Here is a 71,415-nt window from a genome sequence, read left to right as displayed (position 1 = left end):
TCACCGTGCACCTTTGACACAACCGGACTCGTGGATTCCAGTGCTCATGACTGAGGCTGACTCGGTACCTGCTCATACCGCAGCGCTGTGGGAGTGTGAGCTGCTCCGTGTTCTCCACAGCCTGGGCCAGTGACACAATGAATAATGTGACTGATTATTGATCTGGATATTGTGGGTTCAAGTTTACGGAGGGTGTAAAGTGGAAGGCCGGGCCTGGAGAGCATTGGAATAGTCGAGTCTAGAGATAAACAAAGGCACGGATGAGGGTTTCAGCAGCAGAACATCAATCTGGCAGTTGAGATTTGTTTCTGCTGATGTTAATAACCGCTATAACTGGGCTGAAATTCAATATTCTGGATCTATGTCAAATAAATCAACTTTATTTCAAACAGAATGGGTCAATTACTTGATGAATTCAAGGTAAGAGACTAATTGATGTCCTAATTACCGATTATTATGCCTTTTCTCCTTTCTCACTGTAGATTAATTCAGTTCTCATACCTTCAATTACTCTCATGGCCAAGTCCCAGTTCCCCGGTCCTTCCCGAGTGCCTCTCCCAGCCTTGGGATCCAGGGAAGGTATCGGTAATGTACCCGGGATCACTAAACACAAAACCCAGTCTGTGAATCACTTTCAGCTCCTGGACTTATCGTGTGTCCCACAGCATCTCTCTCACCTTCGATGTGTGAATAGAGCATCAGGCCTGGAAATCTCGTCTTCAATTTAAATCCACTCTGCAAATGTATTTAACAAAATACAAACAAGTAAACACATCACGGCCCAATAATCCAGCACTAAATTCAAAGGAGTAAGTCTGTTATCAAACTCCTTGAGTGGACAGAATAAAGAAAAATCCCAACTCTAAGATCCCCTCGAATCCTTTGCAAATACCTTTCAAATCTTGACAATAATCAACAAGTCGAATTTAATGTTGATCTTTATCTTTAGTGGGGTTGGAATACAGAAGTGATGCTTCAGTTGTAAAGAACCTTGGTCAGACCCCATCTGGAGAACAGGGCACCGAACCTAAGGAGAGATAAATCGGCCTTGGGAAAGATACAGTGCAGATTCACCAGAATGACGCCGGGGTTAAAAGGATTAAATTATGAGGACGGGTTGCATAAACTTGGTTTTTATTCCAATGAGTTTAAAACATTGAGATGTGATCTCATCGAGATGTTTAAAATAATAAAGGGATTCAATAAGGTAGATACAGAGAAATGATTTAATCTGGAGGGGGAATCCTGAACAAGAGGGCATAAGAAATAGGAGCATGAGTGGGCCATACGGCCCCTCGAGCCTGCTCTGCCTTTCAGTAAGTACATGGCTGATCTTCTACCTTAACTCCACTTTCCTGCCTGATTCCTTGAGTCCTGTGTCCAAAAATCTCTCGATCTCATTCTTGTATATATTCAACGTCTGAGCGTCCACAGCCCTCTGGGGTAGAGAATTCCAAAAATTCACCACCTTCTGAGTGAAGAAATTTTTCCTTATCTCTGTCCTAAATGGCAGATCCCTTATCCTGAAACTATGCCTCCTAGTTCTAGACTCTCCAGCCAGGGGAAACAGCCTCTCAGCATCTACCCTGTCAAGCCCTCTAAGAATTTTAGACGTGTCAATGAGATCACCTCTCATTCTTCTAAATTCCAGAGATTATAGGGCCATTCTGTTCAATCTCTCCTCACACAACAACCATCTCATCCCAGGAATCAATCCAGTGAACCTTTGTGGCACCCCCTCGAAGGCAAGTATATCCTTCCTCCGGTAAGGAGACCAAAACTGTACACAGTACTCCAGGTGTGGTCTCACCAAAGCCCCATATAATTGCAGCAAGACTTCCTTACTCTTATACTCCAACCCACTTGCAATAAAGGCCAACATACCATTTGCTTTCCAAATTGTTTGCTGTACCTGCGTATTAACTTCCTGTGATCCGTGTACAAGGACACCCAAAACCCTCTGAACAACAGCATTTCTTAGTCTCTCACCTTTTAAAAAAATATTCTGCTTTTCTATTCTTCCCACCAAAGTGAATCATTTCACATTTCCCCACATGATACTCCATCTGCCAACTTCTTGATAATCTTAACATTAGAGTTAGGTCATTTATGAGCAAAATAAGATAGTAATTTTTCACACAAATGGTGGTGGAAATCATAAACTCACTTCCCCGAAAGGCTGTGGATGCTGGGGCTCGATTGAAATGTTCAATATTGAGATTGATGGGTTTGTGTTGTGTGAGGGTTGAAAGGGATCTGGAGCTTGAATCTGATCAACAAGCCTCCTGTCCGGCATCTTCTCAAACACTTTTTAACAATCCATCTTCACAACCTCCATTGCATTTTATCCCCACACTGTGTTATTCCCTCCAATAATCCCTGCTGTCTGTCCTGAATTAATCCATTTCATTCCCAATGTTGAAATCTTTGCTCCACCCACTCGGTTCCATCGGTTTTTCTCCACAACACAAAGGGCCAGTTTTCCCCAAGAGTTTCACACCAATCAGCTTTCAAAATGAGGCAGAGTTTCAGCCAATGAGGGAGATCCGGGCTCAGCCCCGCCCACTCGGTGCCGCAAGTCCCGCCCCTCACACACTCCCATTGGTTGGAGGACCAACCGCCCGCTCGGTCCTCCAGTCCCTCTCCGCTCTTCCTATTGGTCCGGAGCTCCCGTCAATCACCCGGGCAGTGTGAGCTGAGCATGCGCGGCGGGCGGGGAGTGAGGCCGAGATCGTGTCCGCAACAGGTGAGAGATGGGCGGGGGGAGCGGGTTAATAAACCCCGGGGGAGGGGGCGGGGGCTTCACAAACCCCGAGTGCGGCCCCGGGCCCGAATATCAAACAGTGAACATTCTCCTCTCTCTCTCTACACTCCGGGGGCTCCGGTTTAGATCAGACCCGAAACTCAACAAACGGCCCGCGGCCTCCGAGCATGCGCAGAGTCAGCGTCAAACCTCGTGACTCATCGAATCAGGGAGCGTCTGTAAATGAAGGAGAAATGGTGATCGGTCAGGGAGCGTCTGTAAATGAAGGAGAAATGGTGATTGGTCAGGGAGCGTCTGTAAATGAAGGAGAAATGGTGATTGGTCAGGGAGCGTCTGTAAATGAAGGAGAACTGGTGATTGGTCAGGGAGCATCTGTAAATGAAGGAGAAATGGTGATTGGTCAGGGAGCATCTGTAAATGAAGGAGAAATGGTGATAGGTCAGGGAGCGTCTGGAAATGAAGGAGAAATGGTGATCGGTCAGGGAGCGTCTGGAAATGAAGGAGAAATGGTGATCGGTCAGGGAGCGTCTGTAAATGAAGGAGAAATGGTGAACGGTCAGGGAGCGTCTGTAAATGAAGGAGAAATGGTCATAGGTCAGGGAGCGTCTGGAAATGAAGGAGAAATTGTGATCGGTCAGGGAGCGTCTGGAAATGAAGGAACAATGGAGATCGGTCAGGGAGCGTCTGTAAATGAAGGAGAAGTGGTGACCAGTCAGGGAGCGTCTGTAGATGAAGGAGAAATGGTGATCGGTGGGGGAGTGTCTGTGGATGAAGGAGAAATGGTGATCGGTCAGGGAGCGTCTCGAAATGAAGGAGAAATGGTGATCGGTCAGGGAGCGTCTGTAAATGAGAGATAAATGGAGATCAGTTAGGGCACGTCGGTAAATGAAGGAGAAATGGTGATCAGTCAGGCATCGTCTGTAAATGATGGAGAAATGTGGATCGGTCAGGGAGCATCTGTAAATGAAAGAGAAATGGTGAAGGTCAGGGAGTCTGCAAATGAAGAGGAACTGGTGATCGGTCAGGAAGCATCTGCAAATGAAGGAGAAATGGTGATTGGTCAGGAATTGTTTGTAAATGAAGGAGAAATGTTGAATGTCAGGGAGAGTCTGTAAATGAGGAAGAAAACATGACGGTTCATAAGAACATAAGAAATAGGAGCAGGAGTAGGCCGTACGCCCCCTTGAGCCTGCTCTGCCATTCAATAAGATCAAGGCTGATCTTCGACCTCAACTCCACTTTACTGCCCGATCCCCATATCCCTTGATTCCCTTCGAGTCCAAAAATCTATCGATCTCAGCCTTGCAAATACTCAACGACTGTGCATCCACAGCCCTCTGAGGTAGAGAATTCCAAAGATTTACAACCCTCTGAGTGAAGAAATTCCTCCTCTTCTCAGTCCTAAATGGCCGACCCCTTATCCTGAGACTATGCCCCTAGTTCGACACTGTCCAGCCAGGGGAAACATCCTCTCAGTATCTACCCTCTCAAGCCCTCTCCGAATCTGAGAAGTTTCAATGAAATCACGTCTCATTCTTCCAAACTCCAGAGAGAATGAATTAGCCCATTTTACTCAATCTCTCCTCATAGGACAACCCTCTAATCCCAGGAATCAATCTAGTGAACCTTTGCTGCACCGGCTCCAAGGCAAGTATATCCTTCCTTAGATAAGGAGAGCACAACTGTACACAGTACTCCAGGTGTGGTCTCACCAAAGCCCTGTACAATTGCAACAAGACTTCCTTATTCTTCGACTCCAACCCCCTTGCAATAAATTCCAACATTCCAGTTGCCTTCCGAATTGCTTGCTGTACCTGCATGTTATCTTTCGGTGTTTCTTGTACGAGGACACCCAAATCGCTCTGAACACCAACATTTAATCATTTCTCACCATTTAAAAAAAATTCTGTTTTTCTATTCTTCCTACCAAAGTGAATAACCTCACATTTCCCCACATTATACTCTATCTGCCACCTTCTTGCCCACTCACTTAACCTGTCTATATCCCTTTGCAGACTCTTTGTGTCCTCCTCACAGCTTACTTTCCCATCGAGCTTTATATCATCAGCAAACTTGGATACTTTACACTCGGTCCCATCATCGAAGTCAATGATATATATTGTAAATAGCTGAGGCCCAAGCACTGATCCTTGCAGCACCCCACTAGTTACACGTCTCGGTCATTAATATATATCAAAAAGAGGCATGGTCCTGACACCAACCCCTGCGGAACACCACTGTATACTTCCTTCCAGTCTGTGAAACAATTGTTCCCCACTGCTCTCTGCATTCTGTCTCTCCGCCAATTTTGTATCCATGCTGCCATGGGCTTCAATTTTACCAACAGGTCCATTCGGTGGTACTTTACCAAACGCCTTTTAAATGTCCATGGACACAACATCGAGTGCACTACCCTCATCAACCCTCTCCGTTATTTCATTGAAGAACTCAATCAAATTAGTCAGACGTGATTTTACTTTTAACAAATCTATATTGACTGTCATTTATTAACTCACGTTGTTCCAAGTGAGAATTAATTTTGTCCCGGATTCTGGTCTCCAGAAGTTTCCCACCACCGACGTTGGGCTGACTGGCCTGTAATTGCCGGGTTTATCCCTCTCCCATATTCTTGAACAGGGGTGTAACACTTGCAATCCTCCAGTCCTCAAACATCACTCCCATATCCAAGGAGGATTGGAAGATTGTGGTCAGAGCCTCCGCTATCTACACCCTTACTTCCCTCAGTAATCTCGGAGGCATCACATCTGGACCGAAAATCTTTTTTACTTTGAGCACTGCCAATCTTTTAAGTACCTCCTCTTTATCTATTTTTATTGTCTCCAATATCACTGCTACCTCCTCCTTTACTGTACAATGGCAGAATCCTCTTCTCTGGTGAAGACGGATGTAAAGTATTCATTTAGTGCCTCAGCCATGCCCTCTGCCTCCACAAGAAGATCTCCTTTTTTGTCCCAAATCGACCCCACCCTTCCTTTGACACCCCTTTTACTGTTTGTATGTTTAGAAAAGACTTTTGGATTCCATTTTATGTTAACCACCAATCTATTCTCATACTCTCTCTTTGCACCTCTTATTCCCTTTTTTAGATCTCCTCTGTACTTTCTTTGTTCAGCCTGGTTCACGACTGTATTATGAACCTCACATTCGTCATAAGCCTCCTTTTTCTGTTTCATTTTAATCTCTATCTCTTTAGTCATCCAGGGAGCTCTAGCTTTGAATGCCCTTCCTTTCTCCCCCGTGGGCTGTCTGCTCTGTACCCGAACCCACTCCTCCTTCAAGGCCTCCCATTGTTCAATTACTGTTCTGCCTGGATTTTTGATTCCAATCCATCTGGACAAGTTCCCTTTTTAATTCACTGGAATTCGCCCTCCTCCAGTTAAATATTTTCACATTTGACTGTCCCCTGTCCTTTTCCGTAACTATTCTAAACCTAATGAGATTATGATCACTGCTGCCCCACTGAAACATGCTCCACCTGCCCCACTTCATTCTCCACACCGAGCCCACTGCTGTACTCACATTCACTCTCTAACGCACTCTCACATTCACTTTCTCACTCTCTCACATTCACTCTCTCACATTAACTCATGGTTTAGGGCCACTGAAAGATGATGGGATGGGTTTGGATTTCAGCACAGGGAGGAGGGAGAGTGTGTGGGACGGGGATTTACAGCTTTGGGGAACAAGAGATGAAAGAATGTTCCGTAGAAACTAGAATTGTGTGTTCTGAATTTCGATCGTGTATTTACAGTGATGACTTTTGTAAAATCTTTTTGCAGGGTATTGGAATGGGAGGATTTGCAGACAGGAAACTCAAACCAAAGATCATGTCAAGATCTGACAGAGTCACTCGATTCATCAGGACCTGAATATCATCGGCCTTTGAATATAGAAGGAGAAATGTTTGTTTGTTCTGTCTGTGGGAGAAGATTTCAAACACCCGAGTGAGAGTGTTCCAGTGCACTGACTGTGGAAAGAGTTTTAACCAGTGAAACAGCCTGAAAAAACATCACACCATTCACAGCGGGGAGAAACCGTACACGTGTTCTGTGTGTGGACGAGGCTTCAACTGATCGTCCAACCTGGAGAGACACAAGGACACCCGGACCACGGAGAAACCATGGGAATGTGGGGACTGTGGGAAGGGATTCAATTACCCTTCAGAGCTGGAAACTCATCGACGCAGTCACACTGGGGAGAGGCCGTTCACCTGCTCCACGTGTGGGAAGGGATTCGTTCAGTCATACGGCCTCCTGATACACCAGCGATTTCACACTGGGGAGAGGCCGTTCACCTGTTCCGTGTGTGGGAAGAGATTCACTGATTCATCCTCCCTGCTGATACACCAGCGAGTTCACTCTGGTAAGAGACCTTTTAAATGTTCTGACTGTGGGAAGTGGTTTAAAAGCAAAAGTAATCTGCGGACACACCAACGTACTCACACTGGGGAGAGGCCGTTCACCTGCTCTGTGTGTGGGAAGAGATTCACTGATTCATCCTCCCTGCTGATACACCAGCGAGTTCACTCTGATGAGAGACCTTTTAAATGTTCTAACTGTAGGAAGAGCTTTAAAAGGACAAATGATCTGCTGGTACACCAGCGCACTCACACTGGGGAGAGGCCATTCACCTGCTCTGTGTGTCAGAAGAGATTCACTCAGTCATCCCACCTTCTGAAACACCAACGCACTCACACTGGGGAGAGGTCGTTTACCTGCTCTCTGTGTGGGAAGGGATTCGATCGGTCATCCACCCTGCTGACACACCAGCGAGTTCACTCTGTTGAGAGACCTTTTAAATGCTCCGACTGTGAGAAGAGATTTAAAAGCAGAAACGATATGCTGACACACCAACGAGTTCACACTGGGGAGAGGCCGTACTGCTGCTTTGTGTGTGGGAAGAGATTCACTCAGTCATCCAACCTTCTGACACACCAGCGAGGTCACACTGGGGAGAGGCCGTTCACCTGCTCCGTGTGTAAGAAGAGATTTACTCGGTCATCCAGCCTTCTGTCACACCAGCGAGTTCACTCTGATGAGAGACCTTTTAAATGTTCTGACTGTGAGAAGAGATTTAAAAGCAAAAGTAATCTGCTGAAACACCAACGCACTCACACTGGGGAGAGGCCGTTCACCTCCTCTGTGTGCGGGAAGGGATTCACTGATTCATCTGAACTGCTGACACACCAACGAGTTCACTCTGATGAGAGACCTTTTGAATGTTCTGACTGTGAGAAGAGGTTTAAAAGCAAAAGGAATCTGCTGACACACCAACGCACTCACACTGGGTTGAAACCGATCACCCGCTCTCAGCATAAGAAGAGATTCACTCGGTCATCTCACCTTCTGTCACACCAGCGAGTTCACTCCAATGAAAGACCTTTTAAATGTTCTGACTGTGGGAAAAGCTTTAAAAGCAGAAACGAACTGTGGACACACCAGCGCACTCACACTGGGGAGAGACCGTTCACCTGCTCTGTGTGCGGGAAGGGATTCACTATTTCATCCGAACTGCTGATGCACCAGCGATTTCACTCTGATGAGAGACCTTTCAAATGTTCTGACTGTGGGAAGAGATTTAAAATCAGAAACGAACTGCTGAGACATCAACTCACTCACACTGGGGAGAGGCCGTTCACCCGCTCTCAGCATAAGAAGAGATTCACTCGGTCATCCCACCTTCTGTCACACCAGCGAGTTCACACTGGGGAGAGGCCGTTCACTTGCTCCGTGCGTAAGAAGAGATTCACTCGATCATCCCACCTTCTGTCATACCAGCGAGTTCACACTGATAAGACACCTTTTAAATGTTCTGACTGTGGGAAGAGGTTTAAAAGCAAAATTAATCTGCTAACACACCAACGCACTCACACTGGGGAGAGGCCGTTCATCTGCTTCGTGTGTAAGAAGAGATTTACTCGGTCATCTCACCTTCTGTCACACCAGCGGGTTCACACTGATGAGAGACCTTTTAAATGTCCTGACTGTGAGAAAAGCTTTAAAAGCAGAAACGAACTGTGGAGACACCAACGCACTCACACTGGGGAGAGACCGTTCACCTGCTCCGTGTGTGGGAAGAGATTCACTTGGTCATCCACCCTGCTGACACACCAGCGAGTTCACACTGGGGAGAGACCTTTTAAATGTTCTGACTGTGAAAAGAGGTTTAAAAGCAGAAACGAACTGCTGAGACACCAACGCACTCACACTGGGGAGAGGCCGTTCACCTGCTCCGTGTGTAAGAAGAGATTCACTCGGTCATCCCACCTTCTGACACATCAACGTACTCACCCTCATGTTCTGACTGTGAGAAGTGTTTTAAAAGCACAAATGATCTGCTGAAACACCAACACACTCACACTGGGGAGAGACAGTTCACCTGCTCTGTGTGTGGGAAGGGATTCACTAATTCATCCCACCTTCTGAGACATCAACTTGTTCACACTATTGAGTGACCTTTTAATTCACTGACTGTGAGAAGAGCTTTAAAAGCAGAAATGAACTGCTGACACATCAACTCACGCCCATTGGGGAGAGACTGTTCACCTGCTCCGTGTGTGGGAAGGGATTCACTCAGTCATCACACGTGCTGAGACACCAGCGAGTTCACATATGACTGCAGGGGTTGGATTCTGCTGTTAATCCCATCCAGGACTGACCCATGTTCATTCTGACATTTGGGGTTTGTTTCTGCTGATGTTAATAACCCCTATAACTGGGCTGGAGTTTGATATTCTGGATATCTGTTAAATAAATCAGCTTTATTTTAAACCCTTGTTGTAGATTTTGGTCTTTCCCACCTGAGTGTTTAGCATCACCTGACTGGAGCTCAGAAAGGACAATCTGGGGGGAGGATCGTCCGGTGGGAACAGAACTTCAGCCTGGACACAGTCCTTCAGGGCCACACTGAGAGGGGCAAACGGCACTTTGGTCTTTCTCGTCTCCCTTCTCTGACAGCAAAGTCACTGCGGCGTCCAGTCCAAAAATGACTGTGGTAATTATTCTATGGAGATTTCACCTGTTTGTGTGACAGTCCTGAGTCTACCATTTAAGGCAGGCGTTAACTCATTTAAAATAAACCCGTTAAAAATAAATGATTTGAAGTCTGTATTAAAATAGCAGAGGGAGGAGTTCACAGGAGCCTGTTAACTGCTGGTACAATTATACAACAGTCATTCGATCTCCAGATAAAGAAGGACCTGCAGTGTGTTTCCAGAATTCATGGTTTTATTGATGTGTGCGTGTTAGACACCAGGATCACTAAAAATACACGACCCTGACCATCCACAGGGTGGGGGCGATCCCGACAGTTACTCTGGGATCACTCCCACTGCGGAACTCCACCACTGACCCTGCTGAAGGTTGCGGGCTCAGGGAGTGGGGCCTCCAGGAGTGGACTGTAAGATAGTTGACAAATATATGCTGAGGTACCAGAGGAATCCTTGCTAAGGAACCATCTGGGGTTTTACCTGTCAGTGTGGGTCTCTGGGTGAATGATTCCTGACTCCCTGAACTGTCTTACATTTAACCCAGATCGGATCAGGATGAATTCAGTTTACAGGAAAATTGGGACAAATATCACCCACAATCGAGGGAGACACAAGCAGCCATTAGAGAATCTAAGAGATCTTTGAAAAGAAGATGGTGCCCAATTGTAGGAATAATAGCAAACGTCTTTCCAGCTACGTCAGGATTCAGAAGACCATTAAAGATGGTTTAGGGCCACTGAGAGACAGTTCAGGACAGATTCCCAGGCTATGGCAGAGCTGTTAAATGACTATTTCTCATCAGCCTACACTCCTTTGGATGATGCTCAGATTCCAGCTGTGGGATGTGCTGTCAACAATAACATCATAAATATTAAAATAGAAAGGGATGTCATCTTGGATAAAATACGAAATCTCCAAATAGTTTCTGCTCCAGGTCCAGATGATATCCACCCCCGGGTGTTTAAAGAGATGGGACGGGTGCTCTATGAGCCCCTTGCCTGTATCTTCAACAGCTCAATAGAGTCAGGGATTGTTCCCTGAGATTGGAAGGTAGCTCACGTAGTTCCCATTTTCATTAAAGGGGACAAATCAGAGCCAGGGAAAGACAGGCCCATCAGTGTGACCTCGATCTGAGGGAAGATGCTTGAAGGGATCCTAAGAGATGCTGTTTATGATCACGGGGAAAGAGAAGGGGCCATTAGAGATACTCAACACGGCTTCTGGGAAAGAAAATGGTGTCTCACAAACTTGCTTGAGTTTTTTGAAGAAGTTGCTGGGTTAGTGGATGAGGGTAATCCGGTTCACATTGTCTATCTCAGGGGTGTCAAACTCATTTCCTATGGTGAACCTGACCTGATATCATGACACTTGGCCTGGACCACATTCAGCACAAGTTATTAAACTGGAAATAGATGAAAATGAACTCTATTGTTACTTCCATACATTAAGATGTTGTTTACTGCTACTGCTGCTCCTGATACCTGGCGCCTCTTAGCTTGAACTATTGCACCAACATTTGGAGTAAATGACTGGCCTGAGGCCTGTCTTGGATAAAAACATGAGGACCACTTGTCATTACAGAACTGTGTGACCCAAACACTAACCGTGGAAGTGAATTCCACAGACTGACAACTCCCTATGTAAAGAAGTTTCTCTTGACTACTGCTCTAAAACAGATAGCAGGGGTTAATTGTAGCGACACACACTGTATAAGGTAGAAAGTGATGTTCCACAAGGATTGGTTCTGGGACCACTGTTCACAATTCACATAAACGATTTGGAATCTGAATCAGAAGTACAATTTCAAAATTTACAGATGACACCAGATTGGCGGGTGGGGTGGAGTTTAGATAATATTGATGAAGATTGCGATCAAACACAAAATACATTCATAAACTTGCAAAATGGGTGTATAATTGGCCAATGAATTTTAATGCAGATGACAGTGAATTGGAGCATTTTGGTCGCAAGAATTTGGAAATTGTGCCCTGTATACCCAAGTCCAAGTCATTAATGTATATCAAGAAAAACAGTGGTCCCAGCACCGAACCCAGGGGAACAACACTGTATACCTCCCTCCATTCCGAAAAACAACCGTTCACCACTACCCTCTGTTTCCTGTTATTCAGCCAATTCTGTATCCATGCTGCTACTGCCCCCTTTTATTCCATGGACTTCAATCTTGATGACAAACCCATTGTGAGGCACTTTATCTGACGCCTTTTGGAAGTCCATACACACCACATTAGCTGCATTGCCCTCATCTACTCTCTGTTACCTCATCAAAAAACTGTATCAATTTAATTAAACACGATTTACCTTTAACAAATCCGTGCTGGCTTTCTCTAATCCTTGTCCAAGTGACTGCTAATTCTCTCGCGGATTATCGTTGCTGGAACTTTCCCCACTACCGAGGTTAAACTGACTGGTCTGTCGATGCTGGGTTTTATCTTTCACCCTTTCTTGAACAAGGGTGTAACATTTGCAATTCTCCAGTCATCTGGCATCACCCCCTTATCCATGGATGTTTGGAAGATTATGGCCAGTACCTCTGCAATTTCCACCGTTACTTCCCTCACGAACCGAGGATGCATCCCATCCGGACCAGGTGACGTTTCTACTTTAAGTCCAGCCAGCCTTTCAAGTACCTCCTCTTTATGAATTTTTAGCCAATCCAGTATCTCAACTACATCTTCCTTTACTGACATTCTGGCAGCATCTTCTTCCTTGGTGAAGACAGATGGAAAGTATTTATTTAGTACCTCTGCCATGCTCACTGCCTCACAATGCTACTTCCTCACTATAATTGTGAAGAGTGGTGCAATGGATAACGCATATGATTATGGATTAGAAAACAAGAGGTTCGATTCCTACTTGGTTTGGGAATTTTTTTGCAAACTGTACATTATTTTATTGCTTTCAATACCTTGCAAACTGTCCAACTTGGTGGTGCTGCCTGGCTCCAGACCTGGTAAGTGCCTTCTTAGTGCAGCAAGCAGTGCATCAGTGTCATAATCTGAGGGTCCTGAATTCAAACTTCAGAGAAGGCATCAGGGATTACGAAGCTTTTTTTCCATCTCTCACCTCATCTTTCCATCTTTGCTGCAGAGCAAAATCAAGAACTTTTGCTGACTGCAGCCCATCAAAAGATGTTCTGCCCCTTGACCTCTCTGTACTCAAACACACAGTAAAGTTTCGGAAGTACATGGGCTATGGACTCGCTGACAACACTTCTTTCTGTATAATTGCATCAAGACAAACGGTGAGTGGAGAATATAATCAACGATCCCGCTACTTCTCACATGCCAAGTGAGCGCTCTGCCAGTTGAGCTAATTCCTCGTTTGCTGTTTGTAAATCGTCCTTCACAGTTCCCGCCTCGCACTTGCCTCCAAGCTGCTCCACGACCAGCAGAGAAATCTTGCCTTGGGTTGCAGCTCCTTGAATATATTAAATACTTTGCTCCAATCAGCGGACTCGTAGATTCCAGTGCTCATGACTGAGGCTGACTCGGTACCTGCTCATACCGCAGCGCTGTGGGAATGTGAGCTGCTCCGTGTTCTCCACAGCCTGGGCCAGTGACACAATGAATAATGTGACTGATTATTGATCTGGAGATTGTGGGTTCAAATTTACGGAGGGTGTAAAGTGGAAGGCCGGGACAGCAAAGCATTGGAATGGTCGAATCTAGAGATAAACAAAGGCACGGATGAGGGTTTCAGCAGCAGAACTTCATTCTGGAAGTTTGGATGTGGTTCTGCTGATGTTAATAACCACTATAACTGGGCTGAAATTCAATATTCTGGATCTATGTCAAATAAATCAACTTTGTTTCAAACAGAATGGTTCAATTACTTGCTGAAATCAAGATAAGAGACTAATTGATGTCCTAACGACCGATTATTCTGCATTTTTTCCTTTCTCACTTCAGATTATTTCAGTTCTCATATCTTCAATTACTCTCATGGCCAAGTCCCAATTCCCCGGTCCTTCCCGAGTGCCTCTCTCAGCCTTGGGATCCAGGGAAGGTATCGGTAATGTACCCGGGATCACTAAACACAAAACCCAGTCTGTGAATCACTTTCAGCTACTGGACTTATCGTGTGTCCCACAGCATCTCTCTCACCTTCGATGTGTGAATAGAGCATCAGGCCTGGAAATCTCGTCTTCAATTTAAATACACTCAGCAAATGTATTTAACAAAATACAAACAAGTAAACACATCACGGCTCAATAATCCAGCAGTAAATTCAAAGGAGTAAGTCTGTTATCAAACTCCTCGAGTGGACAGAATAAAGAAAAATCCCAACTCTAAGATCCCCTCGAATCCTTTGCAAATACCTTACAAATCTTGACAATAATCAACAAGTCTAATTTAATGTTGACCTTTATCTTGAGTGGGGTTGGAATACAGAAGTGATGTTTCAGTTGTAAAGAACCTTGGTCAGACCCCATCTGGAGAACTGGGCACCAAACCGAGAGAGAGATCAATCGGCCGTGGAAAAGATACAGTGCAGATTCACCAGGATGATGCCGGGGTTAAAAGGATTAAATTATGAGGACGGGTTGCCGAAACTTGGTTTTTATTCCATTGAATTCAGAACATTGAGATGTGATCACATCGAGGTGTTTAAAATAATAAAGGGATTCAATAAGGTAGATACAGAGAAATGATTTCTTCTGGAGGAGGAATCCAGAACAAGAGGGCATAAGAAATAGGAGCAGGAGTGGGCCATACGGCCCCTCGAGCCTGCTCTGCCAAACAGTCAGTGCATGGCTGATCTTCTACCTTAACTCCACTTTCCTGCCCGATTCCTTGATTCCCTCGATGTCCAAAAATCTCTCCATCTCATTCTTGAATATACTCAACGACTGAGCATCCACAGCCCTCTGAGGTAGAGAATTCCAAAGTTTCATCACCGTCTGAGTGAAGAAATCTTTCCTCATCTCAGTCCTAATTGGCTGATCCCTTATCCTGAGACTATGCCCCCGAGTTCTAGAATTTCCAGCCAGGGGAAACAGCCTCTCAGCATCGACCCTGTCAAGCCCTCTAAGAATTTTAGACGTTTCAATCAGATCACCTCTCATTCTTCCAAACTCCAGAGAATATAGGGCAATTCTACTCAATCTCTCCTCATACAACAACCCTCTCATCCCAGGAATCAATCCAGTGAACCTTTGTTGCACCCCCTCGAATCAAATATATCCTTCCTCAGGTACGGAGACCAAAACTGTACACAGTACTCCAGGTGTGGTCTCACCAAAGCCCTATACAATTGCAGCAAGACTTCCTTACTCTTATTCCTCAATGCACTTACAATAAAGGCCAACATACTATTTGCTTTCCTAATTGTTTGCTGTACCTGCATATTAGCTTTTAGAAAATATTCTGCTTTTCTATTCTTCCCACCAAAGTGAATAATTTCCAAATTTCCCCACATTGTACTCCATCTGCCACCTTCTTGATAATCTTAAAATTAGAGCTAGGTCATTTAAGAGCAAAACAAAGTGGAAATTACAAACTCATTTCCCCAAAAGGCTGTGGATGCTGGGGCTCGATTGAAACTTTCAAAATTGAGATTGATAGATTTGTGTTGTTTGAGGGTTGCAAGGGATATGGAACAAAGGCGAGTAAATGGAGTTGTGGTACAGATTAGTCCTGATCCAATTGAATGGTGGAGTTGGCTTCAGGGGCTAAATGGCGAATTCCTGTTCCTGAACCCAGTCACTGACACCAATCACCTCCATTCTGAAAAAATCACCACAGTCACTGACATTAATCTTAACCTGTCTGATACAAACCAACCCCATACTCACTGACACCCATCTCACTGAATGGTGGAACAGGCTTGAGGGGCTGAATGGCCTACTCCTGTTCCTAATGTTCCTATATCACACTTAAGTTGCTAACATTCCTCTTCACAGTTCTTAATGCTCCCTATCTTGGTGTTGTCAGGAAATGTTGATCTAATGCCCTTGTACCTAAGCCCAGGTCATTGCTCTGTATTGAGAAGAGCAATGGTCCCAACACTGCCCCTGGGGACACCACCGTTTACATCCCCACAGTCTGAAAAACATCCATTAACCACTACTCTGCCCTTTATCCAACTTCCCATCCACACTGACCCACTCCCTTTAATACCGTGAGCTTTAATCTTATCAACAAGCCTCCTGTCCGGCATCTTCTCAAACACTTTTTAACAATCCATCTTCACAACATCCATTGCATTTTATCCCTACACTGTGTTATTTCCTCCAATAATCCCTGCTGTCTGTCCTGAATTAATCCATTTTAGAACAAATGTTGAAATCTTTGCTCCACCCACACGGTTCCATCTGTTTAAAGCCACAACAGAAAGGGCCAGTTTTCCCCTCGAGTTTGACATCAATCAGGTTTAAAAATGATGTGGAGATGCCGGTTATGGACTGGGGTTGACAATTTGTAAACAATTTTACAACACCAAGTTATAGTCCAACAATTTTATTTCATAATCACAAGCTTTCGGAGGCGTCCTCCTTCCTCAGGTGAATGTGGAAATGAAATCCTCGGACATTTCGCATTTATAAATCAGAGAACAATACCTGGTGATTACAGATCGTCTTTCCAACTGCCCGTTGCCAAGGCAATCAAAGTGTTCAGACAGAGAGGTGTTACCTACAGGGCCACCGAATATACAAACAACCAAAAAGTAGAAAAAAACAGAGAGAGAGAGGCAGAAACACAGAAACATCCGGAAGGAAGAGAAAGACAGCAAATGACCCGTTATATTAAAAACAGATAACTTTTGTTCACTGGTGGGGTTACGTGTAGCATGACATGAACCCAAGATCCCGGTTGAGGCCGTCCTCATGGGTGCGGAACTTGGCTATCAATTTATGCTCGACGATTTTGCGTTGTCGTGTGTCTTGAAGGCCGCCTTCGAGTACGCTTACCCGAAGGTCGGTGGCTGAATGTCCTTGACTGCTGAAGTGTTCACCGACTGGGAGGGAACCCTCCTGTCTGGCGATTGTTGCACGGTGTCCGTTCATCCGTTGTCACAGCGTCTGCATGGTCTCGTCAATGTACCAGGCTCTGGGGCATCCTTTCCTGCAACGTATGAGGTAGACAACGTTGGCCGAGTCACAGGAGTATGAACCATGCACCTGGTGGGTGGTGTCCTCTCGTGAGATGGTGGTATCTGTGTCGATGATCTGGCATGTCTTGCAGAGGTTACCGTGGCAGGGTTGTGTGATGTCGTGGACGCTGTTCTCCTGAAAGCTGGGTAATTTGCTGCGAACGATGGTCTGTTTGAGGTTGGGTGGCTGTTTGAAGGCGAGTAGTGGAGTTGTGGGGATGGCCATAGCGAGGTGTTCGTCGTCATCGATGACATGTTGAAGGCTGCGGAGAACATGGCGTAGTTTCTCCGCTCCGGGGAAGTACTGGACGACGAAGGGTACTCTGTTGGTTGCGTCCCGTGTTAGTCTTCTGAGGAGGTCCACGCGATTTTTCGCTGTGGCCCGTCGGAACTGTTGATCGACGAGTCGAGCATCATATCCCGTTCTTACTAGGGCATCTTTCAGCGTCTGTAGGTGTCCATCGCGTTCCTCCTCGTCTGAGCAGATCCTGTGTATTCGCAGGGCCTGTCCATAGGGGATGGCCTCTTTGACATGGTTAGGGTGGAAGCTGGAAAGGTGGAGCATCGTGAGGTTGTCCGTGGGCTTGCGGTAGAGTGAGGTGCTGAGGTGCCCGTCTTTGATGGAGATTCGTGTGTCCAAGAAAGAAGCTGATTCTGAGGAGTAGTCCATGGTGAGCTTGATGGTGGGATGGAATTTGTTGATGTTATCGTGTAGTCTCTTCAGTGATTCTTCGCCGTGGGTCCATAGAAAGAAAATGTCGTCGATGTATCTGGTGTATAGTGTTGGTTGGAGGTCCTGTGCAGTGAAGAAGTCCTGCTCGAACTTATGCATGAAAATGTTGGCGTATTGGGGTGCAAATTTGGTCCCCATGGCTGTTCCGTGTGTTTGGGTAAAGAACTGGTTATCGAAGGTGAAGACATTGTTATCCAGGATGAAGCGGATGAGTTGTAGGATGGCGTCTGGGGATTGGCTGTTGTTGGTGTTGAGTATTGATGCTGTCGCAGCGATGCCGTCATCGTGGGGGATACTGGTGTATAGTGCTGAGACGTCCATCGTGGTGAGAAGTGTTCCTGGTTCAACTGGTCCGTGGGTACTGAGTTTTTGTAGGAAGTCTGTAGTGTCGCGACAGAAGCTGGGGGTTCCCTGTACGATGGGTTTCAGGATGCCCTCGATGTATCCAGAGAAGTTCTCACACAGGGTTCCGATAGGACGTCTGGGTGTGTTGGCTTTGTGTATCTTTGGGAGGCAGTAGAAGTCTCCCACTCGGGGAGTACGTGGGATGAGAGCGTGCAGGATGCTTTGAAGGTCAGGACCTCTCTGGATACATCGAGGGCATCCTGAAACCCATCGTACAGGGAACCCCCAGCTTCTGTCGCGAAACTACAGACTTCCGACAAAAACTCAGTACCCACAGACCAGTTGAACCAGGAACACTTCTCACCACGATGGACGTCTCAGCACTATACACCAGTGTCCCCCACGATGACGGCATCGCTGCGACAGCATCAATACTCAACACCAACAACAGCCAATCTCCAGACGCCATCCTACAACTCATCCGCTTCATCCTGGATCACAATGTCTTCACCTTCGATAACCAGTTATTTACCCAAACACACGGAATAGCCATGGGGACCAAATCCGCACCCCAATACGCCAACATTTTAATGCACAAGTTCGATCAGGACTTCTTCACTGCACAGGACCTCCAACCAACACTATACACCAGATACATCGACGACATTTTCTTTCTATGGACCCACGGTGAGGAATCACTCAAGAGACTACACGATAACATCAACAAATTCCATCCCACCATCAAGCTCACCATGGACTACTCCTCAGAATCAGCTTCTTTCTTGGACACACGAATCTCCATTAAAGACGGGCACCTCAGCACCTCACTCTACCGCAAGCCCACGGACAACCTCACGATGCTCCACTTTTCCAGCTTCCACCCTAACCACGTCAAAGAGGCCATCCCCTATGGACAGGCCCTGTGAATACACAGGATCTGCTCAGACAAGGAGGAACGCGATGGACACCGACAGACGCTGAAAGACGCCCTAGTAAGAACGGGATATGACGCTCGACTCATCGATCGACAGTTCCGACGGGCCACAGCGAAAAATTGCATAGACCTCCTCAGGAGACTAACACGGGACGCAACCAACAGAGTATCCTTCGTCGTCCAGTACTTCCCCGGAGCGGAGAAACTACGCCATGTTCTCCGCAGCCTTCAACATGTCATCAATGACGACGAACACCTCGCTATGGCCATCCCCACACCTTCACTACTCGCCTTTAAACAGCCACCCAAACTCAAACAGACCATCGTTCGCAGCAAATTACCCAGCTTTCAGGAGAACAGCGTCCGCGACACCACACAACCCTGCCACGGTAACCTCTGCAAGACATGCCAGATCATCGACACAGATACCACCATCACACGAGAGGACACCACCCACCAGGTGCACGGTTCATACAACCTGTGACTCGGCCAACGTTGTCTACCTCATACGTTGCAGGAAAGGATGCCCCAGAGCATGGTACATTGGCGAGACCATGCAGACGCTGCGACAATGGATGAACGGACACTGCACAACAATCGCCAGACAGGAGGGTTCCCTCCCAGCCGGGGAACACTTTCGCAGTCATGGACATTCATCCACCGACCTTCGGGTAAGCGTACTCCAAGGCGGCCTTCGAGACACACGTCAACGCAAAATCGTCGAGCAGAAATTGATAGCCAAGTTCCGCACCCATGGGGACGGCCTCAACCGGGATCTTGGGTTCATGTCACACTACACGTAACCCCACCAGCGAACAAATGTTATCTGTTTTTAATATAACGGGTCATTTGCTGTCTTTCTCTTCCTTCCGGATGTTTCTATGTTTCTGCCTCTCTCTCTCTGTTTTTTTTTCTTTTTTGTTGTTTGTACATTTGGTGGCCCTGTAGGTAACACCTCTCTGTCTGAACACTTTGATTGCCTTGGCAACGGGACCTCCTCAGAAGACTAACACGGGAAGCAACCAACAGAGTACCCTTCGTCGTCCAGTACTTCCCCGGCTGCCGAGAAACTACGCCATGTTCTCCGCAGCCTTCAACATGTCATCAATGATGACGAATACCTCGCTATGGCCATCCCCACACCTGCACTACTCGCCTTTAAACAACCACCCAACCTCAAACAGACCATCGTTCGCAGCAAGTTACCCAGCTTTCAGGAGAACAGCGTCCACGACACCACACAACCCTGCCACGGTAACCTCTGCAAGACATGCCAGATCATCGACACAGATACCACCATCACACGAGAGGACACCACTCACCAGGTGCACGGTTCATACTCCTGTGACTCGGCCAACGTTGTCTACCTCATACGTTGCAGGAAAGGATGCCCCAGTGCATGGTACATTGGCGAGACCATGCAGACGCTGCGACAACGGATGAACGGACACCGCGCAACAATCGCCAAACAGGAGGGTTCTCTCCCAGTCGGGGAACACTTCAGCAGTCATGGACATTCAGCCACCGACCTTCGGGTAAGCGTACTCCAAGGCGGCCTTCGAGACACACGACAACGCAAAATCGTCCAGCAGAAATTAATAGCCAAGTTCCGCACCCATGAGGACGGCCTCAACCGGGATCTTGGGTTCATGTCACGCTACACGTTACCCCACCAGCGAACAAATGTTATCTGTTTTTAATATAACGGGTCATTGACTGTCTTCGTTCTGCCTCCCTCTCTTTTTTTTGGGGGGGGGGTTGTACATTCAGTGGCCTTTTAGATGACACCTTTCTGTCTGCTCACTGTGATTGACTTGGCAACGGGCAGGAATCACCAGGCATTGTTCTGTGATTTTCAAATGCGAAGGATTCGAAATTGTCACTTCCACAAATAGGAATAGAGAACGAGATTGGGTGGACAGAAGCGGTTGGAAAGGATAGCCGATCGGCTGAAGACTATGGTGAAATTTTAGACCAGCTGCAGGGCTTTTCAGCAAGCGGCTCGTTGGTCTAGGGGTATGATTCTCGCTTTGGGCGTTTTTCTAATGGAATATGCGAGAGGTCCCGGGTTCAAATCCCGGTCGAGCCCTGTTATCTCACTGCTTTTTAGTGAAAAGTCACCAATTGGATTCTGACATCTTTGCAGTTGTTCGAATTGAATTATATTTGAGCTCCAGAGGACAAAGTGCTGAAGTTTCCAAGGCGCAACACACACGGAGTAAATAAAATGTCTCAAGATGATGTGGAGATTGAAGCTGAATGTGAATTTACCCCAATTTAGGCGGTCTCATTGATATTAGATGACGGGATCGAGAACCACATATCCAAGTTTGCCGATGACACAAAGATAGACAGAATTATAAGCAGTTTGGATGGAAGAATGAGATTACAGAGAGATATCACTAGATTAAGTGAATGGGCAAAACTGCGGCAAATGGATTTCAACGTAAGCAAGTTTGAGGCCGTCCACTTTGGACCTCAAAAAGATAGATGAGAAAACATATTAATGGATGTTACTCCAAAAAATTGACCACATGACATTTTGTGTGGATTCGCTTGTTTCTCAAGTCTGCCAAACTTTTAAAAGTTACCAAAATATTGCAAAAGGAACCTTATGGCCCGTACGGGGATCGAACCCGCGACCTTGGCGTTATTAGCACCACGCTCTAACCAACTGAGCTAACCGGCCATGTATACATTTTAGCTTTATGGGCTTACCCGCGTGTTGGGTAGTTTGTGTTTATTTTTACACCATCTGACAGGGTTTTACAACGAATATTGAATAAATCACATCCCTTAAACATTGTTACTTGTTTCTGTACATACTGTCGAGGATGTAGATCAAAATTAACAAACAAAGAGCACTTTAATGTAACAAATTAAATTCCGATCAATATTATTTTACCAACAATGAACAGCCCATCCATAAAACACTGCCCCGCTATAAAACCTGTGGGCAGGACCCTGAGCTACTGTGAAAATGATATCACCGCAACGTGATTCGATCACGCTGCGTTTTGACGTTGAGTCAGATGTCTGTCTGTCTATCCGTCTGATTGGGTCTCTGCCTTATTCTCAGGCCAGTCTTTTTGTTTGCTGGCTGCAGGCCTCGCTCCCCGACTGACTGAACAACTACCGGGCCGTGTGCCAGAATCAATGACTGTGACTGACTGTCTGCCCATTTATGGCCACATTTCTGAGTTCCTGCCATCGCTCTGTGTCGCAGGCCTGTCTCTGTCCCTTAGGATCACAACACACCCACAAGCTGCACGACTGAACGCAGGTTTGGTCAGTCTGTCCGCGCAGGTCCTTCGGAAGCTAATGATTTTGAACTAAATTATTTTTCCTGAGTGACTTGTGAAGTTTGGTTCAGTGATATGTTTGCGAAAGAGAACGGAGGAAATAGTTAGTGTGCAACTCGACATTTCTCTACATCGGAATAGAAAACGTGATTGGATGGATAGAAGAGGTCTGAAAGGATGGCCGATCGGCTGTGGGTGGCACCGAATTCTGCAGTGGCTGCAGTGGTTCATTACCGGTAATGAAAATGAGGTAATATACTACCACAAGCTGCCGCTGAAAATCATTCAATTTCCCAAACTTGACCCACCGAATCAAATGAAGCTGCTGGGAAAGCTACAAGACAACGCCGGTCTATCGGGCATCGTTTGAAGCAACTGTCAGTTTAAAGTGGCATCTACAGCCATGCAAGTATTGCCACGTGCCGCTGAGATCGCCGAGTGGTTGAAGAGTTAAATTCAAGATCAAATGGAATTTTCCTTCGCAGGTTTGATTTCTGCTCGCTGAATTATTGTTTAAAGATTCGTTCAATGCTCAAATGAATGAACTGGATCTAACTCACTTCATTTATCTCTCTCAGTGCATGAGAGATACTCGAGCGTGGCCGGCGCTTTTAATTGAGTGCCCAATGTACTCTTGCAAAATTCAAATACACAAGAAAGAATCTTGCCCAATCTGCAACTAAAATTCTGCTACTTTGCAGAACCACCCATTTATAAGCGACTTTATTTAGATGAATCTCATTATCGCTCCTTGTCTCTTGTCTCGATGTTGTCCCCTGATGGACTTCTCAGGCTTCCTGGAACGGGAAAGGCTGATCGAACCTGCAACACCAGCAGGAAAAGGGAAAGGAAATAAAGACTGAGACGGTCGGAAAAGTAATGGTGGAACCCAGCTGATAAATTCGGAGCTAATGTCTCCACATTTTTGTCTCTTCGCCCTCACAGTGAAAGGAAACAGCAATGTGAGTAAAATATGCTTATGGTAGCTTGTATGCTCTGACGATGCCGAGACAGATGCCAATGTAGCTTCAGATTAACTAATTCTGAAAAGTATTATTTGAAGAAACAAGTCGTACATTGTAAACGAATTTAGTAAAGAGAGGCTAATATTGGTGACTGGAAATAGGTAGTGTACAACTTGATATTGCTGCAAATAGGAATAGAAAACGAGATTGGGTGGACAGAAGCGGTTGGAAAGTATAGCCGATCGGCTGAAGACTATGGTGAAATTTTAGACCGGCTGCAGGGCTTTCTAGCAAGCGGCTCGTTGGTCTCGGGGTATGATTCTCGCTTTGGGCGTTTTTCTAATGGAATATGCGAGAGGGCCCGGGTTCAAATCCCGGACGAGCCCTGTTATCTCACTGCTTTTTAGTGAAAAGTCACCAATTGGATTCTGACATCTTTGCAGTTGTTCGAATTGAATTATATTTGAGCTCCAGAGGACAAAGTGCAGAAGTTTCCAAGGCGCAACACACACGGAGTAAATAAAATGTCTCAAGATGATGTGGAGATTGAAGCTGAATGTGAATTTACCCCAATTTCGGCGGTCTCATTGATAATAGATGACGGGATCGAGAACCACATATCCAAGTTTGCCGATGACACAAAGATAGACAGAATTATAAGCAGTTTGGATGGAAGAATGAGATTACAGCGAGATATCACTAGATTAAGTGAATGGGCAAAACTGCGGCAAATGGATTTCAAAGTAAGCAAGTTTGAGGCCGTCCACTTTGGACCTCAAAAAGATAGATGTTACTCCAAAAAATTGACCACATGACATTTTGTGTGGATTCGCTTGTTTCTCAAGTCTGCCAAACTTTTAAAAGTTACCAAAATATTGCAAAAGGAACCTTATGGCCCGTACGGGGATCAAACCCGCGACCTTGGCGTTATTAGCACCACGCTCTAACCAACTGAGCTAACCGGCCATGTATACATTTTAGCTTTATGGGCTTACCCGCGTGTTGGGTAGTTTGTGTTTATTTTTACACCATCTGACAGGGTTTGACAACGAATATTGAATAAATCACATCCCTTAAACATTGTTACTTGTTTCTGTATATACTGTCGAGGATGTAGATCAAAATTAACAAACAAAGAGCACTTTAATGTAACAAATTAAATTCCGATCAATATTATTTTACCAACAATGAACAGCCCATCCATAATACACTGCCCCGCTATAAAACCTGTGGGCAGGACTCTGATCTCCTGTGAAAATGATATCACCGCAACGTGATTCGATCACGCTGCGTTTTGACGTTGAGTCAGATGTCTGCCTGTCTATCCGTCTGATTGGGTCTCTGCCTTATTCTCAGGCCAGTCTTTTTGTTTGCTGGCTGCAGGCCTCGCTCCCCGACTGACTGAACAACTCCCGGGCCGTGTGTCAGAATCAATGACTGTGACTTACTGTCTGCCCATTTATGGCTACATTTCTGAGTTCCTGCCTTCGCTGTGTGTCGCAGGCCTGTCTCTGTCCGTTAGGATCACAACACACCCACAAGCTTCACGACTGAACGCAGGTTTGGTCAGTCTGTCCTCGCAGGTCCTTCGGAAGCTAATGATTTTGAACTGAATTATTTTTCCTGAGTGACTTGTGAAGTTTGGTTCAGTGATATGTTTGCGAAAGAGAACGGAGGAAATAGTTAGTGTGCAACTCGACATTTCTCTACATCGGAATAGAAAACGTGATTGGATGGATAGAAGAGGTCTGAAAGGATGGCCGATCGGCTGTGGGTGGCACCGAATTCTGCAGTGGCTGCAGTGGTTCATTACCGGTAATGAAAATGAGGTAATATACTACCACAAGCTGCCGGTGAAAATCATTGAATTTCCCAAACTTGACCCACCGAATCAAATGAAGCTCCTGGGAAAGCTACAAGACAACGCCGGTCTATCGGGCATCGTTTGAAGCAACTGGCAGTTTAAAGTAGCATCTCCAGCCATGCAAGTACTGCCACGTGCCGCTGCGATCGCCGAGTGGTTGAAGCGTTAAATTCAAGATCAAATGGAGTTTTCCCTCGGAGGTTTGATTTCTGCTCGCTGAATTATTGTTTAAAGATCCGTTCAATGCTCAAATGAATGAACTGGATCTAACTCACTTCATTTATCTCTCTCAGAGCATGAGAGATACTCGAGCGTGGCCGGCGCTTTTAATTGGGTGCCCAATGTACTCTTGCAAAATTCAAATACACAAGAAAGAATCTTGCCCAATCTGCAACTAAAATTCTGCTACTTTGCAGAACCACCCATTTTTAAGCGACTTTATTTACATGAATCTCTCTATCTCTCCTTGTCTCTTGTCTCGATGTTGTCCCCTGATGGACTTCTCAGGCTTCCTGGAACGGTAAAGACTGATCGAACCTGCAACACCAGCAGGGAAAGGTAAAGGAAAAAAAGACTGAGACGGTCGGAAAAGTAAAGTTGCAACCCAGCTGATAAATTCGGAGCTAATGTCTCCACATTTTTGTCTCTTCGCCCTCACAGTGAAAGAAAACAGCAATGTGAGTAAAATATACTTATGGTAGCTTGTATACTCTGACGATGCCGAGACAGATGCCAATGCAGCTTCAGATTAACTAATTCTGAAAAGTATTATTTGAAAAAACAAGTCGTACATTGTAAACGAATTTAGTAAAGAGAGGCTAATATTGGTGACTGGAAATATGTCGTGTACAACTTGATATTGCTGTATATAGGAAGAGAAAACGAGATTGGGTGGACAGAAGCGGTTGGAAAGGATAGCCGATCGGCTGAAGACTATGGTGAAATTTTAGACTGGCTGCAGGGCTTTCTAGCAAGCGGCTCGTTGGTCTCGGGGTATGATTCTCGTTTTGGCGTTTTTCTAATGGAATATGCGAGAGGTCGCGGGTTCAAATCCCGGACGAGCCCTGTTGTCTCACTGCTTTTCAGTGAAAAGTCACCAATTGGATTCTGACATCTTTGCAGTTGTTCGAATTGAATTATATTTGAGCTCCAGAGGACAAAGTGCAGAAGTTTCCAAGGCGCAACACACACGGAGTAAATAAATTGTCTCAAGATGATGTGGAGATTGAAGCTGAATGTGAATTTACCACAATTTAGGCGGTCTCATTGACATTAGATGACGGGATCGAGAACCACATATCCAAGTTTGCCGATGACACAAAGATAGACAGAATTCATAGCAGTTTGGATGGAAGAATGAGATTACAGAGAGATATCACTAGATTAAGTGAATGGGCAAAACTGCGGCAAATGGATTTCAACGTAAGCAAGTTTGAGGCCGTCCACTTTGGACCTCAAAAAGATAGATCAGAAAACATATCAATGGATGTTACTCCAAAAAATTTACCTCATGACATTTTGTGTGGATTCGCTTGTTTCGAAAGTCTGCCAAACTTTTAAAAGTTACCAAAATATTGCAATAAGAACCTTATGGCCCGTACGGGGATCGAACCCGCGACCTTGGAGTTATTAGCACCACGCTCTAACCAACTGAGCTAACCGGCCATGTATGCATCTTAACTTTATGGGCTTACCCGCGTGTTGGGTAGTTTGTGTTTATTTTTACACCAGCTGACAGGGTTTTGCAACGAATATTGAATAAACCACATCCCTTAAACATTGTTACTTGTTTCTGTATATACTGTCGAGGATGTAGATCAAAATTAACAAACAAAGAGCACTTTAATGTAACAAATTAAATTCCGATCAATATTATTTTACTAACAATGAACAGCCCATCCATAAAACACTGCCCCGCTATAAAACCTGTGGGCAGGACACTGAGCTACTGTGAAAATGATATCACCGCAACGTGATTCGATCACGCTGCGTTTTGACGTTGAGTCAGATGTCTGTCTGTCTATCCGTCTGATTTGGTCTCTGCCTTATTCTCAGGCCAGGCTTTTTGTTTGCTGGCTGCAGGCCTCGCTCCCCGACTGACTGAACAACTACCGGGCCGTGTGTCAGAATCAATGACTGTGACTGACTGTCTGCCCATTTATGGCCACATTTCTGAGTTCCTGCCTTCGCTCTGTGTCGCAGGCCTGTCTCTGTCGCTCAGGATCACAACACACCCACAAGCTTCACGACTGAACGCAGGTTTGGTAAGTCTGTCCTCGCACGTCCTTCGGAAGCTAATGATTTTGAAATGAATTATTTTTCCTGAGTGACTTGTGAAGTTTGGTTCAGTGATATGTTTGCGAAAGAGAACGGAGGAAATAGTTAGTGTGCAACTCGACATTTCTCTACATCGGAATAGAAAACGTGATTGGATGGATAGAAGAGGTCTGATAGGATGGCCGATCGGCTGTGGGTGGCACCGAATTCTGCAGTGGCTGCAGTGGTTCATTACCGGTAATGAAAATGAGGTAATATACTACCACAAGCTGCCGGTGCAAATCATTCAATTTCCCAAACTTGACCCACCGAATCAAGTGAAGCTCCTGGGAAAGCTACAAGACAACGCCGGTCTATCGGGCATCGTTTGAAGCAACTGGCAGTTTAAAGTGGCATCTACAGCCATGCAAGTACTGCCATGTGCCGCTGCGATCGCCGAGTGGTTGAAGCGTTAATTTCAAGATCAAATGGAGTTTTCCTTCGCAGGTTTGATTTCTGCTCGCTGAATTATTGTTTAAAGATCCGTTCAATGCTCAAATGAATGAACTGGATCTAATTCACTTCATTTATCTCTCTCAGAGCATGACAGATACTCGAGCGTGGCCGGCGCTTTTAATTGGGTGCCCAATGTACTCTTGCAAAATTCAAATACACAAGAAAGAATCTTGCCCAATCTGCAACTAAAATTCTGGTACTTTGCAGAACCACCCATTTATACTCGACTTTATTTGCATGAATCTCTCTCTCTCTCCTTGTCTCTTGTCTCTGTGTTGTCCCCTGATTTTTGTGGACTGAAGAGCGGAACAGTCTCGATGAGCGAAATGGCCGAGTCCTGTTCCCGTGTTCCTCATTGGTTCAGAATGTAAAACGATCCTGCATTGGCCAAGTATCAAACCCAGGTCGCATGATCAGCAGGCGAGAATTCAACGCCAACACCACCAATCCTCGCATGGCCATTTGCTGCATGTATCCATTTGGAATCCTGTTTCAAAGCACATGCAGTCTGGCGCAGGTCCTGTGAAAACCTTTGCAGTCTGACCTGCAGTTGTGCAAGAACTGCTGCGTGCAGCTGCGATGGCCCAGTGTTTGAAGCGTTAGACTCTTCCTCCACTGGGGTTTCTTGCACCGGTTTGAATTCTACTCGGTGAGTTACTGTTTAACGATCTGTTCAATGTCCAAATGTATGAAGTAGAGCTAATTGACCGCGTTTACCCTTTTCAAAGCAGGAGAGGCGGGCGCCCAACGTTCTCTTTCAAAATTTCAAGACACGAGAAGGAATATCTCCAAATCAACACCTTACATTCTGCTAGTTTGCTGAACTTGGCATTTATACTCTTCGTTTATTTCCTTGCATCTCTGTATCTGTCACGGACTCTGTCTCTTGTCTCTCTGATAGAATTCTCAGGCTTCCTTGAAAGGCGAAGGCTGATCTAACCTGCAAGACAAGCAGGCTGAGATGGTCGGAAAAGTAAAGTTACAACCCAGCTGATGAATTCGTAGCCAATGTCTCCACATTTATGTCGCTTCAGAGCAATTCATTCTGCAAAGTGTTTCAGGATAATGCAAGTCGTACATTCAAAACGAATTTGGTGAAGAAAGGCTGATATTGTTAACTCGAAATAATTAGTGTCCAATCTGATATCGCTGTGCATCATATTTTGTACAAGAAAGCGAGATTGGATGGACATTGTGTTCTGAAAGGATGGCTGATCGGCTGCGTCGCAGCAAAATTTTACATTGGCTGCATGGATCTGTTGCCAGTTGGTCTTTGGATCTGATTCTCGCTCAGGGAGTTTCACTGGTTCAAATCCTGGAGCTCTTATTCACTTTCACTGGATTTCCCACCAAAGCCCAAATAAAGTTTCAGTCCCTCCGGTCCTCCATAAATCCTGCTCTCGCAGCCTCACTCACTCCGGGAGCTGGGGAACAGCGGAAAACTGATGGGTTTGTTGTCCATCTGAAATGCGGCTTCGAACTGTTGTTTTTCGCCGAGACAGCGCTGCAGGGGCCTTTCATGATCTCTCACAAATTAACTGAAACCGGTCGGAATGTACAAATCATGTTGCTTTTCCAAAATAAAGGAGTGACATTCATTGTGGAAACACGGTAGCAGTCCGGTCTCGCTCACTGCACAAATATCCATATCTGAATGAACCAGCTCTACGACATTGAGTCCTCCCTTCGGACCTTGTCTGTGAAGAAGAATTCTGAGTTCCGTATCGCCAATCTCGGATTTTTAAATATTTTTCATGTGCCTGCTATCGGACCGCAGAGTCAGTGGTGGAATATCAGCCGTGCTCCGCTGGCAATTTTTACCCTGCATTTTCTTGCAGACAAAACACACATTGGAAACCTGGCGCTGTGAGGCAATGAATCCCGAGGTAAAAGTTATCCTGGGCGGGCTTAAACCAGCAACCTTTCAATCAACAGCCGAACGCGCTGACCGATTACACCACAGAGACACAATGTGCTTTATACTAAACCATTAATTCACCGCGCTGAAGCTTGAGTTTGCTGCGACCAGTACAGCAGCTGTCTACCATCAGTTTACTTCTCTAAAATAAAAGGTGTGCAGCTTGCACGAGTGAAGATTTGTGCTGTATTATTTCTGAGCATTAGGCTCATAACTGCCTGTATGTTTGAAGGCTCAGTCCCCAGTGGTAGAGAGAAGTGGTTTTTTGAACTGTTATTTTTTTTATTATTCGTTCACGGGATGTGGGCGTCGCTGGCAAGGCCGGCATTTATTGCCCATCCCTAATTGCCCTCGAGAAGGTGGTGGTGAGCCGCCTTCTTGAACCGCTGCAGTCCGTGTGGTGACGGTTCTCCCACAGTGCTGGGAAGGGAGTTCCAGGATTTTGACTCAGCGACAATGAAGGAACGGCGATATATTTCCAAGTCGGGATGGTGTGTGACTTGGAGGGGAACGTGCAGGTGGTGTTGTTCCCATGCGCCTGCTGCTCTTGTCCTTCTAGGTGGTAGAGGTCGCGGGTTTGGGAGGTGCTGTCGAAGAAGCCTTGGCGAGTTGCTGCAGTGCATCCTGTGGATGGTGCACACTGCAGCCACAGTGCGCCGGTGGTGAAGGGAGTGAATGTTTAGGGTGGCGGATGGGGTGCCAATGAAGCGGGCTGCTTTATCTTGGATGGTGTCGAGCTTTTTGAGTGTTGTTGGAGCTGCACTCATCCAGGCAAGTGGAGAGTATTCCATCACACTCCTGACTTGTGCCTTGTAGATGGTGGAAAGGCTTTGGGGAGTCAGGAGGTGAGTCACTCGCCGCAGAATACCCAGCCTCTGACCTGCTCTCGTAGCCACAGTATTTATATGGCTGGTCCAGTTAAGTTTCTGGTCAATGGTGACCCCCAGGATGTTGATGGTCGGGGATTCGGCGATGGTAATGCCGTTGAATGTCAAGGGGAGGTGGTTAGACTCTCTCTTGTTGGAGATGGTCATTGCCTGGCACTTAACTGGCGCGAATGTTACTTGCCACCTATGAGCCCAAGCCTGGATGTTGTCCAGGTCTTGCTGCATGCAGGCTCGGACTGCTTCATTATCTGAGGGGTTGCGAATGGAACTGAACACTGTGCAGTCATCAGCGAACATCCCCAATTCTGACCTTATGATGGAGGGAAGGTCATTGATGAAGCAGCTGAAGATGGTTGGGCCTAGGACACTGCCCAGGTTCTATTTCAGTAATATTCCCGTTACCAGAAAATGAGATGAGACGAAACGAGCAGGTCCAACCTGCCGTTCAATAACACTACACGGCATCTAAAAAGTTGCCTCTTTGCACTTACAGTGAAGCGGAGGGCAGTTTTCACCCTTAAACCAGCAAGATAGGTGGCGCAGTAAATAGTGTAGATTGGAGCCATTGATGATTAACTGAGAGGGCAAAACTGTGACAGATGGAGTTCAATGTGGGGAAGTGTGATATAATCCAGTGGGAAACTAAGATAGATCAGAGTATCTTCTAAATGGAGAGAAGTTCGGAAGTATGGAGGAGCAGAGAGATTCAGGGCTTCATCTCCAGAAATCTTTGGGTTTGTTGATTTGCTGGCAGCTTGTGTTTTCGACATAATAGTTTCATTTTCGTGTTGCGGGTTCGATTCTCGGTCAAGAAAATCGTTTTCACAAAACAATGATGAACCTTAACAATTTAATACACGAAACCGATGATTCTCTGTGAAAGATGAATAATTGTAATCGTCATTAATGAACCGATAACTTTCTGCTGCAGACCGGTGTTAATATGAACATGGTTAACGAGTGACAGCGAAACTTTGTGCTTTGCATGTGATGAACTTTCATCCGTTCTCATTTCACAGACAGTAATTTAAGAGTCTCGTTAAAAATGTTCGGTGTTTATGACACCAGGACTGTGATAGAGCCGTTGTAAAATTGAACAGGAACAAACAATTGGCGGCGCATTTTCACAGGTGAAGCTCAGCCCTGGAGGGTCATCAGGAGTAACTTCCCAAATAACGTTTCTGCCTCCGATCTAACCGGGGACTTTTCGCATGTGAGACGAACGTGACGACCGCTAAACTAGCGAAACCTTTGCTCAGTTCATAGCACTGTGTCGCTTCTCCGTTAGACAACATCACTTCTGTCCCACACTAAACGCCGCCAATCCTCTTCCGCTTTCCTTCACAAGCATCTCAATGATCAAAACGTCACAAGTTACACAGGAAAAAATCTTCAAAATTTCAAAATCATTAAACTCCAGCAGGAACTAAGATATTAATTCGTGGTATTTAGGTGTCACTGGCAAGGCCAGCATTTATTGCCCATCCATAATTGTCCTTGAGAAGGTGGTGGTGAGCCGCCTCCTTGAACCGCTGCAGTCCGTGTGGTGAAGGTTCTCCCACAGTGCTGTTAGATAGGGAATTCCAGGATTTTGAGCCAGCGACGATGAAGGAATGACGTCACCATTCCAAGTCGGGATGGTGTGTGACTTGGAGGTGAACGTGCTCTTCCCATGTACCTGCAGCCATTGTCCTTCTAGGTGGTAGAGGTCGCAGGCTTGGGAGGTGCTGTCGAAGAAGCCTTGGCGAGTTGGTAGAGTGCATCTTGTAGATGGTACACACTGCAGCAGATTAAAGTTGCGTTCAGTCAAAGTCGGTGTGTGAATGTTGTGTGTGTATTGTCATCCTGAGAGACAGAGACAGGATTGTGACACAGAGCGAAGATATGAACTCAGAAATGTGGCCATTCAGTTCCATAAAAAGGCAGACGGTAAGTCAAAGTCATTCATTCTGACACACGGTCCGGTACTTGGTAATTCAGTCAGGGAGGGAGGCCTGCAGCCACCAATCAAAAATCCTGAGAATAAGGCAGAGACGCATTCAGACGGATATACAGGTAGACAGCCAGATAGACAGACAGACAGACGGGCAGAGAAGCAGACCGTGTCCTTTGCCTTTTATCCTGATTTGTCAGTAATAATTTTAAACAGCATCTGGATCGGTCCCTTCCTTTAATCCTGTGCAGCAGCAGTGACAATATGTTTGTGGATTTGAGGGTTGAGCCGAATCCGAGTCCGATCCCCAGTCCCCAGGAGAAATTCCCTCATTCCTGGGCACTTTGTGTTAAGCAGAGGTTAGCAGCAAAACGTGTTAATAATGGGAGTAGTGGGACTGAGAAATGCTTAAACAGCCGGCAGCCTGTGAAACAGAGCTCCAAGTATCGGTTTAAATAAAGACCTGAACTGACAGAGCGGAGGGCAGATGAGGATTGAATTAAATCCCAATTCACAAAATCTAAACAAGGTTTAATGAAGTGAACCTATCAGGAGTGGGATTCCTGGGCCTGTGTGTGAGCTGAAACTGGATCGGTCCCGTTCAGTAAGAGAGACCGGCAGGCGGCTCCCAGGCCGGGCAGCGGCTGTTGCTGCTGCTGCTTCCGCCTCTGAGAGTCCCTGCGGTGGCCGGTACTGATTTCCCACTTATGGATCCGGCTCCAAGTTTTGGTTGTGGACCTCGTGGTGCAACGGTAGCGCGTCTGACTGCAAATCAGAAAAAATGCTTGTTTGGATCACGTTGGGGTGATTGAATTTTCGCAACGTTTCAGTATCACTCTGTTTTTTAGCGGGGCAGTATTTTAGGGATGGTCCATTCACTGTATGTAAAATAATATTTATGATAGAATGAACACAGCACAGAAGGAGGCCATTCGACCCATAAATTCCTTACCTGCCTTTTGTAAGAACAATCCCATTGGTCCCATTCCCCGTCCCTTTCCCAGTGGCCCTGCATTTTCCCCTTCAAGTATTTATCAAATTCCTTTTTGAAAGCCGCGATTGAATCTGCTTCCACCACCCTTTCAGGCAGCGCATTCCAGATCATAAGTATTCGCTGCGTAAATAAGATTTTCCTCATGTCGCCTTTGGTTCTTTTGCAATCACTTCAATCCTGTGTCCTCTGATTCTCGACACTTCCGCCAATGGGAACAGCTTCTCTTTATTGACTTTATCCAAACCCTTCATGACTTTGAACACTTCGATCAAATCTCCTCTGAACCGTCTCTGCTCGAAGGAGAACAACCCCCGCACGGCGTAAACGCGGTCAATTAGCTCCATTTTTTTATTTGGGCATTAAACAAAACGTGAAAGACTGGCAAGGCGTTGTGCGACCGGAACTCACTGCTTTAAGACAATAAATCCAATCGCTGCGTGGGCGCTGGGTTCAAATCTTACAACTGATAGAATTTCTGGCAATGTTCATTTTGACCTGTTCGCAGAAAACCCGATTGTCGTGCGATGGAGCAGAGGATGTGCAAGAAGCTGAAAGTGGAAGTGCAGATATTCGTTTCATCACGGGGACAGGACACGTTTCCACAGGTAAGGGCCTCTTACCTTAAGATTCTTTCCAGCAGAGTGGGACAGGTGATCAGAGTGACCGGACTCTAGCGGCGCAATCGGTCAGTCCGCGGTCCTTCCATGACAGCACAGGATCGGGAAATGCCGTGGTTGTTAATTCGAGTCTCAGCAAGGTCAAACAATCCTTTTGCTCGTGAACATTTCAACCGGAGTTGAAGGTACAATTGGTGTGTTCCAAAATGCATCTACTTATTTGAATTGCCATGTGGTTCCTCCGGTCTGCGCTGTTGCAATAACAGATTAGATGTTTAGCATTACTTGTTTTCCGGAGGGAGGCTGCGGAATTGGAACCACAAACTATGATTTTGATCCATCTAAATTTCAGGGATTTAACTGGAGCTTTAAACCAGCGGGTTAGACCGCTCAGGCAGGATACTTTCCATCTTGCGATTTTTAGGAGCCACTTTTACAGGAATAGAATTACTGCAAGCAAGAATTCTACCCCTGAAGCACCAATGCTGTCACGGCAGCCTGATGCATGTGTCCAGTTAGAAACCTGTCTGAAGGAACATGCAGTCTGACAGAGCCGGAAGTCCAGCGGATTGACATTCGGCCTGAACAGATGTTGAATCTCCTCCTTGAGAATGTTTCGCCAATCTTCCCGTCCTTGACGGACATCAATGATCCTGTTGCGGTTTTGCTGCAAAATTTCACTTCCCAGCTCCCGATCCCTGAACTAAAATTCAACTCCAATTATTAAGTAGAAGTCCAACACGCTATCCATTGCGCCACAGAGTCAGTTATGCAATGTGAGGCAGAGCGGGGATCTTGTGCTGTGGTTGAGGCGGTCAGGCTGCTCCTGCTTCCGCCTCTCTCATTCCGAGAGCCGCGGTGGCGGTCGGCACCGATCGCCCTCCAATGGATCCGGCTCCAGTCGCTTGTTATGGGCCTGGTGCAAGAACAGTCGCGTCTGACTCCAAATCAGAAGGCTGTGTGTTTTGAACCAGGTTGATATCGCAGCATTTTCACTGTGGCTCAGGGTCCTGCCGACTGATTTTAGATCGGGACAGTGTTTTGGGGATGGGCTGTTCGATGTTTGTGCAACAATATCAAAATTAAATTTGAGACATTAATGAGCTTTTTTTCTGTTACTTTCGATTTACACCCTCACCAGTTTTATGTCGAAACAGTTAACAATGTTTAATCGATGTGGTGTACAGTGTTTGTGGAATCAGTGCAATTAAATTTGATACTTTCATTTGTTCCTTCTCTAACCCAAACTCTTATCATCAGATTTGTAGCTTCACCCAGTTTAAAATAGGTTACTCAGTGATATAAAGAAGTCAGTAACAATCCCGAAACCTCAGCGGGTATATTTGTTCAAATGCTTTGTGATGGTCGCGATTTCCATGCAAATTTTCAATCAGCAAATCCCAAAGGGTGTTTTGGGTTTGACAAACTAATTTAAGTACTTGACTGGTTCCTGGAAATGATCCAGTTGGGATTTCCTTACCTGTACAGATATAGAAATAAATACATTCCATCATTTCACAAATTACAGTTGCGTAAATAAATATATTGCGATATCTAACATGGAAAATCAGCTCTTCATATTCATAAACAAATTTCCTCATTTTATTTTATTAATCCACTTCCGTTTCAATGTAGAACATATATTCAGGGCATCCCTCTAAACTTAAAGAATGGTAAAACAATTGCAGATTTTACAAACACATAACACGCGATCGTATAAGTAAGATTAAGGCCTACTTTGTGAAATGTTTATTCTAATTGTCTTTATGATGTTACGAAAAGTATTTTTCGATGTTCGTCCACAACTTAACGGAGAAACTAAGATGAAAAACAAAAGGATTTTTCAAAAAATATTTGGAGCGATTTGATCTGTTCCCCTTCTCCTTTCTTTAATTGTTCCCTTTTGCTAATTGTTCATCTTGATCCGTTTGCTTCATTTTTTCCTCAGTCATTTATGGTGAATTTTCTATCCGTTAACGTTCTTAAATATTTGATTTGTTTGTTCCCTTCCTCTTGACTTGCGATTTGTTGACCTTCAGGTCAAAGTCTGAAACAGAAATGTGTTCATATTCAGGCGTGACTCTGAAGTGTGAAACCGAGAGCTGATGTCGGATGTGTGACCGAGAGAACAACTGCTGGAGGCAGAATTGTCCGTAACCTAACATATCCCGTGTGGCATTGCTCATGGTAAGTCGGATGACAATGTTTTATATTGACTGAACGGCTATAGTACAACACACAACGGATTTTACTGATGCTTTAACTCTACAAAGTATAATCACCATAAATGACCAAAGTCTCAGATCAGTTAGAATTGAATTACTGTTGGTGAGGGGAGTTTGTACATTGGAAGGAGTTTATACATTTACAGCTCCAGGTAAACCTACAAACCTGCCTCGCCCTCAGGTTACGTCACCATGAGGTGTCCACCTTCCTTTGTGCTTCTGGACTTCTGAAGTGTGATTGAACCTTACCAAAAGTTTCCTATAATTAGTGAGGAAGGAAGGTATCAGTGAAAATGTGATATATAAACGTGGATGTTTCATTGGGTACCATGGGAACCAGATACACTGCTCATTCCAGTTATTTGTCCAGCAGGAAACAGAAATCATTCTCTTCAACTGTACTCGCCCGAAGGAAAAGGAAACAAACAAAAGTGCTCAGTTCTCTGTTTTCGCTTCTTCTGCTGGTTTACGTTCACTCACCGAGAAAGTGACAGAGAAACTGAGAGATTGGATTGGCTTTTTCACTTTTTAATCTATTACACTTTGTAATTATTATAAGAGACGGTTCCATCCCAACTGTCCTGTGCCTGACATTCTCATTGATACAAAGATGTGCTTTAATTGAGTTTCTAGTAATTACACATTGTGAACAAAAGCTGAACGCCGAAAACTGCTCTGAAACCAGCTTTGCTTCGCAACCTTTCATGGAGATTGGTTGCTGGTTGTAGTTAAAGGAATTTGTAAAATAAGCCCACCAGTGCATTATCCTCAAAACGTGTTTTGGACACATTCGCAGCTCAAATATCTTACATTAAATATAAAAAATATACAAATACGTCACAGGTGTTAAACTTAACACATAATGATACGAGGAAGGAGGCATTGGTGGATCTGGTTCAGGGGAATGAGGTGGGTCAATTGGAGCAAGTGTCAGTGTCATATTTAGGGAACGGTGATCATAGTATCATAAGATTTAGATGAGTTATGGAAAAGGAGAAGGAGCTATCTCGAGTAAAGTACTTAACAGGAGGCCAATTTTAATGGGTTGAGAACGTACCTGGCCCGTGTAAATTGGAATCAAAGATTGGCAGCCTAAATTATAATCGAACAATGGGTGGAGGAGATGTTTCGGGTACAGACTGGGTAGATTCCCAAGAGGGGGGAAGGTAGTGCCTGAGATCGCTGGATGACGAAAGAGATAGGGGGTAAAATGAAGCAGATAAAGGGGGTTTATGATAGATATCAGTTTGACAATACAAGTGAGAACCAGGCTGAATATAGGAAGTACCGTGAAAAAGTAAGTAAGAGGGGCAAAGAGAGAGTATGAACATAGTTTGGCGGCTAACATAAAAGGTAATCCAAAAGTCTTCGACAGGCATTTAAATAATGAAAGGTTCATAAGAGGAGGGGTGTGGCCGATTAGGGATCAAAAAGGAGATCTACTCATGGAGGCAGAAAGCGTGACTGAGACACTAAAAGAGTACTTTGCATCTGTCTCTACCAAGGAAGAAGATGCTGCCAAAGTCACAGTAAAAAGGGAGGTAGTTGAGACACTGGATGTGGTGAAAATTGATACAGCACTTGAAAGGCTGCCTATGCTTAAAGTTGATAAGTCACCCGGTCCGGATGGGATGCTTTCAAGGTTACTGAGGGAGTGGAAGGGTTGAAATTTCAGAGGTCCTGGTCATAATCTTCCAATCCGTCTTAGATGCGGGGGTAATGCCAGAGGACTGGATGATTACAAATGTTAGATCCTTGTTAAAAAAGAGTGTAAGGATAAACCAAACAACTACAGGCCAGTAACATTAAACTCGGTGGTGGGGAAGCTTTTATAAACGATGATCCGGGCCAAAATGAATAGTCACTTGGGCAAGTGTGGATTAATAAAGGAAAGCCAGCGTGGATTTGTTAAAGGCAAATCGTGTTTAACTAACTTGATTAAGTTTTTTGATAAGGTAATAGAGAGGGTTGATGAGGGCAATGCGGTCGATAAAGTGCCAAACAACAACAGCAACAACAACAACAACAACAAGCGTAAATTTCGGGCCTTTAACGTGGTGAAACGACTCAAGGCGACTCACTGGACAGATTATCAAACAAAATTTCACACTGAGCCACATAAGGAGGTCTTAGGACAGATGAACAAAAGCTTGGTTAAAGAGGTAGGTTTTAAGGAGCATCTTAAACGAGGAGAGAGAGGGAGAGAGGCGGTGAGGTTTAGGGAGGGAATTCCAGAGCTTCGGGCCGAGGCAGCTGAAGGCACGGCCGCCAATGGTGGAGCAATTAAAATCGGGGACGCAAAAGAAGGATGAATTGGAGGAGCGCTAAGATCTCGAAGGGTTGCAGGGCTGGAGGAGGTTACAGAGACAGGGAGGGGCGAGGCCATAGAGGCATTTGAAAAGAAGGATGAGAATTGTAGGGCTGGAGGAGGTTGCAGAGATAGGGAGGGGCGAGGCCATAGAGGCATTTGAAAAGAAGGATGAGAATTGTAGGGCTGGAGGAGGTTGCAGAGATAGGGTGGGGCGAGGCCACAGAGGCATTTGAAAAAAAGGAAGAGAATTGTAGGGCTGGAGGAGGTTGCAGAGATAGGAATAGGTGAAGAGATGGAGGGATTTGAAAACATGGATGAGCATTTTAAAATCGAGGCTTTCCCGGACTGGGAGCCAATGTAGGTTAGTGATCACAGGGGAGGTGGGAGAACGGGACTTGTTGAGCGTTAGGATACGGGCAGCAGAGTTTTGGATGAGCTCAGTTTTATGGAGGGTGGAAGAAGGGAGACGAGCCACGAGACCATTGGGATAGTCCAGTAATCAGTTTGTCAGCAAAATTGAAGCCAGTGGAACAAATAGGGGCAGTGGCAGCATGGATGCGAATTGGCTAACTGACGGGAAACAGAGTGTAGTGGTAAACGGTTGTTTTTTGGACTGCAGGAAGGTATACAGTGGTGTTCCCTGGGGGTCGGTACTAGGATGGCTGCTTTTTTTGATATATATTAATGAATTGGACTTGGGTGTACAGGGCACAATTTCAAATTGCAGATAACACAAAACTTAGAAGCGCAGTAAACAGTGAGGAGGACAGTAATAGACTCCTAGATGACATAGACAGTCTGGTGGAATGGACGGACACATAGCAGATAACATTTAATGCAGAGAAATGCGAAATGATACATTTTGGAAGGAAGAACGAGGAGATGCAAAATAAACTAAATGGTACAATTCCAAAGGGGATGCAGGAAAAGCGACCTGGTGGTATCTGTGCACAAATCTTTGAAGGTGGCAGGAGAGATTGAGAAAGCGGTTATAAAGGATACGGAATCTGGGGCTTTATAGATAGAGGCATCGAGCACAAAAGCAAGGAAGTTATGTTAAACCTTTATAAAACACTGGTTCAGCCACAACTTGAGCATTATGTCCAATTCGGGGCACCGCAGTTTCAGAAGGATGTGAAGGCCTTCGAGAGGGTGCAGAAAAGATGCAGAAAAGAAGGTGCAGAAATGGTTCCAGGGATGAGGGACTTCAGTTCCGCGAATAGACTGGAGAAGCTCGGGTTGTTCTCCTGAGAACAGAAAAGTTTGAGAGAAGATTTGATGGAAGTGTTCAAAATCATGACGGGTTTAGATAAAGTAAATAGAGAGAAACTGTTCCCATTGGCGGAAGGATCGGGAACCAGAGAGCACAGATTTAAGGTGATTGGCAAAAAACCAAAGGCGACATCAGGAAAAAAAAAAGCAGCGAGAAGTTCTGATCTGGAATGCACTGCCTGAAAGGATGGTGGAAACAGATTCAATCGTGGCTTTCAAAAGGGAATTGGATAAATAGTAGAAGGGAAGAAAATGCAGGGCTACGGGGAAAGAGAGAGGGAATCGGACTAACTGGATTGCTCTTCCAAAGAGACGGCACTGACTCGATGGGCCGAATGGCATCCTTCCAAACTCCAACGATTCTATGATTTGTCAAGCTCAAAGTGCTTGCTACTTCAGTGAGAGGTCCGTCTGTACAAAGAACGAGCACTTCCGCGTTACAGTTCAGCAGTCCTTTCCTTGTTGGCTCCGGAATTAATACAAATACGGCCTGTGTTACTTTGTTGTTTAATTCAGAAATGGGGTAAATATCAGATTGAATAAAAAGGCACTCCTGGGAATCGAACCGAGGACCTCTTGTGACGAAAAAGGCAATTTGCCCAGCTTTTGCAAATTGATGATACAAATTAAGCTGCAACGACCCCACCTCCTCTTCCTGATATCCACCTCTCACTGTCTGTTAGCGTTTGAGGCAGTTTGTATTTTTCTATTTTTCTTGTCCATTTCGCTGTGTTTACCGATACACTGTATCTCGCTGTGTTTACCGATACTCTGTATCTACCGCTGTGTTTACCAATACTCTGTATCTCTCGCTGTGTTTACCGATACTCTGTATCTCTCGCTGTGTTCACGGATACTCTGTATCTCTCGCTGTGTTTACCGATACACTGTATCTCGCTGTGTTTACCGATACTCTGTATCTCCCGCTGTGTTTACCGATACTCTGTATCTCTCGCTGTGTATTACCGATACACTGTATCTCGCTGTGTTTACCGATACTCTGTATCTCCCGCTGTGTTTACCGATACTCTGTATCTCTCGCTGTGTTTACCGATACTCTGTATCTCTCGCTTTGTTTACCGATACTCTGTATCTTTTGCTGTGTTTACCGATACTCTGTATCTCTTCCTGTGTTTATCTCTCTGTGTCAATCGTGGGCTGATTCTGAATAAACAATGAATTAAATGAGGAGTTTAGGACAATTCTCCCTCTGACACTGCGGAACCAATGAGCGAAACTTTATTATAAGATATTGTTTATTGTGAAACAGCAAAGAAAACATTGCATTTTGAACGATTGAGGTTCAGTTCTGTGCAAAAAGAAACTGAGACGACAAGGTGTTTGCAACAAGCCCCCTTTTAAGTTGATGTCAGGCTCGCTAACATTGCAGCACGAGGTGTGGACACCGCGCTGATGATCTTCATGTGTATCCGGGCCTTTCAGACACTTCGTGTGGCACAGAAGCTTTCCAATCCCCTGGACACCGACACATCCGTCGAAGTAGCATTCACCGGCAGGACCGACTTTTCGCCCCCTTTGCCAGACTTCAGCAAATTTAACGCTGAAAATACAAAACAGGACGTGTAGTGAGAGGGCGCTGTTGTTTTATAAAGTGTGGGAGTGCATATATGAATGTGATATTCACATATGAACTGTGGGAGTCTATATATGAGCGCAATGTTTATATATGAACTGTGTGTGTCTATATGAGTGTGATGTTTAAATATGAACAATGGGTGTTTATATATGAGTGTGATGTTTATATATGAACTGTGGGTGTGTTTATATGAGGGTGATATTTAGAAAATGAACTATGGGTGTGTATATATGAGTGTGATATTTATATATCAACTGTGGGAGTCTATATATGAGTGCGATGTTTATGTATGAACTGCGTTTGTAAATATGAGTGTGATATTTATATATGAACTGTGTGAGTCTATATATGAGTGTGATGTTTATATATGAACTGTGTGTGTATATATGAGTGTGATATTTATATATGAACTGTGGGAGTCTATATATGAGTGTGATGTTTATATCTGAATTGCGGGTGTGTATAAATGAGTGCGATGTTTATATACGAAATGGGGGTGTGTACATGTGAGTGCGATGTTTTTTATGAATTGCGGAATAAGCAGGAGTTGGAATTCCTCCTGGGGTTATGTTTTCTTCCAAGACAATGACGTAAAGGGACATTTTGATAAACAGCCGAAATAGTTCAATTGGGAGAGCGTTGGACTGAAGATCTAAAGATCCTTGGTTCAATCCCAAGTTTCGGCAGTTTTTGGTTGTTGAGTTTCTTCTTCCTTGATTCCATTCTCGCATTTAATTACAGTGAAATTTAATACCCGCCACTGAAGGATTGGGGATCAAATAGAGAGGCATCAAGGATGGGAAATATTTTTTCGTCTTGATTTAGTTTTTATTTCTCTGTTACCTTCTGCCTTTTTATCTTGTTTTCTCTCTCCCGGGGGACAATTTCATTTGATGCATTTGTCCAAAACCGATGCCTTTTCCACATCTCGGGGCGGTCAGACCCGCTCTGTCTGTCTGTTGCTGCTGCTGATCATTAATGGGAACAGGCCGCGAGTTGAACGGTTCTCTGCAAACCGGAGAAAGAAAAATAAAAAGAAAGACGTGTTTCTCCGGCCCATGGGCAAAGTTACAATAACACTGTCCCCGTGAATTTGTCTGTGGACCTGTTTGCAAGGCTTGCATTTTAAAAGTTACAAAAACCCGAAATAAATAAAGTATATTACAAGAATGGAATCCGTGATCATGACATTACGGCATACTCTTTGCAAATGAGCTAACCGGCGGTCCGAATGGCTGTTTAATTAATTGTTGTAACTGTATGCTGGTTGGTAGCGATTTCTGCATTGGACCCCGAAATCTCTCTGCTCCTCCACAGTTCCTTTTTTTCTCACCATTTAGAAAATAGCCTGATTTATCTTTATTAGATTTAAAGTGGATCACCTCGCTCTCCCCCACATTGAACTCTATTTGCCGCAGTTTTGCCCACTCACTTAATCGATTTATTCCCTCTTTTCAACGTCCTGCTTCCATCTCCATGAATTATTGCGCCACCAGAAGGCTGCGTGTTCAAATCACGGGGTAACCGTTACTTCTCGAGCTGATCGGATTCTGGATCGTTGCGGATTGAATGTTTTATCTGCTTTTTCTCAATAAACAAAACCTTGCTCTAAAGTCTGCTTCCCTGGTTCCCAAATTTCAGGAAGACGTCTCATTCTGCCCTTGACTTTTGATCATGACCTGCAGTTGAAACTTTTGCAAAGAGGGAAATAATTCGCCAAATCGCTGCACGTGAATCGGAAACGCTTTGGGAAGAAGTTCAGTGCAAACAATCAGGACTTTAAAGGCCCCTCAATGACCTGCACTTTCATTGAATGAGTTTTGTTCGCCTCTCGCTTTCATCTCACTGAAGTGAAGAGTGTGACCGCCTTGTATCTGTCAGCGTGTAAGTGACGAGTTTGGGGTGAGCACGGGTCGTCTTTATTTTTGAAATCTCACCAAGCAACAGGGAAAAGAAACTTCGAATCAAACTGTCCCTGTCAGTGATGAATTGAAGTGAATATCGCTCCAAGCAGATCTGGACAATGAGCAGCGCAGCCGCACAGGGGTCCCAAATCCACCCTCTCGCCACTCGGCAATCACAACTTTACTCCGTCCCAGTATCGCCACGCTGAAATCAAGTATTTCTCGAACACATTTTTTTTAACATCATAGTTACTGGTTTAATAGTGAAGACTACGGTCCGCTTCACTGTAAGTGCAAGCGACAACTTTGTAGACACCATGTCGTGTCACAGAGCTGCTCCTTGGACCTGCTCATTTCATCTCATCTCATTTTCAGCAAACCTGAATATTACTGGAATATAGGATGGCAAATCACAGCTCAAAAGGTCAATCCTATCTACCACGAGGGGACTGAGTCTTCCAACATACGGTGGTTAATGGCAAGGTTGGCTTCATGTGCAGAAATAATACAGCACAGATTTTCACTCATGCAAGCTGCACACCCTTTATTTTGGAAAAGTAAACTGATAGTCAGACAGCTGTTAAATTCATCGCGGCAAGCTGAAGCTTTAGCTCGGTGAATTAGTCCTTCAGCAACTTCAAAGTTGTGTTTCTGTGGCGCAATTGTTTCGCGCGTTCGGCTGTTAACTGAAAGGTTGTTGGTTCAAGCTCCACCCGGTGGACGCTGGGTCGTAACTTTCACCTGAACATTCAATGTCTCGCGTTTCCAGCATTCGAATGTGTGTCCTGTCGGAACGAAAATATACAGGTGAGGTGCCTGAAGATTGGAGGGCAGCAAATGTTGTGCCTTTGTTTAAGAAGGGCGGCAGGGAAAAGCCTGGGAACTACAGACCGGTGAGCCTGACATCTGCTGTGGGTAAGTTGTTAGAGGGTATTCTGAGAGACAGGATCGACAGGCATTTGGAGAGGCAGGGAGTGATTGGGAACAGTCAGCATGGTCTTGTGAGTGGGAAATCATGTCTCACGAATTTGATTGAGCTTTTTGAAGGGGTAACCAAGAAGATTGATGAGGGCTGTGCAGTAGACGTGGTCTAAATGGACTTTAGCAAAGCCTTTGACAAGGTACCGCATGGTAGGTTGTTACATAAGGTTAAATCTCACGGGATCCAAGGTGAGGTAGCCAATTGGATACAAAATTGGATTGACGACAGAAGACAGAGGGTGGTTGTGGAGGGTTGTTTATCAAACTGGCGGCCTGTGACCAGCGGTGTGCCTCAGGGATCGGTGCTGGGTCCGCTGTTATTTGTTATTTATATTAATGATTTGGATGAGAATTTAGGAGCCATGGTTAGTAAGTTTGCAGATGACACCAAGATTGGTGGCATTGTGGACAGTGAAGAAGGTTATCTAGGATTGCAACGGGATCTTGATAAATTGGGCCAGTGGGCCGATGAATGGCAGATGGAGTTTAATTTAGATAAATGTGAGGTGATGCATTTTGGTAGATCGAATCGGGCCAGGACCTACTCCGTTTATGGTAGGGCGTTGGGGAGAGTTATAGAGCAAAGAGATCTAGGAGTACAGGTTCATAGCTCCTTGAAAGTGGAGTCACAGGTGGATAGGGTGGTCAAGAAGGCATTCAGCATGCTTGGTTTCATTGGTCGGAACATTGAATACAGTAGTTGGGATGTCTTGTTGAAGTTGTACAAGACATTAGTAAGGCCACACTTGGAATACTGTGTACAGTTCTGGTCACCCTATTATAGACAGGAAATTATTAAACTAGAAAGAGTGCAGAAAAGATTTACTCGGATGCTACCGGGACTTGATGGTTTGACATATAGGGAGAGGTTGGATAGACTGAGACTTTTTTCCCTGGAGAATAGGAGGTTTAGGGGTGATCTTATAGAAGTCTATAAAATAATGAGGGGCATAGATAAGGTAGATAGTCAAAATCTTTTCCCAAAGGTAGGGGAGTCTATAACGAGGGGGCACAGATTTAAGGTGAGAGGGGAGAGATAAAAAAGGATCCAGAGGGGCAATTTTTTCACTCCAAGGGTGGTGAGTGTCTGGAACGAGCTGCCAGAGGCAGTAGTAGAGGCGGGTACAATTTTGTCTTTTAAAAAGCATTTGGACAGTTACATGGGTAAGATGGGTATAGAGGGATATGGGCCAAGTGCAGGCAATTGGGACTAGCTTAGTGGTATAAACTGGGCGACATGGACATGTTGGGCCGAAGGGCCTGTTTCCATGTTGTAAACCTCTATGATTCTATGATTCTATACCGTGAACATTGCCAGCTGAGTGCGTCTAATTTTCCACCATTTAATCTGCTCTCTGAAAAATATTCAAAAAAAACGAGATTGGCTTGAAAGAATTCGGATTACTTCTTGTTTCCACAATGAATGACACTCCCTTTATTTTGGAAAAGTAAATGGCATTCACATTCCGACAGGTTTCAGTTGATTTGTGAGAGATCTTCAAATGATCAATCTCCGGTTAAGGCGGCCTTTTTATCTCTCTCTCTCTCTTGGCAGAATCCAAAATGAAATTGGAGCTGGACTAATCATGCAAGAAATCAGGAATCACTTTAGCAAACAAAATACGGCCGGAAGCTGGAACTCTCTCATCCCAAATGATGTGGATTGAGGCTCAATTCAAATTTTCAAGTCTGATATTGATAGATCTTTTTCTGGTTCGGTTACCAAGGGATATGAGTCCAAGGCGGGGAAACAGAGATAAATTACTGATCACTTCATGATCTAATTGAATGGGACAGCAGGCTCGAGGGGCTGAATGGTCTTCTCCTGTGCCGATGTTACACTCCTGCTCAGTGCGGGGCTGGACGACTGGTAAGAAGCATCAGACTTGACTCCAGAATGAAAATCGGGTGTTCAGATTCAGCCACCTTGGGATTGTCGAACAAACTGAACCCCGACAGCAACGTCACCACCTGCCTCTCTGCAATAATAGGATGAGAAGGAGCCCTGCCGCTGGCCCGGCGAGCTCAGTCGGTAAAGCACGAAATTCCTAACCTCAGGGTATTGGGTTTAAAGCAAATATTGGGGGTTTTGAGTTCTATTTTTCACAGTGGGTGATGAAAGGTTCAAAGTGCAACCTCTGATCTCCAGTTCATGATATCCTGTAAAATAAACAGACACAACACTGAGCTGTGTGAAAGGAAACCGTGAGCGTTGCCCAATATCCAGTCCCTCCCGGTACTATCTTCTCATTCCTTCCACATGGGATACGGCAGATACCGTTTCAATAGGTTTCATTTTTGCTGTTATTAAAAATGTTGATAGTTAGGATGTGTAATATTTAGAAGATGCCAACTCTGGATCCATTCGCCTCTCTGATTCCTCCTGATACCCACTTACACTCTTTGATTCTCCCTGACCTCCTTATCTTCTCTCATACCCTCAGTGAGTCCATTATCCTCTTTCAACCTTGTCAGCGCCCTTTACACTCTCTGATACCCGCAGTCCTCACCCACTGATATGCCCTGAGAGTCCGTACACTCTCTGATACCCTCTGGCAGTCCTTACCCTCTGTGAGATCTCAATATGCTCTCTGATACCCTCTGACTGCCCGCTACCCTCTCCGAGCCCCCTTACACACTCTGATGCCCTCTGATAGTACCTTCCCCTCTCTGAGATGCCCTTGCCACAATGGATCGCCACTAAGAAGCGATTAGACGCCCTGAGGCCTTCTCAGAACCCATTACCGTCCCTGCTATCAAAGTGCGGTGTAACTTCACAGGTGGATCTACCGGTCTGTGTTAAGGATGAGATCCAGAGTTTGATCGGTCGCTGCTGCTTCCGCCTCTGAGAGCTCTATCGGCGGTCGGTACCGATCTTCCTCCGATAAACTGGGTGCGGATGTATGAGTGCGCTGTTGATTTATAAACTTTGCTAGTTTCCGTATGACAGCGATGTTTATATATGAACTGTGGGTGTATCTCGATGAGTACGATGTTTATATATGAACTGTGGGTGTATCTCTATGAGTACGATATATATATATATATATATATGAACTGTGGGTGTATCTCTGTGAGTGTGATGTTTATATATGAACTGTGGGTGTATCTCTATGAGTACGATGTTTATCTATGAACTGTGGGTGTATCTCTGTGAGTGTGATGTTTATATATGAACTGTGGGTGTATCTCTATGAGTGCGATGTTGAGATATGAATTGTGGAATGAACAGGAGGGGCAATTCCTCCTGGGGTTATATTTTCTTCCACGACAATAACACAAAGTAAGCACCGGATGTAGAGCCGAAATAGCTCAGTTGGGAGAGCGTTAGACTGAAGATCTGAAGGTCCTTGGTTCAATCCCGAATTTCGACAGTTTTTGTTTGTTTATTTTCTTCTTCCTTGCTTCGATTCTCGGATTTATTTAGAGTGAAATTTAATTCCCGCCACTGAAGGATTGGGGATTGAATTGAGAGACATCAAGGATGGGAAATATTTATATCGTTTGTATTTGGCTGTTATTTCTCTGTTACCTTCTGCCTTTTTATCTTGGTTTTGTCTTTCTCGGTACCGGGTGACCATTTGATTTGTCCGAAACTGTTCCATTTTCCACATCTCGGGGCGGTCAGACCCGCTCTGTCTGTCTGTGGCCGCTGATGATCATTAATGGGCACAGGCCGCGAGTTAAACGTTTATCTGCTAATTGGAGAAAGACAAATAAAAAGAAAGACGTGTTTATCCTGCCCGGGGGCAAAGTTACAACGGATGTGATTCAAAAAACGGTCCCCGTGAATTTTTCTGTGGATTTTCATTGCAAAGCTTCGATTTCAAAAGTTACAAAAACGCGAAATAAATAAAGTAAATTACAAGAATCGAGTCCGTGATCGTTATGTTACAGTATACTCTTTGCAAACGAGTTAACCGGCCGTACCAACGGCACATTAGGCTGTTTAATTAATTTTTGTACCTGCAGCGATTTCTGTACTTGGACCCCTAAATCTCTCTGCTCCTCCACAGCACCGAGTTTCTCACCATTTAGAAAATACTCTGATTTATCTTTCTTAGATTTAAAGTGTATGACCTCGGTCTCCCCCACATTGAACACTATTTGCCACAGTTTTGTCCACACACTTAATCTATCAATTCCCACTTTTCAATTTCCTGCTACCATCTGCGTTTCTTCCTGCGTCACCAGAAGGCTGCGTGTTCAAAACACGGGGTAACCGTTGCCTTTCGAGCTGATAGGATTCTGTATCGTTCCGGAATTAATGTTTCATCTGCTTTTTCTCAATAAACAGAACCTTGCTCTAAATTCTGGTTCTCTGGTTCTCAAATTTCAGCAAATCGTTTCATTTTTCTCTCGACTTTCGAACTTGTGCTGCGGATGAAACTTTTGCAAAGAGGGAGAAGAAGTCCCCAAATCGCCCCACGTGTATCTCAAACGCTTTGGGAAGAAGTTCTGTGTAAACAATCAGGAATTTAAAGGCACCTCAATGACCTGCACTTTCATTGAATGAGTTTTTTTCGCCATTGGAATCGACGTGAAATCGCTGTCGGCTTTCATCTCACTGAAGTGCAGAGTGTGGCCGCCTTGTATCGGTCAATGTGTTAGTGACGAGTTTGGCTTAAGCACGGGTCGCATTTATTTCTGAAATCTCACCAAGCACCGGGTAAAATAAACTTAGAATCAAACTGTCCCTGTAAGTGATGAATTGAAGGGAATATCGCTCCAAACAGATCTGGACAATGCGCAGCGCAGCCGCACAGGAGTTCCAAATCCAACCTCTCACCACTCGGCAATCGCATGAACTGAACTTTACTCTGGCCCGTGTCACCGCGCTGAAATCGAGTCTTTCACGGCCACATTTTTTCTTAACATAATAATTCCTGGTTTAAGAGTGAAAATTGTCGTCCACTTCACTGTAAGTGCAAGAGACAACTTTGTAGACACCGTGTAGTGTCACAGACCTGCTGGTTTGTCCTGCTCATTTCATCTCATCTCATTTTCCGCAAACCTGAATATTACTGTAACAGAGAATGGCGAATCACAGCTCAAAAATCAATCCTCTCTTCCACGAGCGGACTGAGTCTTTCAACATACAGGTGTTTAATGGCAAGGTGAGTTTAATTTTCAGAAATAATACAGCACAGATTTTGACTCGTGCAAGCTGCACACATTTTATTTTGGAAAAGTAAACTGATTGGAAGAAAGCTGTTACATTGAGTGCGGCAACCTGAAGCGTCAGCTCGATGAATTAGTCCTTGAACATTTGCAAGTTCTGTTTCTGTGGCGCAATTGGTTAGCGCGTTTCGCTGCGAACTGAAAAGTTGGTCGTTAGAGGACACGAAGGCAACTTTTTACCTTAACATTCATTGTCTCGCAAATTCTTGGGTTCGAATGTGTGTCTTGTCTGCCAGAAAATGTACCGCAAGCATTGCGAGCTGAGTGCGTCTGATTTTCCACCATTTATTCAGCGGTTGGATAACAGGCATATGAAAAATATCCAAAAAAACGAGGTTGGCTTGAACGAAGTCGGAATACTTCTTGACAGAGAAGATTCGAAGGTTGCAAGCGAGCTCCTTCACACTGACATGGATATTTCTGCAGTGAGCGACATCAGACTGTTTCCACAATGAATGTCACTCCCTTTATTTTGGAAAAGTGAAATGGTATTCACATTCCGACTGGTTTCAGTTGATTTGTGAGAGATAGTAAAAGGACAATCTCCGGTTAAGACGGCCTTTTTCTCTCTCTTTGTTGGCCGAATCCAAAATGAAATTGGAGCTGGACTAATCAGGCAAGAAATCAGGAATCACTTTTGCAAACAAAATACGGCCGAAAGCTGGAACTCTCTCATCCCAAAGGATGATGTTTGTGGCTCAATTCATAATTTGAAATCTGATATTGAGACATCGTTTTTCGATTCGGGTACCAAGCAATATGAGTCCAAGGCGGAGAAACAGAGATGAATTGCAGATCAACTCATGATCGAATTGAATGGGGCAGCAGGTTCGAGGGGCTGAATGGCCTTCTCTTGTCCCGATGTTCCGATACTGCTCAGCGCGGGGCTGGACGAATGGTAAAAGACATCAGACGAGCTCCAGAATGAAAAAACGGGTGTTCAGAAGCAGATACCCTGAGATTGTGGAACGAACTGAACTCCTGCAGCAAAGCCAACAGCTGTCTCTCTGCAATAATAGGATGGGAAGAATTTCAGCAGTCGGCACGGCAAGCGCAGTCGGGAGAGCATGCGACTCTTAATCTCAGGGTCGTTGGTTCGAGCCCCACGTTGGGCGATTTGTGTTCTACTTTTCACACTGTGTGATAAAAGTTTCAAAGTGCAACCTCTTGTCTCCAGATTCGAACCAGACACAACCCTGAGCTGCGTGAAAGGAAACCGTGAGCGTTGCCAAATATCCACTCCCTCCCGATTCGACCTCCTCGTTCCCTCCACATGGGACACGGACATGTTATCGGTTCAATCGGATTCATTTTTTGCTGTTATTAAAAATGTTGAAGGTCAGAAAATGTAATATTTAGGAGATGCCAACTCTGGAACAATTCGCCTCTCTGAGACCTCCTGATCTCCCCTTACCCTATTTGATTCTCCCTGCGCTCCTTATCATCGCTGATACGCTCTGTCTCTTACCTTCTCCGATAACCTCAGAGAGTCCATGATCCACTTTGAACCTTGTCAGCGCCATTCACCTGCTCTGATACCTATTGATTGCCCCTTACACAGATGCGCCCTGAGCCGCCTTACACTCTCCCATACTGGGCAGTCCTTCCCCTCTCTCAGATCTTAAAACACTCTCTGATGCCATCTGACTGCCCGCTCTCCTCTTTGAGCCCCCTTACACTCTCTGATGCCCTCTGATAGTACCTTCCCCTCTCTGAGATGCCCTTGCCACAATGGATCGCCACTAAGAAGCGATTAGACGCCCTGAGGCCTTCTCAGAAGCAATTACCGTCCCTGCTATCAAAGTGCGGTGTAACTTCACAGGTGGATCTACCGGTCTGTGTTAAGGATGAGATCAAGAGTTTGATCGGTCGCTGCTGCTTCCGCCTCTGAGAGCTCTATCGGCGGTCGGTACCGATCTTCCTCCCACAAACTGGGTGTGGATGTATGAGTGCGCTGTTGATTTATAAACTTTGGTAGTTTACGTATGACAACGATGTTTATATATGAACTGTGGGTGTATCTCTACGAGTACGATGTTTATATATGAATTGTGGAATGAACAGGAGGGGCAATTCCTCCTGGGGTTATATTTTCTTCCACGACAATAACACAAAGTAATCGTTGGGTACAGAGCCGAAATAGTTCAGTTGGGAGAGCGTTAGACTGAAGATCTGAAGGTCCTTGGTTCAATCCCGAGTTTCGGCAGTTTTTGTTTGTTTACTTTCTTCTTCCTTGCTTCGATTCTCGGATTTATTTGCAGTGAAATTTAATTCCCGCCACTGAAGGATTGGGGATTGAATAGAGAGACATCAAGGATGGGAATTATTTATATCGTTTGTATTTGGCTGTTATTTCACTGTTACCTTCTGCCTTTTTCTCTTGGTTTTGTCTCTCTCGGTGCCAGGTGACTATTTGATTTGTCCGAAACTGTTCCATTTTCCACATCTCGGGGCGGTCAGACCCGCTCTGTCTGTCTGTTGCTGCTGATGATCATTAATGGGAACAGGCCGCGAGTTAAACGTTTATCTGCAAATTGGAGAAAGACAAATCAAAAGAAAGACGTGTTTATCCTGCCCAGGGGCAAAGTTACAACGGATGTAATTCAAAAACGGTCCCCGTGAATTTTTCTGTTGATTTTCTTTTTAAAGCTTCGATTTCAAAAGTTACAAAAACGCGAAATAAATAAAGTAAATTACAAGAATCGAGTCCGTGATCATTATGTTACAGTAGACTCTTTGCAAACGAGTTAACCGGCCGTACCAACGGCACATTAGGCTGTTTAATTAATTTTTGTACCTGCAGCGATTTCTGTACTTGGACCCCTAAATCTCTCTGCTCCTCCACAGCACCGAGTTTCTCACCATTTAGAAAATACTCTGATTTATCTTTCTTAGATTTAAAGTGTATGACATCGGTCTCCCCCACATTGAACACTATTTGCCACAGTTTTGTCCACACACTTAATCTATCAATTCCCACTTTTCAATTTCCTGCTACCATCTGCGTGACTTCCTGCGTCACCAGAAGGCTGCGTGTTCAAAACACGGGGTAACCGTTGCCTTTAGAGCTGATAGGGTTCTGTATCGTTCCGGAATTAATGTTTCATCTGCTTTTTCTCAATAAACAGAACCTTGCTCTATATGCTGGTTCTCTGGATCTCAAATTTGAGCAAATCATTTCATTTTGCCCTCGACTTTTGATCTTGTGCTGCGGATGAAACTTTTGCAAAGAGGGAGAAGAAGTCCCCAAATCGCCCCACGTGTATCTCAAACGCGTTGAGAAGAAGTTCTGTGTAAACAATCAGGAATTTAAAGGCACCTCAATGACCTGCACTTTCATTGAATGACTTTTTTCGCCATTGGAATCGACGAGAAATCGCTGTCGGCTTTCATCTCACTGAAGTGGAGAGTGTGGCCGCCTTGTTTCGGTCAACGTGTTAGTGACGAGTTTGGGTTAAGCACGGGTCGCGTTTATTTCTGAAATCTCACCAAGCACCGGGGAAAAGAAACTTAGAATCAAACTGTCCCTGTAAGTGATGAATTGAAGTGAATATCTCTCCAAACAGATCTGGACAATGTGCAGCGCAGCCGCACAGGAGTTCCAAATCGACCCTCTCGCCACTCGGCAATCGCATTAACTGAACTTTACTCCGTCCCGTGTCACCGCGCTGAAATCGAGTATTTCTCGGCCACATTTTTTGTTAACATAATAATTACTGGTTTAAGAGTGAAAATTTTCGTCCGCTGCACTGTAAGTGCAAGAGACAACTTTGTAGACACCGTGTAGTGTCACAGACCTGCTCGTTGTCCTGCTCGTTTCATCTCATCTCATTTTCAGCAAACCTGAATATTACTGGAACAGAGAATGGCGAATCACAGCTCAAAAATCAATTCTCTCTACTACGCGGGGTCTGAGTCTTTCAACATACAGGTGTTTAATGGCAAGGTAAGTTTAATTTTCAGAAATAATACAGCATCGATTTTCACTCGTGCAAGCTGCACACCCTTTATTTTGGAAAAGTAAACTGATTGGAAGAAAGCTGTTACATTGAGCGCGGCAACCTGAAGCTTCAGCTCTGTGAATTCGTCCTTGCGCAATAGCAAACTCTGTCTCTGTGGCGCAATTGGTTAGCGCGTTCTGGCAGTCAACTAAAAGGTTGGTGCTTCGAACTCAGCCGGGGATGCTGGAGCAACCTTTTACCTTAACATTCATTGTCTCGCAATTCTTGGGTTCGAATGTGTGTCTTATCTGCCAGAAAATGTACCGTAAACATTGCCAGCTTTGTGCGTCTGATTTTCCACCATTTATTCTGCGGTTGGATAACAGGCATCTGAAAAATATCCAAAAAAACGAGATTGGCTTGAACGAAGTCGTAATACTTCTTGACAGAGAAGGTTCGAAGGTTGCAGGCGAGCTCCTTCAGACTGAATCACACTGACATGGATATTTCTGCAGTGAGCGACATCAGACTGTTTCCACAATGAATGTCACTCCCTTTATTTTGGAGAAGTGAAATGGTATTCACATTCCGACAGTTTTCAGTTGCTTTGTGAGAGATCGTTAAAGGATCAATCTCCGGTTAAGGCGGCCTTTTTCTCTCTCTCTGTTTGCCGAATCCAAAATGAAATTGGAGCTGGACTAATCATGCAAGAAATCAGGAATCACTTTAGCAAACAAAATACAGCCGAAAGCTGGAAATCTCTCATCCCAAAGGATGTGGATTTTGGCTCAAATCAAATTTTCAAATCTGATATTGATAGATCTTTTTCCGTTTCGGTTCCCAAGGGATATGAGTCCAAGGCGGGGAAACAGACATGAATTACTGATCATCTCATGATCAAATTGAATGAGACAGCAGGTTCGAGGGGCTGAATGGTCTTCTCCTGTCCCGCTGTTCCTCTCCTGCTCAGCGCGGGGCTGGACGACTGGTAAAAGGCATCAGATTGACTCGAGAATGAGAAGTGGGTGTTCAGATTCAGCCACCTTGGGATTGTCGGACAAACTGAACCCCAACACCAACGTCACCACCTGCCTCTCTGCAATAATAGGTTGAGAAGGAGCCCTGCCGCTGGCCCGGCTAGCTCAGTCGGTAAAGCACGAAATTCCTAACCTCAGTGTCGTGGGTTTAAACCACAGATTGGGCGTTTTGTGTTCTATTTTTCACAGTGGGTGATGAAAGGTTCACGAAATCCAGTTATATAAACAGACAAAACACTGAGCTGTGTGAAAGGAAACCGTGAGCGTTGCCAAATATCCAGCCCCTCCCGATACTATCTTCTCATTCCCTCCACATGGGACACGGCAGATACCGTTTCAATAGTTTTCATTTTTGCTGTTATTAAAAATGTTGATGGTTAGGAAGTGCAATATTTAGAAGATGCCAACTCTGGATCCATTCGCCTCTCTGATACCTCCTGAGCCCACCTTCCCCTCTTTGATTCTCCATGAGCTGCTCATCATCTGTGATATCCTCAGAGAGTCCATGATCCTCTTTGAACCATGTCAGCGCCCTTTACACTCTCTGGTACCCGCTGAGTGCCCCTCACCCACTGACACGCCCTGAGCGTCCTTACACTCTCTGATACCCTCTGGCAGTCCTTCCCCTCTGCGAGATCTCAATATACTCTCTGATACCCTCTGAATGCCCGCTCCCCTCTCTGAGATGCCCTTGCCCCAATGGATCGCCACTAAGAAGCGATTAGACCCCCCGATGCCTTGTCAGAACACATTACCGTCCCTGCTTTCAAAGTGCAGTGTAACTTCACAGGTGGATCTACCGGTCTGTGTTAAGAATGTGATCCAGATTTGTTCGGTCGCTGTTGCTTCCGCCTCTCCCACTCTGAGAGCTCTATTGGCAGTCGGTACTGATCTTCCTCCTATAAACTGGGTGTGGATCTATGAGTGCGCTGCTGATTGATAAACTTTGGGAGTTTATGTATGACAGCGATGCTTATATATGCTCAGTGGGTGTGTACATATGAGTGCAATGTTTATATATGAACTGTGGAATGAACAGGAGGGGCAATTCCTCCTGGGGCTATATTTACTTCCACGACAATAACACGAAATAAACGATGGATGTGGATCCGAAATAGCTCAGTTGGGAGAGTGTTAAGGTCCTTAGTTCAATCCCGAGTTTCGGCAGTTTATGGTTGTTTAGTATCTCCTTCCTTGCTTCGATTCTCGCATTTATTTATAGTAAAATTTGATACCCGACACTGAAGGATTGGGGATGGAATAGAAAGGCATCAAGGATGGGAAATATTTCTATCGTCTCTATGTAGTTTTTATTTCTCTGTTACCTTCTGCCTTTTTCTCTTGGTTTTGTCTCTCTCGTGCCGGGTGATATTTGATTTGATGCATTTGTTCTAAACTGATCCCTTTTCCACATCTCGGGGCGGTCAGACCCGCTCTGTCTGTCTGTTGCTGCTGATGATCATTAATGGGAACAGGCCGCGAGTTAAACGTTTGTCTGCAAACCGGAGAAAGACAAAAAAAGACTTGTTTCTCCGACCCGAGGGCAAAGTTGCAATGGATGTAATTCAAAAAAACTGTCCCCGTGAATTTGTCTCTGGTTTTTTTTGTAAAGCTTCGATTTTAAAAGTTACAAAAACCCGAAATAAATAAAGTAAATTACAAGAATCGAATCCGTGATCATGACATTACGGTATACTCGATGCAAATGAGCTAATCGGCCCTACTAACGGCACATTCGGTTATTTAATTATTTTTTTACCTGTACGCTGGCTGGTAGCGGTTTCTGTACGTGGCCCTCTAAATCTCTCTTCTCGTCCACAGTTCCGAGATTCTCACCACTTTAGAAAATACTCTGATTTATCTTTCTCAGATTTACAGTGCATGACCGCGCTCTCCCCTACATTGAACTCTATTTGCCGCAGTTTTGCCCACTCACTTCATCTATCAATTCCCACTTTTCAACTTCCGGTTTTTGAGCGACATTACTTATTGTGCCACCAGAAGGCTGCGTGTATAAATCATGGGTAACCGTTAATTTTAGAGCTGGATTCTGGATCGTTCCGGAATTAATGTTTTATCTGCTTTTTCACAATTAACAGAACCTTGCTCTAAAGTCTGCTTCCCGAGTTCTCAAATTTCAGGAAGGCGTCTCATTCTGCCCTCGACTTTTGATCTTGACCTGCAGTTGAAACTTTTGCAAAGAGGGAAAAGATGTCCCCAAATCGCTCCACGTGAATCTCAAATGCTTTGGGATGAAGTTCAGTTCAAACAATCAGGACTTTAAAGGCCCCCCAAATGACCTGCACTTTCATTGAATGGGTTTTGTTCGTCATTGCATTCGATCGTGAAATCGCTCTCCGCTTTCATCTCACTGAAGTGAAGAGTGTGACGGCATCAGACTAACTCCAGAAAAAAAAACGGGTGTTCAGAAGGAGATACCCTGAGATTGTGGAACGAACTGAACTCCTGCAGCAAAGCCAACAGCTGTCTCTCTGCAATAATAGGATGGGAAGAATTTTGATAGTCGGCCCGGCTCGCTCAGTCTGTAGAGCATGAAACTCTTAATCTTAAGGTCGTGGGTTCGAGCCCCACTTTGGACGATTTGTGTTGTATTTTTCACACTGAGTGATAAAAGTTTCAAAGTGCAACCCCTTTTCTCCAGTCATATCACCAGACACAACCCTGAGCTGTCTGAAAGGAAACCGTGAGCCTTGCCAATTATCCACTCCCTCCTGATTATACCTTCTCGTTCCCTCCACATGGGGCACGGACAGGTTATCGGTTCAGTCCGCTTCATTTTTTGCCGTTATTAAAAATGTTGAAGGTTAGAAAATGTAATATTAAGAAGATGCCAACTCTAGATCCATTCGCCTCTCTGATACCTCCTGAGCCCACCTTACCCTCTTTGGTTCACCCTGAGCTCTGTCTCTTACCTTCTCCGATACCGTCAGTGAGTCCATGATCCTCTTTGAAACTTGTCAGCGCCATTTACCTGCTCTGATGCCCACTGAGTGCCCCTTACACAGATACGTCCTGAGCCCCCTTACACTCTCCCATACTCGGCAGTCCTTCCCCTCTCTCAGATCTTAATACACGCTCTGATGCCATCTGACTGTCCCTTCCTCTCTCTGAGCCCCCTTACACTCTCTGATGCCATCTGACTGTCCCTTCCCCTCTCTGAGATCCCCTTGGCCCGATCGATCGCCACTAAGAACTCATTACCCTCACTGATACACAAATGCGATGTAATTTCACAGGTGGATCTACCGGTCTGTCTTAAGGATGAGATCCAGAGTTTGTTCGGTCGCTGCTACTTCCGCCTCTCCCACTCTGAGAGCTGTATCGGCGGTCGGTACCGAACTTCCTCCTATAAACTGGGTGTGGATGTATGAGTGCGCTGCTGATTTATAAACTGTGGGAGTTGATATATGAGAACGATGTTTATATGTGAAGTCTGGGTGTTTATATATGAGTGCGATATTTATATATGAACTGCAGGTGTGTATATCTGATTGCTATGTCAATATATATGAACTGTGGGTGCGTGTATGAGTGCGGTGTTTATAAACGAACTGTGGGGTTTTATATATGAGTGCGATGTTTATATATGAACTGTGGTTGTGTATATGTGAGTGCGATGTTTATATATGAAGTGCGGTAATGAACAGGAAGAGCAAGGCGTCGCGGCGGTGATATTTTCTTGCAGGACAATGAGGCAAAGTTGAATTTGCTGTTGGGTCAAAATCGCTGAGTTGGAATTGCGTTAAACTGAAGATCTAAAGGTTGTTCATTCAATCCCGGGTTTCGGCAGTTTTTGGTTATTTGGTTTCTTCTTCTTTGGGTCGATTCTCGCATTTATTTACAGTGAAATTTGATTCCCGCCACTGAAGGATTGGGGATTGAATAGAGAGACATCAAGGATGGGAAATATTTCTATCGACTTGATTTAGTTTTTATTTCTCGATTCCCTTCTATCTTTTTCTGTTGGTTTTCTCTCTCTCGGTGCCGGGTGATTATTTGATTTAGAGAGTCATAGAGTTATACAGCACGGATCGAGGCCCTTCGGCCCATCGTGTCCGCGCCGGCCATCAGCCCTGTCTACTCTAATCCCATATTATAGAGTCATATATGGGATTAGAGTAGTCAAGCTGATTTGATTCACTTCTCCAAAGCCGATGCCTTTTCCACATCTCGGGGCGGTCAGACCCGCTCTGTCTGTCAGTTGCTGTTGATGATCATTAACGGGAACAGGCCGCGAGTTAAACGTTTCTCTGCAAACCGGAGAAAGACAAATAAATAGAAAGACGTGTTTCTCCGGCCCAGGGGTAAAAGCTACAATGGATGTTATTCCAAAAATTGTCCCCGTGACTTAGTCTGTGGATCTGTTTGTAAAGCTTGGATTTTAAAAGTAATATAAACACGAACCAAAGCCCCTTCTCAGCCCATACAGGAATCAAACCGCGATCGGGATATTATGACACATCTAAGCAAACGAACGAACCGTTGCTAACATCCCATTAACGATTTTCAATCGTTTTTGTACCTATAGTGGTTGGTAGCGGTTTCTGTGCACGGACCCCGAAATCTCTCTGCTCCTCCACAGTTCCCAGCTTCTCACCATTTATCTTTTTTCGATTTAAATGGATGACTTCGCTCTCCCACACATTGACCTCCATTTGCCGCAGTTTTGGCCACTCACTTAATCTATCAATTCACACTTTTCAACTTCCTGCTTCTATCTGCATTACTTATTGCTCCCCCAGAAGGCTGCGTCTTCAAATCCCGCCGGGGTAACAGTTGCTTTTTGAGCTGATAGCATTCTGGATCTTTCCAAAATAAATGTTTTATTTTCTTTTTCTCAACAAACAGAACCTTGCTCTCAAGTTTGGTTTCTTTGTTCCCCGGTTTCAGGGAGGTGTCTCATTCTGCACTCAACTTTTGATCTCGAACTGCGGTTGAAACTTTCGCGAAGAGGGAGAAGTCCCCAAATCGCTCGACCTGAATCTCCAACGCTTTGGGAAGAAGTTCAGTGCAAACAATCAGGAATTTAAAGGCACCTCAATGAGCTGCACTTTCTTTGGGTGAGTTTTCTTCGCCATTACATCCAACCGTGAAATCGCTCTCCGCTTTCATCTCACTGAAGTGAAGAGTGTGGCCGCCTTGTATCTGTCAGTGTGTAAGTGACGAGTTTGGGGTCGGTATAGGTCGCTTTCAATTGTGAAATCTCACCAAGCACCAGAAAAAAGAAAGTTGAAATCAAACTGTCCCTGTCAGTGATGAATTGAAGTGAATATCGCTCCAAGCAGATCTGGACAATGCGCAGTGCAGCCGCACGGGAGTTCCAAATCCACCCTCTCACCACTCGACAATCACAATTTTACTCTGGCCCAGTGTCACTCGGCTGAAATCAAGTCTTTCTCGGCCACATATTTTCTGAACATCATAGTGACTGGTTTAAGAGTGAAAACTGCCGTCCGCTTCATTGTAAGTGCAAGAGACAACTTTATAGGTACCGTGTAGTGTCACAGACCTGCTCGTTGGACCTGCTCATTTCATCTCATCTAATTTTTTGCAAACCGAAACATTACTGGAATAGAGAATGGTAAATCACAGCTCGAAAAATCAATCCTCTCTGCCACTGGGTGACCGAGTCATAGAGTCATAGAGTCATACAGCACGGATAGAGGCCCTTCGGTCCATCGTGTCCGCGCCGGCCATCAGCCCTGTCTACTCTAATCCCATATTCCAGCATTTGGTCCGTAGCCTTGTATGCTATGACATTTCAAGTGCTCATCCAAATGCTTCTTGAATGTTGTGAGGGTTCCTGCCTCCACAACCCTTTCAGGCAGTGAGTTCCAGACTCCAACCACCCTCTGGGTGAAAAATTTCTTTCTCAAATCCCCTCTAAACCTCCCGCCTTTTACCTTGAATCTATGTCCCCTTGTTATAGAACCCTCAACGAAGGGAAAAAGCTCCTTAGTATCCATCCTATCTGTGCCCCTCATAATTTTGTACACCTCAATCATGTCCCCCCTCAGCCTCCTCTGCTCCAAGGAAAACAAACCCAATCTTCCCAGTCTCTCTTCATAGCTGAAGCGCTCCAGCCCTGGTAACATCCTGGTGAATCTCCTCTGCACCCTCTCCAAAGCGATCACATCCTTCCTGTAGTGTGGCGACCAGAACTGCACACAGTTTTCCAGCTGTGGCCTAACCAGTGTTTTATACAGCTCCATCATAACCTCCTTGCTCTTATATTCTATGCCTCGGCTAATAAAGGCAAGTATCCCATATGCCTTCTTTACCACCTTATCTACCTGTTCCGCCGCCTTCAGGGATCTGTGAACTTGCACACCAAGATCCCTCTGACCCTCTGTCTTGCGTAGGGTCCTCCCATTCATTGTGTATTCCCTTGCCTTGTTAGTCCCTCCAAAGTGCATCACCTCGCACTTTTCCGGGTTAAATTCCATTTGCCACTGTTCCGCCCATCTGACCAACCCATCTATATCGTCCTGCAGACTGAGGCTATCCTCCTCGCTATTTACCACCCTACCAATTTTTGTATCATCAGCGAACTTACTGATCATACCTTTTACATTCATATCCAAGTCATTAATGTAGACCACAAACAGCAAGGGACCCAGCACCGATCCCTGTGGTACCCCACTGGCCACAGGCTTCCAGTCACAAAAACAACCTTCGACCATCACCCTCTGCCTTCTGCCACTAAGCCAGTTTTGTATCCAAAGTGCCAAGGCACCCTGGATTCCATGGGTTCGTACCTTCTTGACCAGTCTCCTGTGGGGGACTTTATCGAAGGCCTTACTGAAATCCATGTATACCACATCCACTGCGTTACCCTCATCCACACGCCTCGTCACCCCCTCAAAAAATTCAATCAAATTAGTCAGACATGATCTTCCCTTGACAAAGCCATGTTGACTATCCCTGATTAATCCTTGCTTCTCCAAGTGGAGACTAATTTTGTCCTTCAGAATTTTTTCCAATAATTTTCCTACCACTGATGTTAGGCTCACTGGCCTGTAGTTCCCCGATTTTTCCCTACTCCCCTTCTTGAATAATGGTATTACATTAGCGGTTCTCCAGTCCTCTGGCACATCCCCTGTGGCCAGAGAGGTTCCGAATAATTGTGTTAGAGCCCCCGCAATCTCCTCCTTTGCCTCACACAGTAGCCTGGGATACATTTCGTCCGGGCCTGGGGATTTATCCATTTTAAGGCCTGCTAAAACCGCCAATACCTCCTCCCGCTCGATGTTAATATGTTCGAGTATGTCACAGTCCCCCTGCCGTATTTCTATGTCTACATCGTCCTTCTCCATAGTGAAAACAGATGCAAAAAATTCATTTAGAACCCCTCCTACATCTGCCGGCTCCACACACAGATTGCCATTTTTGTCCCTAATGGGCCCTATTTTTTCCCTAGTCATCCTCTTACCCTTAATATACTTATAAAACATCTTAGGATTTTCCTTTATTTTGCTCGCCAGTGTTATTTCATGGCCCCTCCTTGATCTCCTAATTTCTTTTTTAAGTATCCCCCTGCACTTTTTGTACTCCTCTAGGGCTTCCTCCGTCTTTAGCCTTTTGTATCTGCCAAAAGCCCTCCTTTTTTCCCTAATCCATTCTCGTATATCCCCTGACATCCAAGGTTCCCTGGAGTTCTTGGAACCACCCTTGACCTTTACGGGAACATGTTGCCATTGTATGGTCTCAATCTCCCTTCTGAAAGACTCCCATTGCTCCGATGCGGATTTTCCAACATACAGGCATTTAGGGACAAGGGGAGTTTGATGTTCAGAAATAAGACAGCACCGATTTTCACTCGTGCAAGCTGCACACCCTTTATTTTGGAAAAGTAAACTGATGGGAAGACAGCTGTTACATTGATCGTTTCAAGCTGAAACGTTAGCTCGGTGAATTAGTGGTTCAGGAAACCAAACGTCGTGTCTCTGTGGTCCAATTGGTAAGCGCGTTCGGCTGTTAACTGAAAATGTTGATTTGAGCCCACCCGGGGATGACAGGGAGTTTTTACCTTAACATTCGTTGTTTCGCATTTCCAGGTTTCGAATGTGTGTTCTGTTTGCATGAAAATGTACCGTAAACATTGCCAGCTGATCGCGGCTGATATTCCACCATTTAATCTGCCCCAGATAACAGGTATCTGAGGCCCAGTTTTGAGCTTCCACGATCTGTTCACACAACAGGTTGGATGGTGTCCTCAGTGCGAAAACGGGAGTTCGTCTCCACGAGAACTGTGTGGTGGTCACTCCCACCAATACTGTCATGGACAGATGCATTTCCGACAGGTAGATTTGTGAGGACGAGGTCAAGTAAATTTTTCCCCTCGTGTTGGTTCGCTCACCATCTGCTGCAGGCCCAGTCTGGCAGCTTTGTCCTTCAGGACTCGGCCAGTAGTCGTGCTACCGAGCCACTCTTGGTGATGGACATTGAAGTCCCCCACTCAGAGTACCTTCTGTGGCCCTTGCTACCCTCAGCGCTTTCTCCAAGTGGTGCTCAACATGGAGAAGGACTGATTCATCAGCTGAGGGAGGGCGGTTGGTGGTAATCAGCAGGAGGTTTCCTTGCTCATGTTTGACCTGATGCCATGAGATTTGCATTTGGTCCAGAGTCAATGTTGAGGACTGCCAGGGCCATTCCCTCCTGACTGTATATCACTGCACCACCGCCTCTGGTTTGTCTGTCCTGCCAGTGGGACAGCACACACCCAGAGATTGTGATGGAAGAGTCACGGACCTCTGCTGAAAGGCATGATTCTGTGAGTATGGCTATGTCAGGCTGTTGCTTGACTGCTCTCCCAATTTTGGCACTGGTCCCCAGATTTTAGTGAGGAGGACATTGCAGGGTCAACTGGGCTTGGGTGCCTTTTTCATGTCCAGTTTTATTCTGAGTATGACTTTTTTTAAACGAGTTTTTACAACTGAATGGCTTGCTAGGCCATTTCAGAGGGCAATTACGAATCAACCACATTGCTGTGGGCCTGAAGTCACATCATAGGCCAACCGGGTAAGTACGGCAGGTTTCCTTCTCTGAAGGACATTAGTGAACCAGATGGGTTTTATTTATGACAATCCGGTCGGTTCATCGCCAGCATTACTGATAGTAGTATTTTAATTCCAGATTTTAATCAATCAATTGAATTTAAATTCCCCAGCTGCCGTGGCAGAATTTGAACTTATGACACGTAGATTATTCGTCCAGGCCTGCTAGATTACAAGTTCAGTAACATAACCACTAATGCTCCCGTACTGTATCTGGACAATAACATATTGATTTGACTCTGTTTATTAATTAGTATTTAAAAAAAAACGCATTCCCACGGGTCACACTGAGATGGGGCCTATTTTTTTTATCAACTATTAAAGGTGACGTTGGGTCCAAGAAATAAAAGCGACTAAAAAAGCAAAATAGAAACTAATAATGTGATGTGGTTCCAGTTTCTTTTAATTCTGTGATGAAGAAATAAAGGTGTCAAGGGGGAAAAAAGCAACAATTTCAATGCAACCAAACAAAAAGTCCGGGGGCGAATTGTGGAGCTGTCGTTGGACCCAGTCTCACCTTTTTTTTTTCTCCTTTTCTTGTCGTTGGACCAAGTCTCACCTTTTTTCTTCCATTAAAAACAGGCCCATCTCCGTGTGAGCCGTGCGAATGCTGGTTTATGTTCCGGAGCACGTGGGCCTCGGACTGTGCCTCAGGCTGATTGGAACAGACAATTACTGCCAGTTAACAGCGCTGCGATAAAAAGAGGGAGTCGGTTTTCTACTCTCACTTACCTGGGAGGGTTTGTTTGTTATAATGGAGGGTTAGGGGATTCTTGGTTTGTTACTTGTTGTAATCTGTTCAGCTCAGCCGCCCTCTCTCCTTTTCCCCGCCGATAAATGTTGGCTGTCTCCCAAAAACCGCAAAGACTGCGGATTTCCGGGAATTGAAGCCAGTGAGTGTGTGCAGAGAGGCTGCTGCTTTGATGCGGGGAACCGGGATGCACCGCCGTGTTTCTATTCACTGGACAGTCTTCCAGGTGGGTGTATTCTCAGTCCGTTTATATTCTGGGCCAGGACTTTCCAGGTTCACCCGCGATCTAGCTGTACTCGGGGTTTCCCTGGACAGTTTCCTCTTTCTCCTTCCTGTCCTACAACGTCAGTTGGAATTTCAAACCTTTCCAGTCCGGAGAGTGGAAATGGTGGTGTGATTGAGAGTCTCTAATCCCGCAGAGTATAATTGATTGTGGGATTGGGGGCTGGTAATCAGAAACAAAGGGAAATAGTTAATCGGGCTTTGACACTATCTGCAGTTAGAATCATTCCACCGTTGCTCGGTGACTTGGGACTCACACTGGTTGAATTCTGCCCTGTGTAATTGTCCAGGTAGTTGGGGGAGGGAGGGGCAGAGTGAATGAGCCCCGGCCCCTGTTGCCACTGACCATTTGAATTTGATATTTAATTTCTATCGGAGATGCGAGCAATTTAAATCCAAGCAGCGTGGTGACGAGCTGTAATTAGTCAACTGGTTTCCGTTAGACAGATAATGGGACGGGTTAGAAACTGAAACATGGATGGGGCTTGTCCCCTTCCCTTGACCCTCCCCGTGGGTCAACTAACCGCCTTTCATTGACTCTCTTGCAGTCTGCACCAAGGATGGGCAGGTCCTCATCGCTATCTCCAAGGATTTGACGCTGCCTCCTGTAAACCTGACAACGGTCCATCTGAAGGAGGGAGACGGAGCTGAGTGCAGTCCGACCGTGGCCTCTGCAGACACTGTGCTCTTTCAGTTCGCAGTCACTGAATGTGGTGCTACTCAGCGGGTAGGTATTGCGGGCTGGGAGTCCCATCAATGGCTCAGTTCGGGACTGATGGTCTTCTGTCTCTTGTAGCTGGACGGCGTGAACATCCTGTATGAAACGGATGTGTTGGGCGAGTTTGAGATTTTGGATGGCGCTTTGGGATCGGTGACCCGGGACAGCCCTTTCAGGTGAGAATAGGAGCACATTCAGCGGGTAGAGACAGTGAGGACCTGAATTCTCCAGCCGTGTCCGTTCTCTTGCAGGCTCCATGTCCAGTGCAGTTACAGGGGAAGCCCAGAGTTTACACCCTTTCTCCACCACTGCCTGCCACTGAGGCCGGGATCCTGCTTCTGGAGCTGAGAATAGCGAGAGGTAACGAGTGCTCGCTGATAGTAGTGTCCAAATTCAGGCTCTCTCTCCAAATAGTGCCCGCCCTTCATCTTTCTCTTTCCAGATGGTGGCTACCGGAGCTGGTACGTGGCCAGTGACTACCCGATCCTGAGTGTGCTCCGGGACCCCGTGTTTGTGGAGGTTCGTGTTCTGAATCGAACGATCCGTCCCTTGTGCTGGTGCTCAATGACTGCTGGGCGACCCCCACCCCAGAGCCGTATTCGGGGATCCGATGGGACCTCCTGGTGGAGAGGTAAGGGAGCGAGTGAGAGGGCTTGAGGCAGATTGGGGAGGGGGCGACATGGGCGGTGATTAATACAGAAATCGTCACTTCAGTCCGGGTTAGTGATTGGGGAAATATTCCTTCGAAGTTGATATTTTGTTCCAGACGCCGGTATAATTGGTTTCATGTAAACCTATAATCGTGTGACTCACTGTCTCTGTTCCAGGTGCCCCTTTGCTGGTGATAACTACAAAACCCGCCTCCTTCCGGTAAACGCTGATTCCCATTTGCGGTTCCCAACTCACCATAATCGTTTTGTCGTCTGCACGTTCGCTTTCTGGGACCGAGTTTCGGGCCGGGCTCTGACCGGGGAGGTGAGTTTCCTTCAGTGCTTCTTTCCCGGTCACTTGTTCCCTGGGTGTTAAGTGAGCAGGCCCCTGTTGGTCAGTTGACTGTAGAAGCATTAATCTCCGGACTGGGAGCTGTGGGATTGACCATACTGCACTGTCGCTTTGCAGGTTTATTTCCACTGCAGTGCTGAGGTTTGCTACCCTTCCACTCGAGAGAACTGCACGGCTCCCTGCAGCCCCAGTAAGTACCTGCAATCTGACTAGAAACTAAACCCTGATGGGGAGGGGTGGGTGTGGGTCATCTGAACACGGGGCTCCCTCAGCAAGAGGCCGAACACTGGGCACAGGAGTGTCCTGAATCTGGCGGTTCTGGGAACTTTCCCAGTTGCATTCGGTGCAGGTTTCCATTTAGAATGGCAATCTAGGGCAGCGGTTCTGAGCACACCTTGCACCAGGTCAGTAATTGTGAAGGACGCTCTGTTCCTTGAAATGGGATGAATGAAGTATTTCTGGTTCCTTGCTAATTGCCCGGATGCTGAGCTGCCCTACTTGCCGACCGCTGAAGAGCAGAATCCTCCCATTGTTGGCACGGGTGTGTTCCGCATCCGGTTCGGAATAGTCCACCCTTGGCACTGGAGAACATTTTACCAGCATCTAATTGTCGTCTTTCTGACACCGGGAATTCAGGGTGCAACTGAAAAGATGTCCCGGGGCCGGACACCTGGCCAATTTGAAGGTCTCCTGAAACTGCGGGTCAAAGTAATGCATCAAACAGTGTCTCCTTCACAGGAGACCAGACTGGCCATTGTAGCAGCAGCAATTGCAAACTCTGCTCAGTTGGTGCGTCCTTCTGAGAATCGGTTTGGTGAGAACCAGATGCAATTATAGCCGGAATTCTAAACTCTGTCCGGTACCCAGGGCCCTGATGTTTTTTGCATGAGGCCATCTGATTCAGGATTTGCAGACAACTGAAGATTTAATTATTCAACATCAACTCTTGTCTCTTCTCCTTCGCCCCCAGAGAGGCGAAGAAGCGTCGATAACCGGTCTGGGGCCTTGGTGACCGCTGATGGACCCATCCTTTTCTTGGAAGGTGAGGAGAGATTGGCTGCTCGGATCCCCCAGGATGAGAAAGGTAAACAGGGAGCTTCCACCTGTCTCTCGTGATGGAGTAACTGGTGCCCATCTAACCCTGGCTTCTCCCCACAGATGCTGCTGTTGATTCCACCTCCCTTGTTCCTGGATTAGCGGTTGGGGTAGCACTGCTCTCCGTGGCCCTGTTGGTCGGGACTGTTGCTTTGTGGAAAATGGAGCAGGGCCGCAGGGTGGGCTCCGAGTGCAGCTCTATGGAACTGTAGATATGTCTGTTGGATAATAAACTCCTGTTATAGACGATTGCTGGTCTCGTTATCTTTCAAATGCTCGCTGGATTGTACTGTTTGCAGTGAGTTAACTTGGTACCTGGTTTGAGAATTGTTTTTGCAGCATCCCACGGCTGCAGCAAACAATTCCAGCCCCCAACGATTCGCATTGAGATCCAGGGCAAAGCTGTGGTGGGTTTGTAGCAAAATATTGTCGGTCAGGAATGACTGGTTCACTTGCCTCTAACACTGGTCCTGGGCACATGTCTCCGGAATTGGCTCTTCCCTGACTGCATCGATTGACCAATTTGCCAAGCCTGGCGAGTGTTGGGCTCTCCTCGCATGACCACTGGCTGCTGGTCTCTCCGGCTATCGGAACAGGAGAATAGACCAGATGAATGTGTGGCTGCAGGGATGGTGTCGGAGGGAGGGATTTAAATTCATGGGACAATGGGACCGTTCTGCAGAAGGTGGGACCTGTACAAGTGGGATGGGTTACACCGGAGCCGCAACAGGACCGATGTCCTCGCAGGGGAGTTTGCTCGTGCTGTTGGGGAAGGTTTAAACTGGAATGGCAGGGGGATGGGAACCTGAGCAGGGAGACAGGAGGGGAAAACAAGGATAGAAACAAGACAAAGGGAGGAAGCAATAGTGGCAGGCGGAGAAAACCAGAGCAAAAAAACAAATAGGGCCATAGTGCAAAAAAAATACTAGTTAACTAGCAATCTTCAAGAACAGTCTGAAGGCATTGTCTTAATGTGTGGAGCATTTGCAATAAGGTCGATGCATTAACAGCACAGAGATTAATGGGTATGAAAAAGCTACGATTAGGGAGACATGGCTGCAGGGTGACCAAGGATAGGAACTGAACATCCAGGGGTAGTCAATATTTAGGAAGGACAGGCAAAAAGTGAAATGATGTGAGGTAGCGTTGTTAGTAAAGGAGGAAATCAACGCAATAGTGAGGAAGGATATTGGCTCAGAAAATCACGATGTGGAATCTGTATGGGTGGAGCTAAAATACCAAGGGGCAGAAAACGGTGGGGGTTGTCCATTGCCCCCCAAAGAGTAGTGATGTAGGAGAGGGCATTAAACAGGAAATAGGAGACGCATGCAAGAAGGGTACAACTGTAATGACGCTGACTTAATTTAACATGTAGTTTGGTCAAACCAAATTAGCAATAATACTGTGGGGAAGGAATTCCTGGAGTGCACATGATTGATTTCTAGACCAATACATTGAGGAACCAACTGGAGAACAGGCGATCCTAGATTGGGTATTGTGCGATGAGAATGGATTGATTAACAATCTTTTGCGGGCTCCCTTAGAGAAGAGCGACCATAACATGATAGAATTCCTTATTTCAGATGGAGAGTGAAGTAGTTGAATCCGAAACTGGGGTCCTGAATCTAAATGAAGGAAATTATGAAAGTGTGAGTTGGCTAGGATGGATTGGGGAACTTCACAAAGGGATGACGGTGGATAGGCAATGGCTAATATTTAAAGAACATATGCAGGAATTACAACAATTATTGATTCCTGTCTGGCACAAAAATAAAACAGGAATGGTGGCTTACAAAAGAAATTAGGGATAGTATTTATCCAAAGAGGAGACATATAAAATTGCTAGAAAAAGCAACAAGCCTGAGGATTGGAAGCAGTTTAAAATTCAGCAAAGGAGGACAGAGATTGACTAAGAGGGAAAAATTAGAGTATGAGAGTAAACTAGCAGGAACATAAAAAACTGACTGTAAAAGTTTCTCTAAATGTCAAAAGAAAAAGATTAGTGAAGACAATTAAAAACATACTTTGGTTCTGTTCTCAAAGTAGGACACAAACAACCTTCCAGAAATGTGAGGAACCAAGTTTCTACTGAAGGAAACCAGTATTACTTTTAAAGAAAAAATGCTTGGGAAATTAATGGAGTTAAAGGCTGACACATCCCCAGGGCCTGATAATCTACATCCCAGAGTACCAAACGAAGTGGCCCTGGAAAGAGTGCATGCATTGGTGATCATCTTCCAAAATTCTATACTCTGGCACAATTCCTACAGATTGGAGGGTTGCAAATGTAACCGCACTTTTTTTTTTAAAAAAAAAGGAGGGGGAGAAAAAACAGGGAATTAAAGACCAGTTAGCCTCACATCAGTAGTGGGGAAAATGCTCGAGTCTATTTTAAAAGATGTGATAACAGAACAATTAGGAGGCATTAATGGGATTTGATAAAGTCAGCATAGGTTTATGAAAGGGAAATCATGCTTAACAAATCTACTGGAGTTTTTTGAGGATGTAACTAGTAGATGAGATAGGTGAGAACCAGTGGATGTGGGAAACATGGATTTTCAGAAGGCCTTTGATATGGTCCCACAGAAGAGGACCGTGTGCAAAATTAAAGCACATGGGATTCGGGGAATAGACTGGCCTGGATTGAGAATTGGTTGACAGACTGGAAAGAGTGGGAATAAACTGGTCTTTTCCCGGGTGGCAGGCAGTGACTAGTGGGGAACGGCAGGGGTCAGTGCTTGGGACCCCAGCTATTCAAAATATATGTCAATGATTTGGATGAGGGAACGGAACGGAATGTAACATTTCCAAGTTTGCAGACGACGCAAAGCTGGGGTGGAATGCGAGCTGTGAGGAGGATGCAAAGAGGGTCCAATGTGATTTCGACAAGTTGGGTGAGTGGGCAAGAACATGGCAGATGCAGTATAACGTGGATAAATGTGAGGTTATCTACTTTTTTTTGCAAAACAGAAAGGCAGTTTATTATCTGAATGGTGATAGATTGGGAAAATGGGGAGGTGCAACGAGACCTGGGTGTCCTTGTACACCAGTCGCTGAAAGCGAGCATTCAGATGCAGCAAGCAGTTAGGAAGGCGAATGGTATGTTGGCGTTCAATGCAAGAGGATTTGAGTACAGGAACAGGGAATGTCTTACTGCAGTTGTACGGGGCCTTGGTGAGACCACATCTGGAGTATTGTGTGCAGTTTTGGTCTCCTTATCTGAGGAAAGATGTCATTGCCATGGAGGGAGTGCAACGAAGGTTTTGCAGACTTGTTCCGAGGATGGCAGGACTGACGTATGAGGAGAGATTGGGTCGACCAGGCCTATATTCGCTCGAGTTTAGAAGAATGAAGGGTGATCTCATCGAAACATATAAAATTCTAACAGGACGAGACAGACTAGATGCAGGGAGGATGTTCCCGGTGGCTGGGGAGTCCAGAACCAGGGGTCACAGTCTCAGGATACGGGGTATGTCATTTAGAACCGAGATGAGGAGAAATATATTCACTCAGTGGGTGGTGAACCTGTGGAATTCACTACCACAGAAGGCAGTGGAGGCCAAGTCATTAGACTTATTCAATAAGCAGATAGATATATTTCTTAATGCTCAAGGGATATGGGGAAAAAGCGGGAACAGGGTACAGAACTAGACGATCAGCCATGATCATTTTGAATGGCAGAGCTGAATGATCCACTCTTGCTTTCATTTTCTATGAAATTGACAAAGATAAAACAGTCTAAACCCCCAACAGAATGTGTAGCACAGATATTAATGAGGAAGTGAGAAGCGTGCCCGTGAATTGGCTCCGTGGCTTAGTTGCTTAAAGAACTCCGGTCACAGATTCAACTCCCCGTGGTGCTTTTGTGGAATTTATGATGTTTAGTGAATT

The 71,415-nt window shown here is 45.4% G+C and overlaps 1 protein-coding gene, 1 long non-coding RNA gene, 6 other non-coding genes and 1 pseudogene across 8 annotated transcripts; 6 read left to right on the top strand and 3 right to left on the bottom strand.

Annotated features, from left to right (window-relative positions):
* Positions 1-9,798, top strand: part of LOC137335664 (zinc finger protein 585A-like) — an 18,143-nt pseudogene extending 8,345 nt beyond the window's left edge.
* An 11,715-nt stretch (positions 9,799-21,513) lies between these two features.
* trnai-aau (transfer RNA isoleucine (anticodon AAU)) lies at positions 21,514-21,587 on the bottom strand. Its single transcript has one exon. It is a non-coding gene; the product is annotated as a tRNA-Ile (tRNA).
* Positions 21,588-24,057: 2,470 nt separating this feature from the next.
* On the bottom strand, positions 24,058-24,131 carry trnai-aau (transfer RNA isoleucine (anticodon AAU)). Its single transcript has one exon. It is a non-coding gene; the product is annotated as a tRNA-Ile (tRNA).
* A 2,489-nt stretch (positions 24,132-26,620) lies between these two features.
* trnai-aau (transfer RNA isoleucine (anticodon AAU)) lies at positions 26,621-26,694 on the bottom strand. The gene has a single exon. It is a non-coding gene; the product is annotated as a tRNA-Ile (tRNA).
* A 15,474-nt stretch (positions 26,695-42,168) lies between these two features.
* Positions 42,169-42,241, top strand: trnaf-gaa (transfer RNA phenylalanine (anticodon GAA)). The gene has a single exon. It is a non-coding gene; the product is annotated as a tRNA-Phe (tRNA).
* Positions 42,242-47,741: 5,500 nt separating this feature from the next.
* On the top strand, positions 47,742-47,814 carry trnaf-gaa (transfer RNA phenylalanine (anticodon GAA)). The gene has a single exon. It is a non-coding gene; the product is annotated as a tRNA-Phe (tRNA).
* A 3,940-nt stretch (positions 47,815-51,754) lies between these two features.
* trnaf-gaa (transfer RNA phenylalanine (anticodon GAA)) lies at positions 51,755-51,827 on the top strand. The gene has a single exon. It is a non-coding gene; the product is annotated as a tRNA-Phe (tRNA).
* Positions 51,828-64,446: 12,619 nt separating this feature from the next.
* On the top strand, positions 64,447-65,551 carry LOC137335665 (uncharacterized). Its single transcript, XR_010966470.1, has 3 exons — positions 64,447-64,653; positions 65,258-65,436; positions 65,506-65,551. It is a non-coding gene; the product is annotated as an uncharacterized lncRNA (long non-coding RNA).
* Positions 65,552-65,683: 132 nt separating this feature from the next.
* LOC137335988 (zona pellucida sperm-binding protein 4-like) lies at positions 65,684-67,936 on the top strand. The gene is made up of 6 exons (XM_068001491.1): positions 65,684-65,695; positions 65,919-66,058; positions 66,255-66,402; positions 66,547-66,619; positions 67,400-67,513; positions 67,588-67,936. The coding sequence occupies exons 1-6, from the start codon at positions 65,684-65,686 to the stop codon at positions 67,734-67,736; spliced, it is 636 nt and encodes a 211-aa protein (XP_067857592.1). The 3' UTR covers positions 67,737-67,936.
* Positions 67,937-71,415: the final 3,479 nt, after the last annotated feature.

The sequence above is a fragment of the Heptranchias perlo genome, chromosome 20 (assembly GCF_035084215.1).
Source record: "Heptranchias perlo isolate sHepPer1 chromosome 20, sHepPer1.hap1, whole genome shotgun sequence".
Taxonomy (NCBI): Eukaryota; Metazoa; Chordata; class Chondrichthyes; order Hexanchiformes; family Hexanchidae; genus Heptranchias; species Heptranchias perlo.
This window is presented reverse-complemented; position numbering and strand designations above follow the sequence as displayed.

Excerpts from the sequence above, each read along its gene's own strand:
- LOC137335988 (XM_068001491.1), top strand. Across the intron at positions 66,059-66,254 it reads TGGGACCTCCTGGTGGAGAG|GTGCCCCTTTGCTGGTGATA; the intron begins GTAAGGGAGCGA and ends TCTCTGTTCCAG. Across the intron at positions 66,620-67,399 it reads CACGGCTCCCTGCAGCCCCA|AGAGGCGAAGAAGCGTCGAT; the intron begins GTAAGTACCTGC and ends CTTCGCCCCCAG.